Source organism: Nicotiana tabacum, chromosome 20 (assembly GCF_000715075.1).
Source record: "Nicotiana tabacum cultivar K326 chromosome 20, ASM71507v2, whole genome shotgun sequence".
Taxonomy (NCBI): domain Eukaryota; kingdom Viridiplantae; phylum Streptophyta; class Magnoliopsida; order Solanales; family Solanaceae; genus Nicotiana; species Nicotiana tabacum.
The window spans coordinates 83,124,970-83,197,058 of NC_134099.1; the positions used below are offsets into that span (position 1 = coordinate 83,124,970).

At 39.5% G+C, this 72,089-nt stretch overlaps 3 protein-coding genes across 9 annotated transcripts; 2 read left to right on the forward strand and 1 right to left on the reverse strand.

Annotated features, from left to right (window-relative positions):
• Positions 1 to 26,484: 26,484 nt before the first annotated feature.
• Positions 26,485 to 32,632, reverse strand: LOC107814136 (uncharacterized). Of its 3 annotated transcripts, none has more exons than XM_075240935.1 (5): positions 32,485 to 32,632; positions 30,747 to 30,868; positions 28,634 to 29,928; positions 27,001 to 27,426; positions 26,485 to 26,772 (listed from the first exon to the last, which is right to left on the reverse strand). In XM_075240935.1, the coding sequence occupies exons 3-5, from the start codon at positions 28,889 to 28,891 to the stop codon at positions 26,689 to 26,691; spliced, it is 768 nt and encodes a 255-aa protein (XP_075097036.1). In that variant the 5' UTR covers positions 28,892 to 29,928; positions 30,747 to 30,868; positions 32,485 to 32,632; the 3' UTR covers positions 26,485 to 26,688. The 3 variants fall into 3 exon arrangements, with proteins under 3 accessions (XP_075097036.1, XP_016494961.1, XP_075097037.1); XM_016639475.2 differs by lacking the exon at positions 32,485 to 32,632 and having other exon boundaries at positions 28,634 to 28,913; positions 29,553 to 29,928; positions 30,747 to 31,067; XM_075240936.1 differs by lacking the exon at positions 32,485 to 32,632 and having other exon boundaries at positions 27,325 to 27,426; positions 30,747 to 31,079.
• Positions 32,633 to 33,587: 955 nt separating this feature from the next.
• Positions 33,588 to 34,433, forward strand: LOC142174751 (protein GLUTAMINE DUMPER 2-like). Its single transcript, XM_075240937.1, has one exon. It carries the CDS (start codon positions 33,718 to 33,720, stop codon positions 34,225 to 34,227), a length of 510 nt encoding a protein of 169 aa, XP_075097038.1. The 5' UTR covers positions 33,588 to 33,717; the 3' UTR covers positions 34,228 to 34,433.
• Positions 34,434 to 39,904: 5,471 nt separating this feature from the next.
• Positions 39,905 to 45,179, forward strand: LOC107814135 (uncharacterized). Of its 5 annotated transcripts, none has more exons than XM_075241449.1 (7): positions 39,906 to 40,506; positions 40,681 to 40,743; positions 41,695 to 41,967; positions 42,063 to 42,304; positions 42,435 to 42,653; positions 43,200 to 43,574; positions 44,926 to 45,179. In XM_075241449.1, the coding sequence occupies exons 3-7, from the start codon at positions 41,700 to 41,702 to the stop codon at positions 45,007 to 45,009; spliced, it is 1,188 nt and encodes a 395-aa protein (XP_075097550.1). In that variant the 5' UTR covers positions 39,906 to 40,506; positions 40,681 to 40,743; positions 41,695 to 41,699; the 3' UTR covers positions 45,010 to 45,179. The 5 variants fall into 5 exon arrangements, with proteins under 5 accessions (XP_075097551.1, XP_075097550.1, XP_075097549.1 ...); XM_075241448.1 differs by having other exon boundaries at positions 40,684 to 40,743; XM_016639472.2 differs by having other exon boundaries at positions 39,907 to 40,506; positions 41,659 to 41,967.
• Positions 45,180 to 72,089: the final 26,910 nt, after the last annotated feature.

Consider the following 72,089-nt stretch of genomic DNA (forward strand, 5'->3'; position numbering starts at 1 on the left):
TCTGAGCCCATGTCTGTTGAGCTATTGGGTCAATATGACCCATTTGGTTCTCAAAGTAAAAACAAGGAACTTGAATGGGTAATTTAAGGAATTCGGGTAAGGAATCTTGTTCTAACTAACTAGGAAGCTTCTAGGAAGCTGGGGTTGGGGCTATTCTGAAATTCTAGATTGTACATTAAGGACCCTTAAGCTAAAACAAGAACAAAAAAGGGGGTAAAGGGTAAATAAGAAGTTCTGGGGGCTGCCCTATTGGCTGGGCCTATAAGAAGTAGCATTCTTGCCTTTCAAGGCAAGATTTGAAGGGCTAAAAAATCCTTAAAATTTCTAGACGGCAAAAACTTAAGAAAATACTGTTTCATTGAGTTTTTCTGCCAATTTCTGCAATTTTCCTCGTGATGCAACAAGTCCTGACTAGTTAACCTTAGAAATGAATTAAAATCAGCTTGGTTGAAGTTTTTATGGTCCATTGTTTGGATTGAACTAATTTCTGGTCGTTTACTTCAATTTTGGGTTTGAAATTTGATTTTGGAGCTGCTGGTTGATTCTATTGGTTGGTTTTTGCTGCTGACCCTTGTTCTTGTTACTGCTCTTTGCTGATCTTCTTACCCCTCTCTTATTTGTGCTCTCAGGTATTTCTTCATACCCTTTGCTAACAAATGAAGTGCCACAAGTTGGAACCAGACTGAATTTGTATATAGTTTGGATGTTCGAATTGGAATTTGAATAGAAGTCTTGTTTGAATGTTAAATTCTATTAGCTTCTGTTGTTTATACCTTTGTTTTCTTGTTATAATTCATGTGTTAAGTTTTCCAGCCGTGCTCAGGGGTTTGAATTTTCTTTAGTCATTTGGAAGGATGCTTAAATTTTGGCTATGTATGTATAGATTGCTTGGTTTTAACTGTAACCAATTGATGTTTCCATATAGTTTATACCTTAGTTTAGTTTAAAAGGGGATTATTGTTGATTGTTGTATAAGGTTCTTATTCATGCCCCCAACTCGTTTTTCTCCCCTCCTCAATGGTTGAAAAGATTATGAGAGATCACTGTTAGGTTTGGGTTCAGGGATTCGATCCTGAAGTCCATGCTTGCAGCCGGCGTTGCCAAAATATTTGGGCCTTTGGGCCTGAACATTATCGGATTCTCTTAAGTCAAAAGAGTCTCCCTACGTTAAAACAGGCTCGTTGCTCAGAAGTTTGGGCCTGTTTAATTCAGGCCCTTCCGCTAATAAAATGGTTTAATAAAGCCTTGTTGATTGGAAGGGATTTTGTAGTACTTTAGTGTTTAATTAATTAGAGTCTTGAAAAGTGAATTTGAGGAAAGCCATAATTAGACACTTTATAACAAATGGCCCTCGTGTTAATTTCATAATATAGATGTAAAATAACCAATGTTCGTAGTTTGCTTTAGGCCCGTTTAATATACCACCGTAATTGTGTATACGTTTGCGTAACATAATTACGATTCTAAAACTAATTTGGAGTATGCGTTCGTGCAACTTCGGCCAAATTTTTCTTAATAATAATAAGCATTATTAATTGTGGACACGTTCGCGTGACATAACTTTTGACGTGCCAAATAAATGGGTACACGTACGCATGACTCGTTTCAAGATAATTTTCTTAATTAAAAAGCGGTAAAAGGTAAATGCACCTAGGTTTTAAAATCAGTAATTAGACAATTTTAGTAAGCCAAGTATGATCAAAGCGACCGTGCTAGAACCACGGAACTCGGAAATGCCTAACACCTTCTCCCGAGTTAACAAAATTCCTTACCCAAATTTCTGTATTCGCAGACAATAAATAGAGTCAAACTTCCTCGATTTGGGATTCAACCGGTGACTTGGGACACCATAAATCTCCCGAGTGGCGACTCTGAATCTTTAAATAAACAAATCCTGTTTCGATTGTCCTTTAATTGGAAAAACTCCCTTGTATTTATATCCTTTACGGGGTGTAGTAAAAAGGAGGTGTGACAGCTCTGGCGACTCTGCTAAGGATCGAACCCAGAATCTCTGGTTCAGGGTTCAAGAATTCGAGCTTGTTAATATGATTTTGTTTGGCTTTATTGTTAATATTATTGTATTCTAGGAATCTTTTGTGCTAAATGCTATCTGTTTACCGCTTTAATATTATTTGAATTGTATATAACTATCTTCTTACGCCACCCATCTGAGTCTTCTAGAAATGGTGCATACGTTCGCGTAGCCCGCTTTTTCCGTAGAAATTATACCAAATAGAATGAGGCTAGGCAAGCGACAAGGCCGGGTAGACTTCACTGCTCCCGGTACGTCGCCCCCTCTTCGGCCCCAGTTGTCCGCTGGGTACCCCAAGTCTAGACCAAAACCCCAGGATTTAAACCTAAAAAAATACAGCCTCATGCTGGATCCCTAGTAGGAATGTTTGTTTGCATCATGTGCATTTGACTTGGGGGCTCAACACAGGGGTTGGGTCCGTCCAGGACAGGTATGCCCGAAATAATAGACCATCCTGATGCATTCTACGTGCTATGTGAACATTTATTTGTTTTGGCTTGCAAGCTGACCGGCCAGGGAAAATAAAGCAAAAAAAAGGGAAACCCAAGAGTGATATAGGGAAGGAAATAAAACCCGGTTCTAACATCCCTGTATTTGAAAAGTGTCCTGAAACTCTACCCAAAATATTTCAAAAAAGAGTTATTTCAAAAGAGTCAAACACTGTGTTCTTTCGAAGGTGTCAAAACTGACCAAACTACGCAGGTCTGATTCTCACCGGATGTGAGATACGTAGGCAACCTACATAGGGTTCGGCCTTATTTTTGAAAAAAAAAAGAGAAAGAAAAACAAGAAAGAGAGTTGGTGGTCGAGTGAATGCAATCTTGATTTTTGGTCAAAATAAGTCGATCCAGCTTTGGCAATGTCTTGAACCGTTCTTGCCGAGATAGCCTCAGAGTATTCTTCAATTGTCGAAAGGCTATTTTCGTAAAAGAACAGACAAGTTTGTGAAGGGTCATAAAATTAATTTCCCCCGGCCTCAAAATTCGTGTGAAATTGGGAAGGGGCCGCATTTGCAAAAAACAGCCACTTGGCTAAAGTTGGCATATAGGGGAAGAAATTATGGTTCTTTTTCTTCTTTTTTTTTCCTTTTCTTTTCTTCTTCAAAAACTGTTTACAAAAAGGTCCACTCGAGTCAACCCTAACCTTAATCTTCCACAGGAACAAATGAATACCATCCAGGAACCGCCAGAAGTGGTCAGGGAACAGGCTCGGCTACACTTGCGTATGTGGTGGAATGATCTAGACGAAGATGGTCAGAAATGGGTGAAAAAGCACTTGGGTTCTCTTATAGACATCTTTGAGATCAAACCACGGGAAGATCTGATCAAAGCTTTGGTAACTTTCTGGGATCCTGTCCACAATGTCTTTCGTTTCTTGGATTTTGAGATCACCCCTACTTTGGAGGAGATAGCCAGGTACATTGAATTCGGACGGGATTTGAGGAAGCAACAACTTATATTTCCAAGGGCTCCATCGGTGCACAAGTTCTTTGACCTCCTGAATATTAGTAAACAGACGAATAAGGAACGTGTGAGCAATGGGTGTTGTGTTTTCCATTTCTTATACTTCAGGTTTGGGCATTCTTCTGGTTTTGAAACGCATGAAAAGGGTCTGAGCAACAAACAAAACAAGGGCCTTTGGCAAATTCATCGCTGGTTCGCATTTATTGTGGCATTCTGGGGGATCATGGTTTTTCCAAATGAGAAAGGGACGGTGGATATTCGTATGGCTAGAATTGCACAAATCCTCACTACCAAGGAAGATCATACACTTGCCTCGTTGGTGCTGGCGGATATTTATCGGGCATTGACTCTATGCAAAGCAGGGGCTCAATTTTTTGAAGGTTGCAGCATCCTTCTGCAAATGTGGTTGATCGAGCACCTTCGCCATCATCCCAGATTCATGAGTTATGGTTCGAGCCCGAATAACTTCATCACTAGTTACGAGGAGAGGATAAAAGATTATAACGCACCAGAAGGGTTTGAAGCATGGATCTCTCATTTGAAAGTTCTTAACGCAAGTCAGGTCGAGTGGACAATAGGATGGCTCCCAAGGACAGAAGACATCTATATGACTGCTACCAAAGGCTACCTGAGGTTAATGGGCATAAGGAGTATTCAGCCATATGCACCGCAGAGGGTCTTGAGGCAATTGGGAAGGTATCAGATTGTGCCTAAAGATGAAGATCTACGCACCTAGGTCATAGAGTTACATCCAGAAGCTGCATTGCCCGAGGCTATAGTTCAGCAGGATTGGAATAGCTGTCGGTATCTAAAAAATGGCACCCAGGTACCAGACATCGCCAAAGGGGAAGTAGATCCAAATTATGTTGCTTGGTTTGAGAAAATGTCTTATGTAAACGATGAGCCAGAGCCCGAAAGGCTCGCCAAAAGGCCTCATGTTCTAGCCTTTGATGATAAAATTCAAGAGAGGTTAGCTTGGGGGAGAAGTAAAAGGAATATAAGGCCATCATCCATGGTCTACGAGAAGAGTTGAGAAATGTCACCTTCAACAATGATTTGCAGGCACAAGAGGCCGAAGGTGAAAGGAGAAGATTGGTGCGGGAAAATGAAGCCCTCAAAGCTCAGGTTCGACAGTTGAAAATTGAAGCCGAGAACCCAGGCCGAAGCAGGAAAGATGAAAGGCTCATTTATAACCTTACTCAAAAGGTACGTGACTATGAAGATGACCTGTAGAAAGCTGAGTCTGAACTAGCAAAAGCACGGGCTAGGTTGGCTAAAAGCACCGAAGGGCGTGCAGCTTTCGTTCAATAGATGAAAGAAAAATATGAGAAAGGGGTCATAGGTTAGGAAAAGGCAATTGACAACCTCGAGGGTGAAATGGCTAAACAAGCCAAAAATTTTAAGGCTGAAAGAGAACATTGTTACGCCTTAATGGCACGGCTAGAAAGAGACTTGCAACAACTCCAAGAGCACAACCAGGTAGCCGAACGAACTTTGGAAGCCAGAACCGAACAAATTGGGAATTTGTTGCAAGAGAAGGGCGTCATAAGAGATCAAGTCAAAAGGGTCGCCAACTATATCGCAATGAAGTGCAGTAGCTGTGAGGATATGACTAGATCTATGTTCTTCGCTACTGTGATGATTTTTGTTCGCCGGGTAATGGAAGATCTCTACCACCTTCAGGGGGATTTAGCGAGTCGGCCTGCAGAAAGGCCGAATGATGCCCCGCGAGTCCCAGGGACAATTGAGGCACTGGTGTATTCGTGATTTCTTGAGTCTGTATTTTCTTTCCATTAAAGTCTGCCAGTTGTTCTGGAGTCTGTATTTCTATGTGGGTTGTTTGTTTTTTGAGTTTGTATCTCGTTCTTTCATCAGAGTCTGTCAGTTTCTTTCGAGTCTGTTAGTTTCAGTCTTTGTAATAGCATTTTTTATATATATATGAAAACCGAAAATCCCAAAATGTTTTTTTTACTTTATTTCACACTTATCCCCAAGAACTACGCTTGGTCTGATTCATGCGGGGTCATGATACGTAGGAAATCTCCCTAGGATTCGACCATAACCAAATAAAAAAGAGAGAAAGAAAATAAGAGGAAAAACAAGAGAGTAAAGAAAAAGAAAAGAAAGGAGAGAGAGCGGAAAAACAAGAAAGAAAAGAGAGAAAATAAAAATCAAGAGAGAATGAAAGGAAGGAAAAGAAAAAGAAAGAAAAGGGGGAATTTTGCAATCGAAATTAAGAAAAGACCGGGATGACGCATGCAACCGATCAAATACATAATAGAGTCAGTTTGTTGTTTAGGTGCATTCATGCCCAATATGCGGTTGCCAATCTGTTAAAACCTAATCGCTAACAATGTTGTTGTTGATACATTGAGTCCAGGCAGGTGGTTAGTTGATTGGCATTCTCACAACTCACTCGTACAACACCCGATAGAAAGACAGGCTGAATATGGCCAACCAGGAACCGAAAACAAGTATTGTCGACCCATCGAAAGAAGTGGAAGACTTGGTCGTTAATGCGATGAGGGAAGAAATGTATAAGCTGAAGCAACAGATGGCTGAAATGTACCAAGCCTGGGCGAAGGGGCATCCACCACCGGTTTATCCCGACAACCCTGCTTATATCCCACCATCAGCCCAACCTCCGGAGCCTCTCACTATGAACTCATCTCCAGCCTTTCCCCTCTACCAACAATGCCATGGCGCCACTTCACATACTTCTCAAGCTCCACCACCCAAACAAGTCTCATACCCTCACCCACCAATTACACATGTTTTCGTGGCACCTCCACCTGCTGCATTACACCGATCTTCCAGTGAACCCTTGTTCCAAACTCACGACAACCAGTACTATCCCCCTGAACCCACCTTCAAAGTTCCAGAACCATATCCTTACACCCCTCATCTTGATCTCCCGGCAGAGACCAAGAAACCACCCAAGAATCCCGAGCATAAAGAGATTATCAGAAAGGTCAAAAGCTTAAAACAGTCGTTTCGAGATATGAGGGGGTTGGGAGGACAAGTAAGTGTTGCCTATAAGGATTTTTGTCTGTTCCCAGATGTTAAGTTGCCAGCGGGGTTCAAAATGCCCAAGTTCGATCTGTACGATGGGCATGGTGACCCAGTAGCATACATAAGAGGATATTGTAGCAAGATGAGAGGAGCAGGTGGAAGAGATGAATTGCTAATGGCATATTTCAGCCAAAGTCTAAGTGGATCAACCCTAGAATGGTATACCAGGTAAGATCACAACGGGTGGTACACATGGGACGATTTGGCCCAAGCCTTTGCCTGCCATTTTTAGTACAACCTTGAAATTATCCTAGACCGCCTGTCGTTGACAAGGCTTGAGAAGAATCTCGGTGAGAGCTTTAGGGAATATGGATTCCATTGGAGAGAGCAAGCAGCGAGGGTTGACCCTCCGATGAAAGAAAGCGAGATGGTTTATTATTTCTTGCAGGCTTTGGAACCCACTTATTTTGGTCACTTGGTGTCAGCAGTAGGTAAGTCCTTTAATGAAGTCATAAAAATGGGAGACATGGTTGAGGAAGGACTCAAGTCCAACAAGATCATGAGTTATTCAGCAATCAAGGCGACCACTCAGGCCATTCAAAATGGTACTGGGGGTGTGCTCGGGAAGAAGAAGAAGGAGGATGTTGCGACAATTGAGTCTGGAGCTTGGGTTGGATCCAAGAACCTTCCCCGTTACTACAACCAGCTGGGACCCTATCCCTAAATTCACCCCCACACTCCATATAACCCACTACAACATTATTATCCACTGCCAGATCCCTATTTTTCTGTCCATCATGCACAAGCTTATACCCAACCTCCCACTCACTCGCAATGGTGTGCGCCAGCTCCACAAAACCCATACCAAGCTCCACAAAATAACTATACACCCCCAAAAGCCTACAGAAATCCTCCTGGAATGGGTGTTCGACCCAACCAAGCCTTTAAGAATGAGAGGTTGCAGAAGCAAAAGACTTTCACCCCATTGGGAGAATTATATGCTAGTCTATTCCACAGACTGAGACAGTTGGGTATGTTGAATCCGATCGAGGCTAAATTGTTGAATCCCCCTCCCAAAAATCTTGACCGCTCAGTGAGTTGTGAGTATTGCTCAGGGGCCTCAGGACATGACACAGAGAAATGCTGGAAATTGAAAACAGCTATTCAAGAGCTCATTGACACCAATCGGATTGAGGTCCAAGCTCCGGAGGTGCCCAATATCAATCAGAATCCCTTGCCATCCCATCATGAAACAAATATGATTGAGATAGTACATAAGTGAGGGGAGCCTAAGAAGCCTTCGCAAACCGTCATGATGATTCAGATTAGTGAAGCCAGGCCATTTGAAAAGTCAACAAGTGAGAAGTCTGTGATCAAGTTGAACAGGGCAAATAATGAACCATTTGTGGAGGTCAAGAAGGGGTCCTCAGGTGACGTTGCAGGAAAACATAAAAAAGCAAAAGTGGTTGTACCAGGAGCGACGAACAAGCCTGTGGTAATTGTGAAGGGCGCCCCTACAGATCCTGTCATTATCAAACCGATAATTCAACTACCGATAGTCAACAGCAAGGCAGTCCCATGGAATTACGAACGAGTGATCATGACTTACAAAGGAAAAGAGGTTAAAAAAGAAGTGTGTGAGACTCATGGTTTGACTCGATCGGGGAGATGCTTTGCCACCGAAGAGTTGAGTAAAGCTAAGACCTCAAAAGATAATCCAATGTTGGTGAAGAAAGCGGTGACTGAGGAAGAAGCAGAAGAATTTCTGAGAAAGATGAAAGTGCAAGACTATTCTATTGTGGAGCAGTTAAGGAAGACACCAACTCAGATCTCGCTATTGTCATTATTGATCCATTCAGACGAACACCATCGTGCTTTGATGAAGATTTTGAATGAAGCCCACATTCCTGACAAAATCTCAGTAAACCACTTGGAAAATATATCTAACAAGATATTTGAGGTAAACAGAGTCACTTTTTCTGATGATGAGTTACCCGTGAAGGGTATCGAGCACAATAGAGCCCTCTATCTGACGGTGAAATGCGAAGATTCTGTGGTTACTCGGGTACTGATTGACAATGGGTCTAGCGCGAACATTTGTCCTTTCTCCACATTGAACAAGCTGAAAGTGGAGGATGAAAGAATTTACAAGAACAGTATTTGCGTTCGGGGATTCGACGGTGGAGGAAAAGATTTAGTCGGGGACATAGTGTTTAAGCTCACAATAGGGCCAGTTGAATTTACTATGAAATTCCAGGTGCTCGATGTGGCTGTTTCCTATAATCTGATGTTGGGATGACCTTAGATTCGCGCTGCCAAAGCGGTCCCATCTACTCTGCATCAAATTGTCAAGTTTGAATGGGATCGACAGGAAATTATCTTACACGGCGAGGATAATTTGTGTGTGCCCAATGATGCCATTGTCCCGCTCATAGAAGTTGAAGACGACAAGGGGCCATGGGTTTATCAGGTTTTCGACACAGTATCAGTAGAGGAAGTTCCCGAAGGGAAGTGCGTTCCAACTCCAAAGGTAGCTACTGCATCAGTCATGGTAGCCGTTGAAATGTTGAAAAATGGTTTTGTACCGGACAAGGGTTTGGGTGCATCTCTACAAGGTATCGTACAGTCGGTTTCTCTTCCTAAAAACTTGGATATGTTTTGCTTGGGGTTCAAGCCCACAGTCGGAGATGTGAGAAGAGCTAGAAAAATGAAACAAAAAGCATGGGCATTGCCAAAGCCAATCTCGCGTCTGTCCAGATCTTTCGTCAGGTCGGGTATTAGAAAGCAACTATTGTCAAGGGCTCCTGGATCACTGATTGGTGTCGATGGAGACTTGGAGAAGGGGTTCGAAAGGTTATTTGCCGAGGTTAACATGGTTGAGGCTGGGGAAGGGTCCATCAAGGCAGATGTGCAATAAGTGGGACCACGTGCAAAAGTCAACAACTGGGAAGCTACTCCTCTTCCTACCCGGAGGGAGTCTTGGTAGTGGGTTTTGATTTTCTTTTAGTTGTCTGGATTATTCCAGGGTCTGTAATTCAGATATTATATTTCGTCCAGTTGGATGTGTTAAAACCCTGTTATCTTTAAATTCAATGAAATGCAATTGTTCCTTTCCCTTCATTTCTTCTAATTTTATTTTTGTTTTCTTCTTTTGTACAGTTCTTTTTATGCTGATATCAATGACATGACATGCATGAGGAATCTTCGGCCCAGTTTTAAAAGCCAATCTAACTGTGAAATAATAATACAAGAAATTGAGTGTGATGATGAGTTGGAATTTGATGATGATGAGGCCTATGAAGAAATTAGTAAGGAACTAAGTCATTTTGAGGAAAATCCCAAACCTAATTTAAACGATACAAAAGCAGTTAATCTAGGGGACCAAGATAACGTCCGTGAAACTAAAATAAGTGTCCATTTGGAACCTCAACTCAGGTAGGAGATAATTAAAGCTCTGTTCGAATACGAAGATATTTTTGCATGGTTCTATGACGACATGCCGGGCCTAAGCACTAATTTAGTGGTTCACAAGTTGCTCACTGATCTGACATTCCCTCCTGTCAAACAGAAGCTGAAAAAGTTCAAAACGGATATGAGTGTAAAGATCAAAGAAGAGGTCACCAAGCAATTCGACGCCATAGTCATTCGGGTCACCCGATATCCCACCTGGTTAGCCAATGTTGTGCCTGTGCCGAAGAAGGATGGCAAGACCAGGGTGTGTGTTGATTATCGGGATCTCAACAAGGCTAGTCCAAAAGACAATTTCCCGTTGCCAAACATCCATATCTTGATTGATAATTGCGCCAAACATGAGATTGGTTCTTTTGTGGATTGTTACGCAGGTTATCATCAGATCTTAATGGACGAGGAAGATGCAGAAAAGACGGCATTCATCACGCCATGGGGAACGTACTGCTATCGGGTCATGCCATTTGGCTTGAAGAATACTGGGGAAACCTACATGAGGGTAATGACAACAATATTCCATGATATGATACACCAGGAAATTGAGGTGTACGTGGATGATGTGATCGTGAAGTCTAGAAAGCAGTCTGACCATGTCAGGGATTTGAGGAAGTTCTTCCAAAGGCTTCGCAGGTACAATCTCAAGCTTAATCCTGCAAAGTGTGATTTTGGGGTGCCGTCTGGAAAGTTGTTGGGGTTCGTAGTCAGCCGCCGAGGCATTGAACTGGATCCATCGAAAGTTAGGGCCATCCAGGAATTTCCACCTTCGAGGAACAAGACCGAGGTGATGAGTTTATTGGGGAGATTGAATTATATCAGCAAGTTCATCGCTCAGCTCACGACAACTTGCAATCCTATCTTCAAGCTGTTAAAGAAAGATGTTGAGGTCAAATGGACAGATGAATGTCATGAGGCATTTGTTCCATTGAAGTATATATTTCAGAAGCCTATGCCTACAGGAAGGCTTGCAAAGTGGCAGATCCTGCTCATAGAGTTTGACATTGTCTACGAGACTCAAACTGCAATGAAGGCACAGGTCTTGGCAGACCATTTGGCCGAGAACCCGGTTGATGAAGATTATGAACCTTTGAAAACTTATTTCCCCGATGAAGAGGTGATGTACATTGATGAGTTGGAGCAAGTTGAGAAGCCGGGATGGAAACTTTTCTTTGATGGGGCTACAAACATGAAGGGCGTGGGAATAGGAGAGGTACTTATTTCTGAAACAGGGCAGCACTACCCTGTTACAGCTCAGCTTCGTTTTTACTGTACCAACAACATGGCTGAGTACGAGGCATGCATTCTGGGTTTGAGGTTAGCTGTGGATATGGGTGTCCAGGAAGTCTTGGTCTTGGATGACTCGGACCTCCTAGTGCACCAAATTCAGGGAGAATGGGAAAAACGGGATTTGAAACTCATACCATACAGACAATGTTTGCATGATCTTTGCCAGCGGTTTCAGTCAATGGAATTCAGGCATATCCCAAGGATCCATAATGAAGTTGTCGATGCTTTGGTTACTCTAGCGTCAATGTTACATCATCCAGATAAGGCTTATGTGGACCCTTTGCAAATTCAGGTCCGTGATCAGCAAGCTTACTGTAATATGGTAGAAGAAGAACTTGATGGGGAGCCATGGTTCCATGATATCAAAGAATACATCCGGATGGGGGTATATCTGGTACAGGCCACAGGTGATTAGAAAAGAACAATTAGATGGTTGGCAAGCGGGTTTTTCTTCAGTGGAGGGGTGTTATACAAAAGAACTCCAGATCTTGGATTGCAAAGATGCAGAGATGCTAGACAGGCCACAGCAATCATGACTGAGGTACACTCCGGAGTTTGTGGACTACATATGAGTGGGTACGTTCTAGCAAAGAAGATTCTCTGAGCAGGTTATTATTGGCTCACTATGGAGCGAGATTGCATCAGTTTGTGTGCAAGTGTCATCAGTGCCAGGTGCATGGAGATTTGATTCATTCCCCACCATCTAAATTGCATACAATGTCGGCACCATGGACCTTCGTTGTTTGGGGCATGGATGTCATTGGGCCAATTGACCAGCAGCATCAAACGGACATAGGTTTATCCTGGTAACCATTGATTATTTTACCAAGTGGGTTGAAGCAAAAACTTTTAAATCTGTGACCAAGAAAGCAGTGGTCGATTTTGTGCATTCAAATATCATCTGTCGGTTTGGGATTCCAAAGGTAATCATCACGGACAATGGTGCTAATCTCAACAGTCATCTGATGACGGAGACCTGTCAGCAGTTTAAGATTATACATCGCTATTCTACCCCATATCGCCCTAAAGCGAATGGAGCAGTTGAGGCAGCCAATAAGAACTACTTCGGAATATGGTGGAAGGGTCCAGACAATGGCATGAGAAGTTACCTTTCGCATTGTTGGGTTATCGTACTACTGTTCGCACTTCAGTAGGGGCCACTCCTTATTTGTTGGTGTATGGCACAGAGGCAGTAATACCCACAAAAATTGAAATCCCATCCCTTCGGATTGTCGCTGAGGCAGAAATTGATGACGTTGAATGGGTCAAAACTCGTTTGGAGCAATTAAGTTTGATTGATGAAAAGAGATTGGCAACAGTATGTCACGTCCAATTGCACCAACAGAGAATGGCGAGAGCATATAACAAGAAGGTACGTCCACGGAGGTTCGAAGTGGGTCAGTTAGTGTTGAGACGTATCTTGCCTCATCAGGTTGAAGCAAAAGGAAAGTTCGCCCCAAACTGGCAGGGGCCATTTGTCGTAACTAGAGTGTTGTCCAATGGCGCGTTATATTTGACAGAATGTGTGGAAATGGCTATCAATTCCGATGCAGTCAAGAGATACTATATATGATTTCTTTGTTTGATTGTACTTGTTTGTATTTGGCATATTTTGAAGATTGAAATGACGAAGGCGTTTTGTTCTGCTATCTAAACACTTTATCTCTCGTCACCCCTTTTGAGCCTTATTTATTTTCTTTCTTACCCCTCTTTCGGAATCAGTACTGAATATCAGAAACATAAGCGTGAAAGATAAGAAAAGGAAGAAAAGAAAAAGAGAAAGAAAGGAGAGAGAAAGAAAAGAAAAAAAAGAAGGAAAAGAAAGAGGAAAAGAGAAAAGAAGAAGAAAAACAATAAAAAGAAAAAAAAAAGAGAAAAGCAAAAGAGAAAAAAAGAAGAGAAGAAGAAAGAGAAAAGAAAAATCACAACAACAAAGTAATTTCTATGACATGAACTACGTTTGATCTGATTCCTTTTAAGGATACGTAGGTAGCCTCACGGTTCGGTCTCATTAAACAAAAATCCAAAAGCCCCAAGCAAGAAACTAGGGCAGAAGTCGTGGTTGTTGTGAGAAACCTGATTTCGAAAGTTGTAACTTTAACCCATTTGAATGGTTTTAATCCTTTTATACCCTTTCTTTCTAACCCTGTCCAAAAGCCCACATTACGGTCCAAATAAAGACCTTCTGATAAGTCTTTGACAAATGCCAAGTCGAGCAGGTAAAGGTAATTCATGTCAGGGGCAACACTCTGGTTCAAGCAGGAAAAATAAAAATAAGAGAGTCTTTTTGGTGAAATCCTTCATAGGCATCGTAAGGCGACGGGAGTTGAGAGAAATAAAATGAGAGAGTCTTATTGGTGAAAACCTTCACAGGCACCGTAAGGCGATGGGAGTTGAGAGAAATAAAATGAGAGAGCCTTATTGGTGAAAACCCTCACTGGCACCTTGAGGCAAAAGTGAGTTGAAAAGTCAACAAGTGAGAAAGGCCTGTTGGTGGAAAACTATTTCAAGGCACCGCAGGATGAACAAGGTCAAGGTTTGGGTAAAGTAATCAGGTCATGGAAATTCTAAGGCGACAAAGTACGGCAACTGAAAGTTGATTGGTTGGACAAATTGGGCCAATTAATCCGAAATAAATGTCATGATCATTGGTATCAGCTGTTCCACTCAGATAAGTTTCTTTTTCTTTTTCCTTTGTAGCAGTCATCTGGTTTTGGATTCTTCTTATCCTTAACTCGCAAACATTGCATTTCATTTTCTTTTGGGTTTATTTATCTAAGAGGTTTTAATGTCAGTCTTGTCCCAAGTAAGTGAAAAAGAGTTTCAAAGCTCACTACCAACTCCCAAAATTACAAATCACAATGTGGTCAGAGCATACTAAAGATAGCATGATGTAAGGTGGGGTACAAGGAATCACCAGAAGTTTCATCGGTGGAATGGTTTGGTAATGTCATGGGAGAGGCAAAGGTTCGGATAGAGGGTTCAGAGGTTGAAACAGCAACAAGGGTATAGAACACTCGGTTCGTCAAAGGTCATGGGATTTGAAAATCAGTCAGAAAGTCAAAGTGGTTCAGGGCCAGTTCGGGAAAGCCGTTCAGAACAAAACAATGCATTGGAAAGATCTTCAGCAAGAATGCCATCAGCTAACCACCACTTTAAACTGACAAATATTTCTTTGATTGAGACAGGGGTAGAAAATTCGTTTGTTTCGGAGAAACTCTCCGTAGGGGAAAGAGCAAGCATCAAAACAGGTTGACCGTAAACTTTCAGGACCCTCCTGGAAAATGGGACCTAGTTTAAAGTTCAGAAATAGCATAATCTAGCATAAGCAGGTTTAGAAGTTTGCGTGTTCGAGATAGGATTCAATTAGGAGTTTCCAGGACCCTCCGGAATAATAGGACTTAGCTTTAAGATTTCGATTAAATAACAACATTTAGCGTAAACTTTATTGTAGGGTAGTATAATTTAGACATGAAAGCTATCACCCTTAAAATAAAAATTGACCTTTGATTTTCAGGACCCTCCTGGATAATGGGGAGTAGGGTAAAGACCCTCTTAGATAACAAGATTTAGCAGAAGTCACACCTTCAAAAGATATAGCTTAGATTTAAAATTATTGTTTATTTAAGAGTTGTCAGGACCCCCCTGGATAATGGGACCTAGCTTTCAAATTTTTAGTAATATTTGGTAATATGATTCAGTTCAACACTCACATATGTTCCCAACTACCAAACTGGGGCAGGAAAATTTTCTTTGTTTTTGTCTATATTGTTGAAGTCAGGAGCCCGCCTAGAGAGCAGGGAATACATTTCAAGTTAGAAGTCAGAAGCCCGCCTGGAGAGCAGGGAATACATTCAAACGTAGTAGTCAGGAGCCCACCTGGAGAATAAGGGAGTATAATTTAAGTTTTAGCATTCAAATTCTTTGTTTTATCTATTTTGAAGTCAGGAGCCCGCCTGGAGAGCAGGGAATACATTTCGAGTTGCAGTCAGGAGCCCGCCTAGAGAGCAGGGGATACATTTCGAGTTGCAGTCAGGAGCCCACCTGGAGAGCAGGGAATACATTTCGAGTTGCAGTCAGGAGCCCGCCTGGAGAGCAAGGAATACATTCAAGCGTAGCAGTTAGGAGTCAGCCTGGAGAACAAGGGAGCACAATCCCGCCTGGAGAACAAGGGAGTACAATTTAAGTTTTAGCTTTCAAATTCTTTCTTTTGTCTATTTTGAAGTCAGGAGCCTGCATGGAAAGCAGGGAGTACTTTCAAGTTGAAGTCAGGAGCCCGCCTGGAAAGCAGGGAATACTTTCAAGTCTAGCAGTCAGGAGCCCGCCTGGAGAACAAAGGAGTACAATTCAAGTTTTGGTTTTTCAAAATTCTTATTGATATTCGGTAATGTGATTCATTTTACACTTACACATAGGCCTACATACCCAAACTGGGGCAGAAAATTTTCTTTGTTTTTGTCTATTTCGCTGAGGTCAGGAGCCCGCCTGGATAGTAGGGGAATACATTCACGTTTTGAAGTCAGGAGCCCACCTGGAGAGCATGGGAATACATATCAACTTCAGCAGTCAGGCACCCACCTGAAGAAGGGGAAAACATCTCAGCTTACAATTAAAGGTGGCAACAAATGGATGTCACCGAGAGAATAGAGGACAACAAGGCAACAAGAAACACAAGAGCAAGTTTGAAGATCTAGATAGGATTTTGTAAAGCATAGATCATAGTCTAGTCTAGCTTCTTTTATTTTTGACATGGTGTAATAAGGGATGCAGTAAGCAGTAGCAGCAGCAGCAATAGCGAAATCACAGCTTCATGGTAGTACCAGCTACCAAACATTCCTTAACTACACTGACCTGATTCCTTTTTAGCCAAGGATATGTAGGCAACCTCGGAAGCAGGGTGCGGTCAAATCTTTCAAAAATGCTTCCCACGGAATATTCAAACGGGCAAAAATCGCTCGTATCCGCTCACTTATCTTTGCACGAAAACTCTTCGTGTTTTTGGGCAAAGAGGGGCAGCTGTGAGCACGTGATTTTTGCCCTATATGAATTATTCCAGCAAATTCAAAAAAAAATTCTTTCAGTGTTTGAAATTTTGTTGGATTTTGTGGCATTTTCTGTTAATTATTTGCATTTGTTTATGCACGTTTATTTTATTTAATTCATGAAAATACAAAAATATCACGCAATATATTTAGGATTTAATTTTATACTTTTTTAGATTAATTCGCCAATTAGTTTGTTTTATAAAATATGAAAATCATAAAATAGTTCATTTTTCGCACTTTAATTTTAATTTTTCGAATTTTTGTTAGTTTTATTTAATTTGGAATTTAATTAGGGGTGGTGAACATTATTTAGAGTTAGTTAATTCAATTTGATAGGACAATTTGGTTAGGAATTAATTTATGTCTTATTTTAATTTTTAAATTTAAATTTGATTTTAAAAGAAATTACAAAATAAAAAGGAAAGGGGAATAAGAGCAAATCCAGCTCTAGGCCAAATTTACCCCAAGCCCAAATCCACACCTGCCCAAAATACCCTTAATCTAGGCACAGACCAGTCGAAACCCGGTCCGGTCACCTTTTCCCTGAAACGACCCCGTTTGGCTTAGAATCAATCCCAGTCGTCGAGGTTTGTAAGATCCGACGGTTGGGAAGCTAGGACTCCTAGGTATAAAATTGTCTGAACGCCCCCCCTACCCCCCTTTCATCGTCTCCACACCCTCAGAGAACACCCCGTCATCTCCGTCGTGCGCCGTCTGCCGGAATTCGCCTCCGCCGGCGGTGGTGCTCCAATCAACCCCATTTTTACAAAATTAGTTGCCCTCTTTCTCCTCTTTCCAAATCTCCAAACCCCTTCCCTCGAATCCTAGCCGAACTTTCACAAATCTAGAATCGAAGGGAATGACCGAAACCCTAATTCATCCAATCGGGTCCAAATTCACACCAGAGCTCCCCTTCCCCATCCTCATCATGAATCCACCATCAACTCCTTTCGAATCCCACCAGAATCCCTCAAAACTCCGAAACCTTAGCCGTCGCCCTTGTTCCCTCTGGTGGCGGCGCCACCTTTGTTCAACCCCAAATTAACACCCTAGGACCGTCCTCTCTCCCTCATCCCAAATCCTCACTCAGATTTCTTCAAACATCTCTAGAACTCCTCGAATATCAAATCAAAGAGTCGAGCCATGAGAGCCTAAGGCCGGAATCAGGCATGCAAGCATACTCATGAATTTTTCGGTTATTTCAAGCCGGTTTGACACAAAATAGTGACACTCGTTTGTTCCTCACCAAGAACAAATGTTTGCCATTGTGTTGGGTCGAACCAGTGCCTCAGTTTTTGATTTCAAGTCTAGCTGGTAAGTCCCGTTCATCTTTGTTTTCAAAATCATCTATGTGTTACTTCTGTTCCTTTCTTCTCTTTTAATTCATTTTCTGATTTATTAATTGATTGTCCTGTTAGAATTTTTGGTTTGGTCACTGAGCTTAATTAGTTAGCTTAATTAGTTCCCCGTCTGTTTGTGATCGTTAATTAGTTGATTTGTTTGGTTCTCAAGTTTTCTGAATTTGTTTGGGTTTCATCTTTGGGCTCTGAGGTCAGTCTCAGACCTCATGTTAAAGGAATTCTATTTGGTTTGAATCTGAGCCCATGTCTGTTGAGCTATTGGGTCAATATGACCCATTTGGTTATCAAAGTAAAAACAAGGAACTTGAAGGGTAATTTAAGGAATTGGGGTAAGGAATCTTGTTCTAACTAACTAAGAAGCTTCTAGGAAGCTGGGGTTGGGGCTATTCTGAAATTCTAGATTGTACATTAAGGACCCTTAAGCTAAAAGAAGAACAAAAAAAGGGGTAAAGGGTAAATAAGTAGTTCTGGGGGCTGCCCTATTGGCTGGGCCTATAAGAAGTAGCATTCTTGCCTTTCAAGGCAAGATTTGAAGGGCTAAAAAATCCTTAAAATTTCTAGACGGCAAAAACTTCAGAAAATACTATTTCATTGAGTTTTTCTGCCAATTTCTGCAATTTTCCTGGTGATGCAACAAGTCCTGACTAGCTGACCTTAGAAATGAATTAAAATCAGCTTGGTTGAAGTTTTCCTGGTCCATTGTTTGGATTGAACTAGTTTCTGGTCGTTTACTTCAATTTCTGGGTTTGAAATTTGATTTTGGAGCTTCTGGTTGATTCTGTTGGTTGGTTTTTGATACTGACCCTTGCTCTTGTTACTGCTCTTTGCTGATCTTCTTAGCCCTCTCTTATTTGTGCTCTCAGGTATTTCTTCATACCCTTTGCTAACAAATGAAGTGCCACAAGTTGGAACCAGACTGAATTTGTATACAGATTTGGATGTTCGAATTGGAATTTGAATAGAAGTCTTGTTTGAATGTTAAATTCTATTAGCTTCTGGTATTTATACCTTTGTTTTCTTGTTATAATTCATGTGTTAAGTTGTCCAGCCGTGCTCAGGGATTTGAATTTGCTTTAGTCATTTGGAAGGACGCTGAAATTTTGGCTATGTATGTATAGATTGCTTGGTTTTAACTATAACCAATTGATGTTTCCATATAGTTTATGCCTTAGTTTAGTTTAAAAGAAATTATTGTTGATTGTTGTATAAGGTTCTTATTCATGCCCCCAACTCGTTTTTCTCCCCTCCTCAATGGTTGAAAAGATTATGAGAGATCATTGTTAGGTTTGGCTTCAGGGATTCGATCCTGAAGTCCTTGCTTGCAGCCGACATTGCTAAAATATTTGGGCCTTTGGGCCTGAACATTATCGGAGTCTCTTAAGTCAAAAGAGTCTCCCTACGTTTATACAGGCTCGTTGCTCAGAAGTTTGGGCCTGTTAATTCAGGACCTTCCGCTAATAAAATGGTTTAATAAAGCCTTGTTGATTGGAAGGGATTTTGTAGTACTTTGGTGTTTAATTAATTAGAGTCTTGAAAAGGGAATTTGAGGCAAGCCATAATTAGACACTTCGTAACAAATGGCCCTCGTGTTAATTTCATAATATAGATGTAAAATAACCAATGTTCGTAGTTTGCTTTAGGCCCGTTTAATATACCACTGTGATTGTGTATACGTTCGCGTAACATAATTACGATTCTAAAACTAATTCGGAGTATGCGTTCGTGCAACTTCGGCCAAACTTTTTTTAATAATAATAAGCGTTATTAATTGTGGACACATTCACGTGACATGACTTTTGATGTGCCAAACAAATGGGTACACGTACGCGTGACTCGTTTCAAGATAATTTTCTTAATTAAAAAGCGGTAAAAGGTAAATGCACCTAGGTTCTAAAATCAGCAATTAAACAATTTTAGTAAGTCAAGTATGATCAAAGTGACCGTGCTAGAACAACGGAACTCGGGAATGCCTAACACCTTCTCCCGAGTTAACAGAATTCCTTACCCAGATTTTTGGTTCGCGGACTGTTAAACAGAGTCAAGCTTTTCCTCGATTCGGGATTCAACCGGTGACTTGGGACACCATAAATCTCCCAAGTAGCGACTCTGAATCTTTAAATAAACAAATCCCGTTTCGATTGTCCTTTAATTGGAAAAACTCCCTTGTATTTATACCCTTTACGGGGTGTAGTAAAAAGGAGGTGTGACAACTCTGGCGACTCGTGATGGAATGGTTGGGAAGTCGTTCAAGCCAATCCAATGCCTTCCCTCTAAGTGAGAAAGGGAATAGTCGCAACTGAAGTGCATCTTCTCACACATTAGTTGGCTTGCTCCCCCAATAGGTATCCACAAAACCCTTGAGATGTTTGTAAGCATTCTGATTGGGAGCACCCGTGAAATACCTCGCTTCTCCAACAATGTCAGCATCACATTAGTAATTTAAAAATTGCCCACCCGGATCTAGGGAGGGACAATTGCACTAGCATATCCTTGGTTGGGAAGCACTCGAGGAGCCACTCTTGGAGGTGGCGGGGGAGGGTCTGGAATATTATCATTGGCCTGGCGGCATCTCCTTTGTCCTTGAGGTACAGTAGGAACCTCATCATCAATATTGTCGTCTACCTCCTCCCCCGACGGAAGATCTCCAAGAGGTGTGTTGTTTGTTGCCATTTTGTACCTGAAGTTGCGACACACACAAATTAGTAACACAGAAGGAAAGAAGAACAATACACAAAACTATTTAGATAGATAGTCAAAACCGTTAGCTCCCCGGCAACGGCGCCAAAAAGTGATCGGAGCCAACCCTACACCACTACAAAGTAGCGAGAGTGGTCGAAGAAGCTTTTACCCGAGATGGTCGGGATCAAATCCAGAAGGAGATACAAGTGGGAATTGGATTCTTATCTAAACTAGAGATGTGTAGTGCTCTTAATTACTCTTCCAATCATCTTTGGTCTTTTGATTATTTCTAATATTATGCTAATAAGATGCTAAATTAAGCTAAGAGTAAGATACTTGAAAGGTTTTCTAAATGGTTAAAGAGGCACTAGGGAAGTGACTTTCTCCTAGGTGAATAATTGATGGGTTCTCGAATCTAAGGCAAGGTTGTCATGTTGGGGATTATGATTTAGCCAATGCATGATTCTTCTCACTCTATACCTCTCGGTAGTTTGAGTGATTTTTCCCTAATTAACTTTCTCAAGACCAATTGGGTATGATAATTGTACAAGCAATTTAGGTTCAAGTCGGGTATTACTATCTCTAGGTTTAACCCTTTAATTGGGGTTATCAATCTCTTGAATACGCCCCAATTCCTTGTTGGACTAATTTTTCTAGACTCAAGCTCTCTTTCTCAAGAAGAGCCCAAGTCAAAAAGGCATAAATTAGTGTTTGCAACCATTAATTCAACATGGAAAATACAAATTAGTCCAAATATCAAACACTCATAGACATTCAAACCTTAAAACTCAAGACCCATCAAATACCCACACTAGGGTTGAGCCACAACCCTAGCTAATGGGTCTAGCTACTCATAATAATGGAAGAAAACAAAGAAATAGATGAAGAAAAACCCATAAGATTTAATTACAAGCTAATAGTTGAAGATTCAATGATAAAACCACTATAAAATTACTCAAAATGGTTAAGAACAGTCGTTCACGTGCTCAACCCTAAGTCAGATTACTAAAGAGAACTAAAAATGGGAAAAGAAAGTATTTATACTAGGCCGAATTTTCTGGACAAAAATACCCATGCGACCGCGGACAACAAGAAATGGAGTGCTGCCTTGGTGAGGCTTTTTGGCATCTTATCTCTGCTCTCTGAACTTCGCCACCGCGGGCAATAAAATGCACCGCGGCCGCGGTGGCTTCAATTGTGGTCCACACAAAAAGGAACGCGGACCGCATTGGCAATAATCTCCAAAACTCCAAACTCTCTGAACCCCATCTTTGCGGACCGCACAATTTCGATTGAGGTCGCATTGAGGCTATTGCGGTCCACACAAAATGCTTTGTGGCCGCAATGCTTGATTTTCCAAAATATGCACCTCTCTGAATCTCCTTACTGCAGACCGCACTAAATGAAATGTAGCCGCAGTGGATCTGTTGCACTGTGCTTGGACTTATTCCTTGTACTTGTGCATGTTTCACTCCTTTTTGAGCAGGTTTTGACTAATTGTCACCTTTTTGACCAAACCCTGCAACAAGTACAACATGTAAGCCTTTGGGACTATTTTGTATACATTGTTAATCAAAACTCAAGTAAGAAGGAGAGTAAATGAACCATAATCCCTAGTTATCACCAGATATCGAAGATTACTTGCTACCCCTACGGGGGCAGAAAAACTTGTGTATCCTCCTGGATCGAGATGATAAGAGGCTGTTTCCGGTCTGGATCAACGCTGGGAGCCGGGAACTAATTGGTCAATATACAACTCGAGGAAGCCTCATTCGAGCTTTTCTTTGGTACGACCAAACCGTCCAAACCAGTGACATCTTCCATATCGGCAAAATAGCCTCGAAAAAAATCTTTCTCACCTTGGGCCCCCTCTCCGTGACAAGTCTCTGTAGCACGGACATCACAAATCATCGAATCCGGTACTAGAGGGAATGAGGAGGAATCCTCGGCTACTATCGCCCAAGTGGATCTTTGGAGGCATCCCCTTCATTCTGGGGAACTTCGAGCTTGGTTTCTGCTCCAGTCTCAACTGGCTCCTCGATGGCCTCTCTATCTTGAGGTGAGGCATCCTCAACTTTTGTAGACTCAGTAGACCGAGGCGAAGCGGCTTCGACCCCCGTCTGTTCAGTAGTTCTTTGAACCTCGATGTCGGCCCGCACATGACGCACCAAACCGGAACCTTCTTCTTTATCCTCATCTTCGGTCTCATCCGTTAACTGGTGGACAGACTCCAGAGTCAATGGGTGACCTCCCCATTTGGTTTGCGGGGCCTTCTAGTTGGTTTTTTTTTCTCCGTGCTAGAGGAGCTCGGAGCCTCTTTTCTTTTCTTCTCCTTGCCCTGCTTCGGGGCAGACGTAGAAAGTAGCGCCATTTTTTCAGTAGAAGGGGGCCTCATCAACACATCCTTCCCAAGACATGCAAAATGAGAAAAATTAATAAATATAGAAATAAAGCATGAATGGAAACTTTGCAAAGAAAAAATCACCATGGTTTCGAGCCTCCCATTGGCCTCTCGACAACTCCACCCAGGCGCACTCAGAGTAGACTTTTTGAGACACCAACCCTTGACCCATCGCCTCAGGTCGGGGATCACTTCCAGCACAATAGCCTTGGCTGTAACATAAAAAAAATTAGATGAGGGGAAGAGAAGAAAGTAGGAACGACAATAATAGGTACTCAGAAGGCCAAGCAAATACTTACGTTCCATGTTCCACTTCTCGGGAAATGGCATATCTCCAGCAGGGATCAGGTCCGAGGTCCTTATTTGCACAAACCTGCCCATCCAACCTTGGTATCGAGTCTCGTCTAAACTTGAGATGGGGGTTAGGTAGCTCTAGAATAAAGCTTGATCATGCCTCCTCGATAGAGCCAAGGGACATAGAGGCGCATGAGATGATCGAGGGTAAAAGGATGTCCCTCGATCTTACTTACGAAGAATCGGAGAAAGAGAACGATCCTCCAAAATGATGGATGGATCTAACCTAGAGTGACATCGTACCTCTTGCAGAAGGCAACGATGATTGGGTCCAAGGGACTTATTGTGAAGGGGTAGGTGTAGACGGTCAAATACCCCTCCTTGTAAGTAGTGATGGATTCTTCAGGGCTAGGTACTACAACATCTTTGCCGACCCAATTGCACTCCTCTTTTACCTTTTCGAGGAGGCGCTCAGTAATTGTACACATCTATCTCGATATGGGCTCACACCGCCCCGGTGTCGAGGGTGTGTTTTCCACCTTAAAATCGGAGGTAGTCGCGCACTTCATCGGAACAAAGTCAGTAAGAGGATATTCCGCCGCGGCAGTGGCGCCGGCGGGTTTTGATGAAGAGACGTTTCTTTATGAGGGATAGTTTTGGAAGTCTTAGCCATTTTTCTAGAATGGGTAATAATCGGTAATGGGAGATTTGGCGTATTAAGAAGAGATTAGACAATTTGTAGAAGAAGAACTTGGGAAATGCAAAACAAATATTGGAGATTAGAGCAGAAGAGATTGAAGGTAAAAGTCGAAAAATGGAAAAGAGATCTATTTATGGGTTTCACGGCGACGGTCCAAGGCTGATAATGGCCGACCACCAACTGACACTCAATAATGGTTTTGGGAACTGTGCCGACACGACGCTTCAGTCACTTTCATCGCCTACGTCAGAAGAATGATGTCACGGTAATCGAAAACTCGTTTCGTTTCTCCTTGTTACATTCCAAGAAACAAGGGGACTATCTGTATATAGTTAAAATCGGGCTTGCTCGATTTTGCTATTTAATCGAGACAAGGGGATCACATCGAAGGTTAGACTCGTGATGGATCGGGCTACAGCACGAAGACGAGGTGTCGAGTCCAAGAATCGAAGTGTCAGTCAAGACCGAGGCCAGCAGTAATCGAGACTGAGTATGACCGACTCCGAGTGAAGTGCAATAACGGAAAGGCAAGATATCCGTAACCGGTCGAAGATCACCGTGGAAATCTCAGAACAAACCAAATCAAGGGCGGTTATTTGTATCAATCATGAGATTTACTTTAGTAATTAGTATTGTATCATAATTAGGATTCCTCTAGTATATAAAGAAGGGTCCTCATCATTTGTAAAGGATATACATTCATACAGATCAAGGCAATATAGTATTTCTTTTCTTCTGCTCATCAGCTTACTGCTCTTTTACCATTATTCTTCAACTATTGTTCTTTAATTGTTCTTACTTATTACCCTCGAGAGTTCACCAGCTCGAGGATACTGTCCAAACATCGGTTTGTTTTATATTCTTGTCAATTTCATCGCTTATCCCAAAATTAGTCAATTGGTATTAAGTGAAATCACGTATTCTTAAAACCACATTACAAGTTTAATTGTTACTCGATTTTTAGGGTAAACAATCATGTATTTAGAAAGGAAATTATTTGGTTTCCTTTTAATATGCAATATTTTGAGTTTGAAACGAGCATTATGTTTGTACGAGGAGCTACTATTGATGGAACGGAGACTAGCAATGTTAACCCAACTAAAGAATCTTTAACAAACTACTAATAATCATAATTTGTCTTATAAGTTGTTACTCAACAAATTTTGTTTACTCATCTCAGGTTTCTTGAAGCTGTTGAGTCATAGTTTAGAGGAAGAAAGAAGAAAAGTGCAAACATTGGATCGTCGAGAAGTAGGATCAATGTTAATCAATTTTAGGAACTTGCACTTATTACACACTTACGTAATTTCTACTTTATGATCCATCATATATTATTAAAATATGTATAAATATTTTTTCACAACTTGATGTACATATTTAAAATAATTTTAGCATACAATAATTTCATGACTTTGAAAAAATTAAAAGTCATATATCGATCAAGATAATTAAGTTTGGTTCTTGAGACTATAAACAGAACATTCAGTCCGGAACAGATTTATTAAGCATTTTGATATTTATGTCGTCAGCCAACTTAAAGAAAGTGGCTAAAACATTATCTATTCGAATACTTCCACTTACAAAAAAGCCTCTTTAATCCATTTCGTTTGCAGAATAGTTTAAAAAGGACGACGCAAAGCAAAAACTAAAAAGCAAATCCCCCCTACAGCAAAAGTCTTTAAGTGCTAATTTTATTGAACTTTTCTAAACAGATGTGGCGAACATGAAGGGCTCCATATAGTAATTCTGATATTCTATAACCAATACATTTTATTAAAAAGCATAAATGTATGAAGTTAGTGATGATTTCTTTTTAAAAGGTAGAATTTGTTCACTATGAAATGAAAATAGTTCTTCTTTTAGTTTTTTTTAAATCATATACGAATATAAAATTATAAGAATTGAATTAAAAGAAATACAAATATTTTATATTCTAAAAACTTAATTAAAGTTAGATGCATCACCCATTGTATAAGCAGCGGAGGCACACAAACTCAGTGGGTTTAGTATAATTAAAAAAAATAGTCTTGTGACTGATATTTTATGTTCCCTTGGGGGCTTGACTAATCTTGATCCGGGTCACAAAATCTTATTTCGTTGATAAAATCCTCCCTATCAAAGACAATATTATTCTCCCGACTCAAACTCGGGACCTATAATTAAGGAGAAAGAAGCAAGAAAAATAGTTATCACCTATCACAATCTTTCGTGATAAAAAATTGTAATTATTATCAAAGTAAATAGTAACTTGTAGTAAAATTACCACCAAATGATGTGGTGCAGTGAATGAGACTGCTCTTCCCTTTAACCAGAGGTCTCGGGTTCGAACCCTGGGTATGAAAACACTACAAAAAAACAGTAAAATTGCAGCATTTATTTTTACAAATTGCAACGGTCGGTAACTCCCACAATTTGTTGTTGCAGCGATTCACAAAACTGCTGCAAAAAGGCTAGCCGCAATCAATTTACTGGAGTTCTGCCGCAACCGCTGCCACGACTGCCGTAATTAATTAGTAGGAATTATTTTGCAGCAGTTCAACCCCCGTAAATTGATTATTAAATTATAAAATAAATTATATTTTTTTACAAGTTCCGGCAGTCAAAACCCACACAATTCATTGAACATATTAATTTCTTTTACTGTATTTTTTACAAATATTGAACTTTGAATATTGTCTACTAATAAACCTGTCCACACCATAATCTAACCAAAAAAAGACAACACTTATTAGAAATATCAACATATTTAGCATCACAAAAGTATTACTTTCATATATAAATGATGGGGCTACAAAAATACTCAAAGCAGATTTAGCAATGTTTCTAGCTGCATGCAGTAGCGTCAAACTAAATTTTAACATAAAACATTCACCCTAACTATTCTAACATTCGCTCCAATCACATAATTACATTGTCCTAATTAATTATCTAATTCAATTATAAAGAACTTCAATTGTTGTCACTTGGATTACTGCCATCAGATGATCTTCTTGCGCCCATGGGTGATAGGGATCCACTAGCTGCATCTCTAGGCTGCAAACAAAATAAAACAATAAGATCTTTTGAATGCTAATTATAACTTGAGTTATTTCTTGAGCAGTACAAATATAACTATAATCCCAGAAACAAGAAAGTGTCAACAAGAATAAAGTACAATCGATCCACTAAAGAAGAGCGGAGAAAGAAGATCTTTAGTTTTTTTATATGAGTATCTCCTGATGCAGATAATATCAGATGAAAAAAAATTACAAGTTTATTTACCGTTGTAGGAGGAGAAGTAAAGAACCCCGCAAATTGCTCTGGTATTGTCCTTTCTTTCATTATCATATATGCCTTGAAAGCATTCATCATTTGTTTGTTAGAATTCACTATTTCTTTGTAGTTCTCTTGGCTTTGGGTGTGAGCATTCAACAATTTATTGTAGTTCTCTTGGCTTTGGTTGTGAGCATTCAACAATTTATTGTAGTTCTCTTGGCAATGGTTCAAACATGAAGCATCACTACTTGAAGCATTCATACCACAAAAACGAGGTCTTGTATGTTTAAAAACTTTGCTGGGGACAGCTCCTAATCCTAAGCACCTTACCCTTCCAGAGTGCTCTTTTCCTAGCACTTTACCAACAGCATCATTCGGCAAAACTTCAGACTCATCCACCATGCTTTGGCTCAAAGCAAGCTCAATTTTTTCCTACATATTGTTTGTCACAACATTAATAAGTAACTAAATGCACACCAAGACAAGCAAAAAAGAGATCTCTGTTTCAAGTTCCTAAATATCATATCAAGTTCTTGCAGAACAATTTGCTGGCATATGAAGGTGCAATAACATAAATCGAATAGGGTTGGAGCATTTGATCGAACAACCAGTGCAGGTAGCAGTACAGGTAAATCAAGAAGCTGTCATGAATATTTACATCGAATAACATTAGATCTAACTCCGGACAGTTGCTGGCTTTTTGCCCTTATAACTAAGATAGAGCCAAATCTGGTGAAAGTTTCAAATACGGACACATGAATTTCTATAAACCATGAATATGGTACTTCCCAGTCCATACAGTACTAGTTAACGAGCAACATTTCTACTCATTTTCTCTCGCCGATTGGGACTTGTTAAAAGGAACTGGAAAAATGCTGATGCAACATAGAAAATAACCTTTCAAATGAATAACTTAAATAAGCTCACCTACTACTAGATGTTCAGAAATCAAGTGTCAGATTCCAGTATAACTCTTGAAAAAATGAAGGCCAGTTAAAGGAACATTGAGTTGCAGAATGGATCAATGGAATGATTCAACAAATTCTTACCAGTTAATAAGCGTTATCTACCTTTTATCTAACCTCCACGCATGCACATTTCATTTTCATGATAGAGACAACTGGTGCTACTACTTAACAAAGTAACCCAAATTCACTTATAAATTGGACTGGGGAGCTAAGATCAGGCATTATACAGAAAATGGGAACTCATGCAGTAGAAAGCTCACAGCAGCAAGAATGTGAACACTTAAGCTCACAGGCATTATACGTTTTGCCTCGTATTAAGCAATATGTTCTCTCTCGCTTTGAATATTACATGTAGTGGTCCTTAATAGCAAATGAGCAGATCCCAACTACCAATATCAGAAATCTGGTTAAAACATATTTGTTCAACTTAGCAACTTTCAGGCCATACTTGAGTTCTTAAGTAAAACCCTACATAAATAGACTTCTTAAGAAAATTGATAAAGCAACAGCAAGACAAGTAACTTTCTCAAAGAGAAGAAGAGGACTTTTCAAGAAAGCTGAAGAACTTTCTGTTCCTTGCGATGCTGATGTTGCTATATACATATATTAGATTTCATACCCATAAAGGAGAAATAACCTTCAACAATCACAAAAATAAAGAAGAAACTTACACATATCTCCTTTGCCGCCTCATTCACATATGTTCCATCTTGTTTCTTATGAGTATCAAGATAAAGTTGTATGCGTCCAGGCCTTCGTCCAGTCTCAGCAATATATAAATAAAAGGAACTGACATGATCAAGCATCTTTTTGCCCTTTTTCTTTTCAAGCTCAAAATCCAATAGCACATGGTGTAATTGTGTGTTGCCAGGATCATACAGTACTACACTGGGTGAAGATACTTGAGGAGTAGTTTTGTACTCACACATTTCACGTGCTCCATTCTTGCAACTGTTTCATATATATATCAACGGCAAGAGGGTGATAATAAATCAAACCTAACCTCTTTTTACAACACTAGTCCATGAGCAGGTAATTGACACTGCAAAAATTACTTATATTGCATGTTTCCAATTTTCATTAGTGGTACGATGTAATAATATCTTAAGAGGGAAGAAAAATAGGACATGTTTACTCTGATTTGGTAGTAAGAGAGTATGTGTACACGCCTTCTAGCTTCAAGTAAATCACACTGTAAGCAAAGGCATAGATAAGTCGGACCACAGAAATTTCCAAGACTATACCAACTTCTTCAGTAACTACTACTTTTCTTGTCTTATATTATATTCATTGTCTCATGTTATGGACCATTTAGAAAAATAAAAATATTACCTTTCTGTTTACTATGCATATCTATCTATTTAGCTTCAAATTTCTTGTTTTGAGCATTCAACAAAAAGCTGATTGATAGCATAATTGGAAACAGGAATAGATTTTTTTATCTTATCTTATATTTGTTAGATTAAAAAATAAAAAAAAACCAGCAGCATTTTGGGGACTTTTAGCAGAAGATTAAAAAATAAACCAGCAGCAATTTGGGAACTTTTAGCAGTGGTGGAGGAGGAGGAGGAGGAGGAGGAGAAAGTGTACCTATAGCATCTACAGTCCAATGTTGCATCGACTCACGTTGAATACACTTTCTGGATGGTGCAGGGTGTGATGCGACCTGAACTGATGAAGTCGGCTGTGATGCGACCTGAACTGATGAAGTCGGCTGTGATACGGCCTGAAAGGATGAAGTAGATTGTGATGCGGTCTGAAAGGACGAAGTCGGCTGTGATGCGGGCTGAAAGGACGAAGTCGGCTGTGATGCGACTTGAACCACCGGAGCCCATTGTGATGTGGCCTGAACTGACGAACCGAACTATGAAGGAACAGACGAAGGCGGCTTTGTTGTTGCATGAACTGACGGAGCTGGTTGTGCATTCCCCTGAATTGACTTTTGCAAGTTTTGCCAACGCTTGGTCTTCGGCATATTTGTAATTAACAAAATATAAGCAAATTTAATAAATGTTGAGATAAACTAATCGAAACTTCCATTCAGATTAAGTGATACAAACAAAAGTCTTAATATGATATAGATTCATGTCAAACCAACTTACAATAACAGAAATGCCTAATGATATATCAAGACTCACTTACTTGCATATATTAAAGATATTCATACAAGTTATAACAACAAACTATGTTATCTAAGATTGCACAATAGAAAAGAAACTACAAACATAGATGTTACGTAGATACTTTACTTATCAAAATAATGATATGTAAAACAAAGAGATGGAAAGTAGTTATCAATTATAGATGAACCTCTTAATGATTGTAATCAGTTAACTTAAAGTGAGGTGGCTTTGTTGGTATAATTTCAATGTCTTGGCTCTTTCACATTTCAGTATAGAGAGAACTGGGTTAGCTACTTTAGCCTTCTACCTTGGAGCAGCAAAACGAGTAAGCTACAAGTTCGAATCTAGATATATGCTTAAATCCAATCCATTTTCACCTTAGAGCAACCAAAACGAGTTCTATACAGTGCATAAAAGGGGACATTGGCTTATGGTAATGTGTTCTTAAAGTACTATTGAGGCAATAAAGCAGATTGCATGCTAGAAAATTCTAAGTTTATTGAGAAATCAAGCTAATAAATTGCATATAATCAACATAAAAACCCCAAATCAACCAAAAAACTCCAAATAAATAGAGAAACCTGAAATCCAACAGAGAATACCCAAAATAACACAAAAATAAAGTGAAAACCCATATGTAATTTACAAAATACAAAAATACCTGGTTACACAAAATCGGAATTGGAGAAGATGAAAGACAAATTGCAAATAAACTGAAGAAGAACACCGTGAAATTTCTAGCCAAAAATCCACACTAGGACTGAAGAACACCGGTAACAAACTCTGTTGAAAAACACAAACAGTGGCATTAGTAAAAAGACATTGTCGTATCTCCTTGAGAAGGCATTTGTCTGCAGAGGTCGATTCACAGTCCAATTTGGTGAGAGAGAGAGGCAGTCGCTTGGAGACTATAGAGAGAGAGTGAGAAAACAAGGTCTTGGTCTAAAGATTTTGGGCCTAAAAGGTATTGGCGGAGAAAAAAATGAGGGAAAACGAAAATATAGTAGGAAAAATTAGAAGCTTGGCGCTCTTTTGCTTTTAATGCAGCAGATCCCCAAATTATAGTTAACTAGTAAATTTATTTGCGCTTCGCGCGATCATAAAAAATATAAATAATAATTTGTCAATATTCGAATATTAAAAATATTTTAGTATTCATATCCGAAAAGATTAGATTTGTCCATTTTATTATGAATACTCGAATTTATATTGTTACTCTTAATTGAACTTCTTCCAAACATGTAGAAGATATCAAACCAAATATACAATGCAAGGAAAAGGCATATGAAAAAAAAAACAAATTTAAATAAGAGAATCACATTCCTTTTGTAGCTTTTATCAATAATAGTAATAACGTTTGTAGACTTGCAAATAATTACTGGGCTGGCCATATTAAAACTATCCAAGAAACGAACTTTATGCTGAAAAACATATTAAAGAATATGAAAAGTTAATACACATTATTCATGTAAATTACATAATAAAAACAAACAGTTAAGAAAATGACGGAAGTATATTTTCTCAAAAAATTCACCCGGAGAAGTTAAGACATACTCACCTACATTGGATAAAGACCAAGAATGGACATGTATGAACGGAGAAAAACTCCAGAAGACCAAAAAATAAGATTTGCATAGCTTATTATCTTCTAACTCAAAAATATGGATGAACCAACAAAAGTCCCAAGATTTTGACTTTTAAATCGAGATCAATAGTTCCTGTTCTAACGGTGTTGCCTTTACCGGCCCTAATTTGAGCTTTTTCCCAGCCTTTTTCCCTGTGGTTTCCTTGTTTGATACTTTAATCCAGTCATGGGAACATAAGTACGAATACAAAAGATAAGCACCAGAAAACAAAAAAGCAAAAAAAGTTAAATCTGATTAAATTTCATACACCCACAAAATAGCAAACACCATAATACACAAAAGGAGACACAAATCTCAACTAATTTGAAATACTCACAACTATACAAAAATGCATTTTTTTTCCTAGGAGATCACGTCATAAAATGCAAAAGCAAGAGTATATCTGATTAGATTTCATATATCCAATATTGGTTGTATTAATGCAAGTACATGTAGCAATTTCAGCGTGAAGAGAAATTAAAACAAAAATTTAATTAGGGTAGGATGTTCACCTTTTATGGCAGTAAAAGATCAAAGCTTTGGTTTCGTAATGTGTAGGGAACCAATTACTAATGTGAATAGTTTTTCACTCTAGAAGAAAAAACTTAATCTCAAACACCTCCATATTTATTATAAACCTGGAGGAAAATCTAATGTATGTAAAAGAAAATATAGTGACAAAACCCGTGATTAAAAAAACTGCAGTATAGCAAAAAAAAAACAAAATATAGATCCAAAATAAAAATATTAAAAGGGGAAAAAGTTAACAAATACCTTTTCCCTATGGAAGAAGGATTATCATAAATTGGTAGAAATCGAATTCTATAATAGCCTTCCTTCCAGTCCTGCAACTCTATACTCTACTATTTTTATCGCTGACACTGCATCCAAAACTCAGAATTCAAACTCAAAATGTTAGTTTTTTTTTTAATTTGCTTTGAGGGAAAAAAAAAATAAGAAGGGCATGTAGGAACTTACTGATTTGCAAAAGGACAATGGAATGAAGTTACAAACCCATATTTGGTGGTTCACCCTGTGATGATCATGAGATGTTGAATGAAGTTTAATTTGAGTAAGAGTCGCGTTTGACGACGAATCAGATTTAGGTATTTTTTTCCGGATTGTAATCGTGTGAACAGGTGCAATTATGTACATAATTAATGAGATGACGTTTGGAATTTTAAAATATGCATTATAATTAAAAAGAGAGAGAAAAAGCCAAAAAAATTGAGATAAAAGATAAATAGTAATTCTGGCCTAAGAGAATGCCACATAACCTCTCTTATGCCCTTCAATTATATATATATAGATTACTAATTGATTGTGTCAGTTAGAGATAAAGTCCCACAATTTGATACAATTTGCGGCAGTTATCGGTGATCGCCGCTAATTAACTGTCGCAATTTGACTGTTTTTTTGTAGTGAAAAATCCTTGGTATGGAGCGCTTCCCCCCGAATGGGGCCCTATGCGGTGCGAATCCGGATATAGTCGGGCTCCAATGCGGATACCGAACACCGGATGGAAAACCAAAAAAACTTCTAGTAAAATTTCACATTTATTGACATAAAAAATTCTTATACTATCTCCAAGCTTAGATATGTATGAGACAATGATATTTCGTAAAGCAAAATAATGATATGATATCTACTGAGAGATCTACTTGGTGGTAGCTTTACACCACTAATGACATTGTTTATTCACCTCTTTGCTCAAATGATAACAGCCTACGCACAACCTTAGTGTATTTTTCCCAGTGTACCACTATGAATGATTAAATAGTGGAGGTGTTGAGATTGAATTAGAGAGGATCATAGTAATTTTTTCCTTCCCCCCCCCCCCCAAATCCCTACACTGATTGTCTTTATAAATATACATGTAACATCTCTACACTTCTCAAGCTAAGCAAAAAGCTGTTGTTACAATCCCTCTAAAGGTTCCCTTTCACTTTCTCATCCCCTGTCATATATCCCAAGAAAATTGAAAAATAATCAGAAAAAAAAAAAGAAATGCGAACTGTGAGTACCTTCAATGCTTCTTCACCAGTTTCACCGCCGGCGGTCATTCAAAGATCGCCGTGGCATTCTCCGGCACCATACCTCTTTGCCGGCGTAGCAGCCATGCTACTGTTGATAACTTTTGCTCTTGTAATCTTAGCTTGTTCTTACTGGAAAAACTCCTCCGGCTACCCAAGAGAAAATGGTACTGATGATGATCAGTCTCAAAGTGATATTGAAGCCGGCGCCGGCGAGAAATCTGCCGCCGATATGTTAAAGGTTTTGCCGGTTTTTGAAGAGAAAATTGTAGTGATAATGGCTGGAGATTTAAACCCAACTTTCTTGGCAACGCCTGTATCAAGCAGAGGTAATTCTTTTGGTAGTGGGGATAAATGTGAGCAGAATTTAGAAAAGGAGAGTGCAGAATTAGCTGATGAGAAGCTGAAAGAACAAACTATCACAACGGAAGTTAGGGATCAAGCCCATGACGAATCCCAAGACAGCCATAGACAAAGCCACTGAGCTCAAAACAGAGGCTTTTCCTCCTTCATCCCCCTCTTTTTTTTTTTTAAATGATTTTACATTTTGGTTTATTTTTCAATTTTGACATCCGGGAAATTGTATTTTTGGCTGAGATAAGAAAGAGTGAGAGACATTCTCAGTTTTCAGTAATCCGTATTTTTGGAATTTATTGGAATTGTTAGAGTTTTCCACATTTGATTGAGCAAATGACCTTGTCTTACTATATATCATATTGGACATCATTAAACTCATGAACAAATTTTTTAAATTGAGTTAGATCTATGATTCATTCTTTTTGAAGTAGACTCATCTCTATTTTTTATTTACTCGATATTACATCATTATATTATGTTGTTTACGTTTCACATATTTACTTCAAAATGAGCAAATATTAAGAGTTTCACACATTAGTTGAAGAATTAGGTCTTGGCAATTTATTTATCGCAAGCTAGTTTTGGGGTTGAGCTACCTAATGTTTATCTCCGGAAATAGAAGCAGATTGACAAAATTGAATAATACATCTTGCAAAAAAATAAAATGAATTTAAATTAATTTCTAGATGAATTCAGAGGATAATTTAATTACTCTAAGAAATAATAAAATTACCACTTCAAATGCATACTATACATGCTCACTCTTCTAATGTATTTTATTTCTAATATTCTTCAAGTGTTTAAATGTTTATCTGGATTATTTTCTCACTTTAATAATTAAGTACAACTCTTATAATTTTTGGACCAGCGGAGTGTTATAGGTTTTGAAAATATTTTTTGAAGAAAATTATTTTGTGCGAAAAAAATAATATGTGGTTGCACATTAAATTATTTTTAAAGCTTTTGTGAGTGGACGAATTAGTTTCTTAGGGCATCTCCAAGGCTAGCACCATTTTTTGCACCAAATTTCACACCAAAATGGTGTAACACCAAATTTACTCCACCATTATACCATTTTTTACACCAAATCTTCTCTCTCTTCTATATTATATTATTATTTTCTATTTACTTTTCATTTTTTATTTCCTTCAAACTAATACTATCTTTTTTCTTTTTTCCATATTCATTATATATAATTCACATTCACCACTTATATAATCATTTATTACAAAATTATTTTAAAGGATAAATTAACTAAAAGTGAAATCATTGATAAAAGATAATTAAATAAATATTACATCATAGTCAAATTTAATTTAAGTACCACATAAATATTTAACTTTCGCCTCTATTCTCCCATAAATGCTCGATTAATGCATTACGAAGTGTGAAATACGCATCTTTATCCTTAATTGTTTTGTGTCGAGCTAAAAATTGTTCAAATCGGTGATCTTCATCTACTACCATTTCTACCGTAGTAGCTGGACATTCACGTGCATCTTCAATTGGTGCATTAAGATCACGCTCGTCCTCAATTATCATGTTGTGCAGTATAATACATGTGGTCATTATATCATGTAGGACCTCTCTTCTCCAAAAACGTGGCGGACCTGCAACAATTGCAAAACGCGATTGCAAAACTCCGAATGCACGTTCAATATCTTTTCGACATGATTCTTGTTTCATTGCAAAATATCTCTTATTTGCTGAACGTGGCTCCCGAAAAGTTTACACAATAGTAGACCATTTTGGATATATACCGTCAGCTAAATAATAACCGATGTCATATTCTTTTCCTTGAATAACATAATGCGCTGGAGGAGCAATACCATTAGCGAGATTGGAGAATAAATGTGATGATTCTAAAACATTAATATCATTGTTGGTGCCGGGCATACCAAAATATGCATCCCATATTCAAAGGTCGTAATCAGCTACAACTTCAAGAATAATTGTTGGGGATCCACTACGACCTACATTGTTAATTTTCTTTTTAAATTTTAGTTTTCACTTTTCAATTTTAGCAACATTAGATATCTTACATTTGCATTTTTTATTTTTAAATAATGGTTATATTTCTTTTTATACAATTATAATAATAATAAAATTAACTTATAATTTTATATAAATATAATATATACAAAAATTAATATATCAAAAAATAGGATATAAAATTAAAATTATAAAGATCTTAATATAAAAATTAATTATATACACAATATATGATAAATTAAAAGTTCACAAAATAAAAAGATTGAATAAAATAATATTAAACCAAATTTAGAGTGATGAATAGTGTTGCACCAAATTTGGTGCAACACTATTCATACTCTATAATAGTGCAAGAATTAGTGTTGCATTGGAGCAAAAAAAACATTATTTCTTGCAACAAATTTGCATTTGGTGCAAGAAATAGAGTAGCCTTGGAGATGGTCTCAGTGAAAGAAACCCAGTAAAATATTTTCCAATGAAAAACACTCTCAGACCTCTTCTTAATTTAAAGTATTAATATATTGATTTATGTTTTGGGGAATATTTTTAAAAAGAACTTATGCTAATATGTTTCTGGTGAAGTTTTTCCAAAACTTAAATCTTTTCAGAAACAATTGCGCAACATTTTTAGATTAAAAAGAAAGATATCAATTTTATTATATTATCTAGATTACCTTTATTAATTTAGCAAATTGTAATATACTGCATTTTAATCATCCATCATAGAGAAGAATAAAGTGAAGAGAAGTGATTAGGAGTCTATATTCGATTTAATGTGGGTTTTAGTTTCGTTTGGCCCATAAGAAAAAGAAAGATGGTGGGAACCATAATGATTAATTGGAAAAAGAACAATAAAACTAAAATAGTTGGAGTGATGTTAGTAGTGGCGCAAACAATATCCTTTTTTCCTAGGTCATAAGCTGATGCTTGTTTTTATAAGAAAACTAGTGAAACTATTCGCGTTTTGCGCGGTAATAAAAAGTATCAGTAAATCATACTTTATTCCAGGTATATTGTTAAGATAATTTAAATAACTAAAAATATTATAACCCCCAAAAGAGTAAGATATATGTAAAATTACGATTTTTTATTGCTTAAGGAAGGACAATACAAGATGATGTGGCATCTCTATTTTCCCTACAAGCTCAATTACCTTTTTGTCAATTTTTTGGACTATATATATTGTTTGAATTGTACAATAATAAGTAAAATATACAAAAGTTTGTATCTCTAAAACCTCCCGTTGGTGATGCCGGAGGTGACATCTGTGGCCAATATTTTTTTTTATATTCATTGATGTGTCTCAAGGTTGCTTGTTCTTTCTCAAATATTTAGACCTCTTTTTTGAATTTTAATGTGTATTATCAAGCACAAAACTTTCATAATCTACGATGCACTTGCATGCAAGTAATACTATTGATGGCTAATGAAAGGTGCCAACACAATCTCTTTTTCGATCAGTATACATACATACATACATACATACATACATACATATATATATATATATCTATATATATATATAATCGTGATAACAAATGGGTAACCACAGCTAAACCATAGCTCAAAAAATATACATTGTGCAAAAAAACAGAAAGATGCCAATAGTATTAAGAGGAAGAATATCAATATACTCCCTCTGTTCCAGTTTATGTGAACCTATTTCCTTTTTGGTCCGTTCCAAAAGAATGAACCCTTTCTAAATTTGGTAACAATTTAGCTTAAAGTTACAACTCTACTCTTAATGAGAAGCTTTTATAACCACACAAATACTCTGGACCCCATTTGGACTTGTTTAGGACCACAAATTCCAAAAGTCTTCATTTTTTTCTTAAACTCCGTGCTCAGTCAAACAGGTTCACATAAATTGGAACAGATGGAGTACGAGATTAAGGTTTCTTTATACAAAGGACTTAGAGCGCATAAGCCAAGAGGAGAGCAAAAGCAATTCTCAGGAGAATTTGATTCTGAAAAAACTAACAATCGAGGAGATAAGGAAAGAAGTAATGTAAGAAACAAGACAATGGTATCACGAACCTTCACTTCATGAACAATAATATTGAGATTGAGGTAATTTCTCTTAAACATATATTACTGAATGAGAAAAATAAAAGGGATAAGTTTGAGATTTACGGTACTATCTTCTCCACCAAATACAATCCCATGGCCATCAAACGCGAACCTGACATATTAACACCTTGCTATAATAGGCATAAATTTTTTGTGACAAAATTAAAGAGAGAATAATTCTGATGGACACAAACTTCATATTTTCTCGGCAAAGAACTACTATATACATAGCACATACCATATCACATTGAATTGTTAGCCTTCAAATAAAAATTTCATAAACAATGAATGAATTTGAACTGAATAAAATATTCTTACCTTTGTCATGGCAAATGCGTGTAAGAAATATCATTACAAGAACTGAAAGGAGAAATATGGGGTGGTGCTTGACTGCTTTCTCACATTGTCATCTCGTCAGTGTTAAAGAAGCCAGCAAAAAAAAAATCTGAAGCTGATTATGATGATTTCGTCTTAACTAATGCAAAGCCACATGAAAAGAAGGATTAAAGATAACTGTAATCCCCTGCAAATTTGAAGAGGGGGAAAAAAGAGAAAAGTACTGACATTCGTTTGTTGGTTTAAATTTTAGATTTACACTTTTGAAGACAATGTTTTAGACGGGATGGAGGTTATATTTCATAGCATAATTAATGAGAAGTTAATAGAGAAATAGTTACTCAAAATGAATAGAAAGAGTTTCAGATATAATTACTCAAAATTAATTGGAAGAGTTTCTTATGTCAAGACGATCTATTAAAAACAAAAAGGTATAGGAGTCAAAAAAGAAGCTAAAAGATAAATATCAATCCTCGATATGAAGAGAGGTGCCATGTCAGCATCTCTCTCCCCCTCCCTTTTATATGGATATATAGATATAGATAGATATATATTTCATTACATGGTTTAGACACCTTTTCTCACAAACTATGTTTAGAAAAACAGGTTATTGCCAATCTAAATGTATTTGACTGTTAGATACTCATGATAAATGAAGTTGGATCAAATCTCAACGAAGGGAGGTGAGTTTAAGTGATTATTTCATATCTAACTAAGTTTTGGCGAATGAATACTAATACACGTGCTGATATGAGATAATATGTACTTGATGAATTAGTTGAGGTGCATGAAAGTTGACCCCAAATATTATCATTATATCCTCAACAAATTGGTCTACAGGATGGACTAATGAAGTTGCATACAGATTTTTTTTTTTTTTTTGGACAAATCAACTTGGTGTTAAGCTAAATCGTCGAATAATTGTAAGTATATAAGTATTATAAGAGGTCTTTTGGTACAAGGAATATAGATAATAATACTGGGATAGATTGTATTTATTTCATATTTGGTTTTTGGACTTTCCAAATTGAATAGTTCAAATGTAACTTAAAAATATAAAAATATTTTCATTTACTATAGAAGTTCAGTAAATAGTAAAAAGCAGTGGCCTTTTGTTTTGAGATCGAGAAAAAAGAATTGAGTGGTAATTCACTAACAGAGCTATTAGCTTATGTCTTACTTGTAGAATAAAGAAACAAAAGCAAAATATACGAATATTCCTTCTTCTTTTTTAGGCTCTTTGGCTTGCACAATAGAGGAGCAAAAACAATTTCCTTTGAGTTATTTCTTTTTGGTTTTGGAAAAAGAATAAAAGGTTACAGTATTTCTATCTTTTTTTTTTTTTTTTTGTAGCGAAAGATATTTATTCAAGCAAACTTAAGAGTCATTACAAGCTGGGACTTACAAGCTGGGACTATGATAGGACACGAGGTTCCTAGCTTGTCCTTTTCAAAAGTAGAAACAACAAAAGGTGGCGGAACAAAATACAACATAGGATTTTAAAAAACAGTTGAGCTGCTTCCGTTCTTTGCCATAAGATCGGCGACTCCATTTGCTTCCCTGAACACATGTGTCATCGAAGGCTCCTTCGCTCTAGTTAGCATCCATCTGCAATCATTTATGAAATTTTGGTAGAGGCAAGAGTTGTTAGTAAGCATGTTGATTAAATCATTGCAATCTGTTTCAATTACTAATGGCGTGATATTTTTTTACAAAGCTATCCTTAAACCATGCATGAGTGCTAGGCATTCCACTACAAAAAAACAGCCTAAATTGCGGCGGTCAGTTCCAACCCCTGCAAATTTTATTAAATAGCAGGGGTTTAGTTAACCGACACAATATAAGTAGATAGCGGCAGCTCAAAACCTACGCCATCTGGAAAAAATTAGCGCTAACATTTCCCACACTTTTTTCTGTTTGCTCATTTTTTTTGGCTGTCACAAAATACAAATATAACAAAACTTGAAAAGCTCCTCCACTTCTCACTAACATTTTTCCACAACTCAAGGTAATGGTCTCAATTTTGAGAGATTAACTGAAATTCCATGCTTCTTTCTACTTTAATTTTCTTAAAATCAAAAGTTTTGTATGAATGAATTTCTCATTCTGTTTGTAAGATTTAAACTCAATCCTCATTTTTTCCTCTTTTTTCATCAATTTTCCTCACTTTTTGTCCCTATAGCAGTGGCATAGACATCTCTATCACTCACTCTGGCATAGCAATCGACAAGTATCTTTAATTATTGTAAGTTTTTTTACCCTATTTTTGGTTTTGTGTAATGTTATTTCTACATATATTTCATCTTCCCTATTTTTGGGTTTGTATAATCTGTAATTTCTATGTGTTTTTCAATTGCATGTGGCTTTAATTTTGTTTTTGTTGTTGCTTTGGGTACTTTCTGTTAGATTTGGGTTTTCTCTGTTTATTTGAGATTTTTTTGTTGAATTAGTAGGAAATATAAATGTTCTACACCATGTTGTATAAGGATTTATATAGGTGTGTATGGTGATTCTAAGGTTGGTGTTAGATTTCTTTTATATGCCTCTTTTTAGTATTGATGGTGTTGATTTTTTTCATGCTTCAGTTTTGAATTTAATTATGTTTCGGACTAATTTTTTTATTAAATGAATGCAATATGATGTGTTAAATTCTGTTAGAATAGTTCCCTTAAGAATTTTGTTAAGCTTGTTTGTGTATATCTTATTTTCTGCACCTTTTAGATTCTTGTTTTTGCAAATCTTTCTTGCTTGTATCCTTTACCATATGTACTTGCTTGGCCCCTCGAGACATGACTTGCTTCCCCCCCCCTCCCCCTCCCCGAGAAAAAATGTGAGAATTTGAATCAATGCAGGGACTGTAGTATCATCTCAGTAAAACTAACAACAGATTCCTTTCTTCTACATATAGCATCTCCACTTATGAAGCTAAAACAGAATTTATTCATAGCATCCTATGGGCACTTCTTAGATCAGAACACCATATTTTAGAATAAGACAGGGTTGCCATGTTTTATTAATTAATACCAAAAATTGTTAGCTATAGCGATAGCGACATTTCTGACTTGCACACCATTCTTCTATCTTGAAGTTTTTTGTGGATATGCTTTGCCTACTTATTAAATATATTCTTCCTGTAGCAAGATTAATTATTGAATTGCAGATATGTCTCGATCAATTCACTCAACGTCTCATTCAGCTCCGATGGATCAGCCCACATTGCACGCGGCTCCAACATTTCAGCTGGCATCACAGCCGTCTCAATCTGTTTACTCAACATCTCAGCTAGCTCCGATGGATCAAACTGCATCACAGCCGGCGCCGACAGTTTACTCTGCATCACTGCCATCTTGGTCAGTTCACTCAACATCACATCCGGCTCCAACACATCAGAACTCATCACAGCCAGCTCCAACATTTCAGACTACATCTAGAAAGCATTCTGGGAGCCACTGGACTATAGAAGCAATACGTAAATACTTTTGACTATTAATGCATATTCAGCAGTCCCTTCTAAGCCTTTGTTCATCTCTCTCGCGGCTTCATCTTATCTCTTTTCTTATACAGATTCAGAAGAAAATGTGAAAAAACTCAAAGTGAAAGTCAAGGAAGTGCTAAATTTAACATGTGAAGAACGTATCGTGGTTGATTTTGATTACCTAGATGAACCATTTGGAGATGCACACAACCTACTTTCAGGCTTTTGTGAAATTTTAGCATGTGACTGCACTTTATTTCCAATCCATTATGAGAAATGGTCTAGTTTACCGTTGTCATACTTCAACCGCGTCTTCGATCAAATTATAAAGGTATAAGCTCTATATTCTTACAACTATATCACTGATTTTTTTTTGGAGAAGGACAACTATATCTCTATTTTGTCTTTTAACTTTACATTTGCATGTAATAGATATGCTAACAAATATTTTATTCTTGAAGCCCAAGTTCTTCTTTAAGACAACTGAGTCAGTTGCGCGGCAACATGTTTATAAATCTATTGGAAAGAAATGGGCTGCAAATAAGCTTAACTTGTGGAGTGCATATGAACACCCACTTAAAAGTAGAGCTGAGATTATTGATAATGTGTCGGATGGAGTTCCGCGGGATCAATGGATTTCTTTTGTTGATTACCAGTATAAAGAAGCAAAAGAAATATGCGTAAGTTTCTGTGAATTCTTAGCTTATCTCAAAAAAGAAATCATGAGGAATAAGGAGTAAGCTACATAACTGAAGCAGACTAATGCTGGTCTTTGTATCGAAAAACTTGATCATTTGAGATCACAAATGTATTGAAAGACTTATTGCATGCCTTATAGAAACTTGTCATCAGCCTAAACAAGTGAATTAGCTAACTCTGTCCATTTCCTATATCACTTCTTCTATTTCATATCAGTCATAGGAAATTCAATACCCTACTTTTCCATTCTTACTCATGGTGATTCTCGTTATTCGTCAACTATCAATTTGAACTCTAACTGCCAACTTACTCAAACAAGTTTATGGAAAAGGGAGCCAAGAAATGTCTCTTTACATATTTCATGCTTCACAAATTGGACCCAAACTAAAAAACGTACTAAAAATATTTCTCAAGAATCAGTTGGCAAAAATTGAGTTTTGTATTGGTTTACATATTCCTATTGGTTTAATTAGTCTCTTTACATATTCCTATTAGTTTAATTGTAATAATGAGTTTTGTATGTGTAGGAAAAAATTGAAATATCTTTGAGCCAAAGCACCATGGACGAATCTCAAATTTTTCCAAATGATGCCGTTGGTAAGGTGCTAGTAAAAGAGCACTCTGGAAGGGTGCGGTACTTGGGATTAGGACCTGTCCCCAGTAGAGTTTTTAAACAAGTAAGACCTCGTTTTGGTGGTACAAGTGCTTCAAGTAGTGAAGGTTCATGTTCGTCCCAATGCCAACAGAACCTTATTCAAATAATGAATGCTCACAATCAAATGATGAATGCTCTCAATCAAATGATGAATGCTTTCAAGGCATATATGATAATGAAAGAAGGGACAATACCAAAACAGTTTGCGGGGTTCTTCGCTTCTCCTTCGACTATTTCTCCCACAACAGTAAGTAAAGTTCTTCAATTTTTTCCACTTAAATTTGTTTGTTTGCAAAGATAGAGTGGCTTAGGTTAGTCCTATTCTTGTAGAACCTAGAGTTACTGCATTGTCTGATTTGGGCATAATTTTATAAAATTAGGAGCATAATGTGCAATATATCTGCACAAACATCTTTTTTCTCAGTCCTTCTAATAGCTAGTTAGCATTCTTCTTATAGTTAATTTGATATAATAGTGTATGCATTCCAGGTAAATATCTATACTATTTCCAAGCTTTGTGATGATTGGTATATGGAAGGTGATAATTGCAAATTATATTCTGCCGAATGTGGACTGATTATCAAGAATTTGTGGGGTTATATAAGGATAATGATCTAACATGATTACTCAATTTAAGAGCAGTAGCATGGGTGATATTATTGTTAGTATACGCATAGGATAAAAACTCCTAGAAGTTTGAGTACCAATATAATTATCCAAGAGATTGAGACTATAAATTATGTGTGTATATATATATATATAGTTTTGCTCGAGTTGAGTAGTTTTCAGGGACTATAGCTTTGGTAGGAATTAAATAACTACGTAAAATAATGGGAAGGTACTTAGATAGTCCTGATATAAGCTTTGCCTACACCAAAAGGACAAACGTATTCACCCTCTTTTACTTTGAATTACCCTTGTGAGAATAGCCAGAAGTACACAAAGACTACTCTTTAGCTAATGGAAGCAAATAATATTTTACTGTTATTTTCCCTCACCTTGGAATTAACCATACGGTTGTCGAACCAATAAAGAAAAAAGGGAGAGCCAAGATTGGTGGAATAGAAATAAACCATGAAACATGAAAAAAGCCTGTTCTTTCTTGTAGTTTTGTTTTCAAGAGAGAATAATGGGAACACAATCTTATTGACTAACAAAAAGCTCTCAAACCAATTCTTTCAATAGGTTGCAATTATAAAACTATAGCTAATACCAAGTTTGTGAAACTAGTTAATGAGATTGTTTTGATTTTTGTTTCTCAGTCATTCATCCTTTGGAGCAGATCGGAAGATGTGTGGATCAGTCTGATAGAAAACAATCTCCCCGAAATCGCTAACATAATGATCCTGCTTCATGCTTACCTAGGCAATAAGAGTTGAGCTTGAGATCAAATAAGATTATATTTTCATGTTTGCTTTACATATACAGTAGTAACTAAACATCTTTTTATTTTATTTTTTATTACGGTAATGTCCAACTTGCATTTTGCATGGGGTTGTTTGTTCCCCCTAACTTTTCACATTTTAACCTTTTATTTTTAGAAATGCACGCTTTCGCCTCTTATAGAATTTTTATACTTTGCTTTTCTTTTTATGCAGCCAAGTGATGTGGACAATGGACCCCTTTCGCCCATGGGCGCAAGAAGATCATGCGGTGATAGTAATTCTAGTGACAACCGTTGATTTTATTGTAGTTGTCTTAAATAATTAATTGTGACAATATAGTTAGGTGGTTGGAGTTAGAATGTTGGAGTGAATGTTTTGTGTTTAAATTTGGTTTTTGAGTCTAGTGATGCTACTTAATGTTGACAATTTAGTTTTAAAGACTAATGATATTTTATGGTTTTATGATATGTTATGGATTTCTCTTAACTTTAAAATATATTTTTTTTGCCTTGATAGTGATTTACAACTTAATTAGTGATTTTGTCAATAATATATGAATTCAAAAAATTTAATGAATCTGAGGTTATGACTGCATGTGCTTTAAATATAAGCTAAAAAAATTTAAAAATTATATTGAGGAGGTTTCAAACCACCACAATTCGCAATTGAAAATTATTTTAGAAAGATTAAAATTTTAGATTTGTGGGGGTCAACCGCCGCTACTTAGTTCTGGCGGTCGGCAAAAAACTGTCGCAAATTGATTGTGGCGACTCTTATCGTGGGGGTTTTAGCGACTGCCGTAACAACATATTGCGGGGGTTTTAGCCGCCTCAAACCTAAAAAATAACCCCCGCAATTAGGCCCTTTTTTGTAGTGATTCCATGTAGATACTGGTTGCATAGGGTACAGACATGTTGAAGCCCAGGATCCAATTACTATCATTATTCCTAAATACACCACAAATACCCCCTTTTCCTGGATTGCCGATGCATGAACCATCTATATTTAGCTTGAATAACCCTATATATGGTGGCTTCCACTTTATGTAGATAGTCATCTTTGGGCATGTCATCTTTTTAGAATCCATTAGCATTTTGTATTGCATTGTGTTATTGATAATGTGCCCTAATTGGAGTGAATTTTTTGTTGTTGAATATTCTGGTGTTCCTGTGTAGCCAGATGCACCATTGATGAAGGGAAAGATATCAGCCCTTTCCATGTATCTATTGAATTTAGCTTTGGATTGGCATTGTAATTTTATCCATTTGTGCATAGTGAAGTCATTATGAGGTTGGTTTGGATATTTGTAAGTATTATCCAATTGATCCCAAATTGATTTTAAATGGAGACAATTAAAGAAAATATGCTCCAGATCCTCTTCTTCAGACCTGCAGATGCCACATAGACTAGATGCAATAATTTTCCTATTAAAGAGCATTTTTGCTATTGGAAGTCTGTTACGAACTATTGTCCGGAGGAATATTTTTATTTTATTAAGCGTGTTAAGCTTCCACAACCAAGTATAGTCTACTAGATTTTCATCCGTATCTATATGATTTGCGATAATATGATAGGCTACCTTTGTAGAAAAATCATCGTTTGATTCCTTAACCCAAATGTACTTGTCTATAGGTTGTTGAATTTGTTTTATATAGGTACTAAAAATTTTGTTACAAATGTTGTTAGGTAGCTCGAAGGAGAGATTGTTTAAATTAATAGAGCCACCAATGAGAATGTTTGTTCAGTGAAATTGTTGTTCATTATTAGTTAAGGGGCCATGGATTAGAGTTCTTAAGAGCGCTGAGTTATTTATCAAGCATCTTGCCATACATTAATAGATTCCCCGTTACCCACTTCCCATTGAATACTTCTTTCACAAACTTCGCTTCCAATTACTATATTTTTCCAAATGTGAGAGCCCCTTTTATTAAGGGTACTCCATTTATTATTGTGTGTATTGTTATTATACTTGCTTTGAAGGACTCGAGCCCAAAGAGAATCTTTCTCCATTACGTACCTCCATGCTAGGGCTGCATTAAAGGATTGATTTTTTCATTTTGATTTGTATAATCCCAGTTCTCCTTCATTTTTTGACCTAGTCACAGTATCCCATTTTATTAGATGGCACTTTCTCTTTTCCAAAGTGCTCCCACACAAGAAGTTCCTTTGAATTGTGTCAATATATTTGGGGGTAGCTTTAGGAAGGCTAAAGATTTGCATAACGTGGATTGGTATAGCGACTAGTGTAGCCTTGATTAAGGTAGTTCTACCCACTATGTTCATGTGATTTATTTTCCGACCCCTTAGTCTACTATTGAGATGATCAATGATATATTGGAGTTCCCTTTTTGAGGGGTTTGAGTTCATAATTAGGAATTTTAGGTATTTTCCTACTTTATTAGAGTATCTCATTGATATGCATTGGCTTATATCTTCCTTCTTTTCCAGGGTAGTATTGTTGGAGAAAATTATTTTTGATTTTTGAAAATTGATAGTTTGGCCGGAATAGTTGTAAAATTTGTGTAATGTATCTATTATTGAGTTGCAATTTTTTTGATTGGCCTCTACTAATAGAATTAAGTCATCAGTAAAGAAAATATGCGATAAGTGTGGCCCTTTGTTTGAGATTATTATAGGGTCCCATCTACAACAGTCTATTTCATGATGGATGAGCATAGATAGCATTTTCATGCAGATTATAAATAGGTAAGGTGATATGAGGTCTCCCTATCTAATTCCCCTTGTGGGTCTAAAAATTTCATGTTAGAACCATTTATCAGGATAGAGGTTGATGTGATAGTAACACGGGACATGATTACGTTTATGAGCTCTTGAGGGAATTTTAAGGAGGTCAATGTGAATCCAACGAAGGACCACTCTATTTTGTCAAAAGCTTTTTCGAGATCTATTTTGATCATCATTTTCCCCTTTAGTCCTTTTAAAGTAATTCATTACCTCATTGATGATGATGATATTATCTGAGGCACATCTCCCCTTAAGGAAGCTTGTCTGGGTGGGGTGAATGATTTTTGGAAGGAGGGGTTTGATTGTATTAACTATAATTTTGTAACAGTTTTGTAAGTAGTGTTGCAAAGACTAATAGGTCTAAATTTTTTTATAGTTTCTGCATTTTGACCCTTTGGAATTAAGAAAATATAGGTTTTATTCATTTCTTCTACCATTTTTTACTGCTAAACGTATTTTTACAAAATTCTATTAAATTGTTCTTAGTATCATTCCAACATTTTTGGTAGAGGAAAGAATGGAGACCATCCGGCCCCGAAGCTTTATATGGTTTGAAAGAATAGAGGACCTTCTTAATTTCAAATATAGAAGGTTTTAAACTTAGGTTAAGTTGGTCATTACTATATAGAGTAGCATAATGGGACATAGGGGTATATTTTAAGAGGGAAAGGTCTTGTCTAGTGGTAAATAACTTTCCAAAAAAGTCGGTGATCATTTTCTTTTGGTCATAGTACCAGTTTCCTCCTTTATCTCTAAGACTAAGGATTCTATTCTTTCGTCTACGCTACATGGTAGTGATATGAAAGAACTTTTGTGTTAGCATCTCCCGTATTTAGCCATTGGATGCTTGATTTAAGTTTCCAAAAGTCTTCTTCTAGTTTCAGTAGTCCAATAAAATCCTCTAATAGATTGGCTTCAAGATCCAAAGGAAATTGGCTAGTGGTGTATTTGGGTGAATTTTGGATCTTGTTTAGTTATCACGACCCCAATTTTTCTCTATAGGATGTCGTGATGACACTTAGTCTCTAATACTAGGTAAGCCTGACATTCATGTAGAAATAACTGAAATAATGAGTAAAGTCTCAATAACTCAACAAATAATATAAAGAAACTCTGCAACTCAGTATATACAACTTCCCAAAACCCGGCGAATACAAGTCACAAGCTCTATAAGATGGTACTGAACATCCATATACATCAGTGTCGATAAAAAGATAAGAAAATAAAATAGACTTAGTAGAGGGGAACTCCGAGGCCTGCGGACGACAGTAGGTATACCTTGAAGTCTTCGAAGCTGAGCTCTCGCTAGTGCCTGGACTGGTAGGAGGTACCTGGATCTGCACAAAAAAATATGCAGAAGCGAAGCATGAGTACACCACAACGATACCCAGTAGGCTAAACCTAACCTGGTAGAGTAGTGACGAGGTCAAGTCAAGGCCCTACTGAAATAAATAAGAAATTGAACGAGTAATTTAACAGTGCGATAATAATAACAATGGAAATGAAACAAGTAACAAACATACTAAGATTGGCTACACTGAATAAGACAAATAAAACATCACGGAAGAAAACAACGAATGTTATGACACGGAACAAGGCAACAAAACACAGGTGGAGTAATGGAAAAGTATCAACAAAAGTTACTACCGAGGTACCGCCCGTAGTTTCAAATCACAAATCATTTCATAATCTTTCCTTGTATCACCGCGGGAGCTTTACATTTAGTTTTGAAAATTATTTTTCTGAAATAGCTTCCCGCGTTTAAGCCCACCTTATCATACCCCGTGGCTTCAAGTAGTTCCCCTACTAGCAACACGCTTATCAAGCCCACCTTATTTCACCGCATTCTTTTCAACTCCAAATCCTTATACCATTGCATGCATATCAATATCACAACATATCACAAATCGCACCTCAAGAGCCCAATATCACAACTTGCCAAAAAAATCAACAATAATGGTGTTTTCACAATAAATAGCCCATGGCTCAACTATAATATGCACAAGAATCTCAACAATAACAACCGGAAATGAATAACTCAACAAGAACAATATTTCACACTTTATAACTTTGCCTAAATATGAATCACGATTTTTATAACTCAATACCAATCTTAACAACAAGATATTCCAAGAATGACAACTTCAAATAAAGAATTCACGGTTAGATAATTAATAACGAATGGATGAAACAACAACTTCAACTAAACATGTAAAGAAATTAACAAGTAAGAGATAAGACAAGTAGAGCATGTGAAGATAGCCTAATGATGATGAACATAACATGTTAAGATAACTCAATTAAGGCTTGAAATGAGTCTACATAGCTAAAACCGATAAATTTCCACATTTAGCCCGTGTAAACACTCGTCACCTTGTGTGCACGACTTTCACATATTACAACCATCACAAGAAAATACTAATCCTAAGGAGAAATTCCTGTCACACCTCCTTTTTCCGCACCCGTGAGGGTACAAGGGAGTTTTTTCAATTAAAGGACAATCGAAACGGGATTTGTTTATTTATTTCAGAGTCGCCACTTGGGAGATTTAGGGTGTCCCAAGTCACCAATTTTAATCCCGAATCGAGGAAAATAATGACTCCATATTACAGTCTGTGTACCAGAAATCTGGATAAGGAATTCTGTTAACCCGGGAGAAGGTGTTAGGCATTCCCGAGTTCCGTGGTTCTAGCACGGTCGCTCAACTGTTATATTTGGCTTGATTATCTGATTTTATACAAATATGAACTTATGTGCCAATTTTATCTTTTAACCGCTTTCATAATTATTATTATTTTTTACAAGGAATTGCAACGTCGTGAAAACATACCTCGAATCACGTTACATCAATGTACACGTGATTGTTGACATATCTCGACTCGGTTGAGATTTGGATTTGGGTCACATAAATGTGCACCCGAGTTAAGGAAAATAAATTATTAAAGGCGCGCTTAAAGCAACTAGCGTATTGTTATTTTGGGGAAAAGCCATGAAATTCGCTAAACGGCATGTCCCGAATTCTAAGTATTTTTATATATATACATTTAGAGGGCCCCGCACTTTGTACATCTTTGTTTGTCGAGGCTCGTCTCATTCCTTATGAAAATAATTTGCAACGTCATGGAAATGCATCTCAGACCACGCCACAATCAATGTACCCGTGGTTAGAGACACATTTCGATTCCGTTGAGATTTGGATTTGGATCACATAAATGTGCACCCGAGTTTATGGAGATAACATTATTAAGTACGCGCTTAAGGAGACTATCGCGTTATTATTCTGGGAGGGCCGTGAGATTTGCTAAACGACCCATCCTGGAAACTGAATGCTTCGATAATATACATTTAACGAGGGCCCCGCAGCTTGTGCGTTTTTATTTATTTTTGTCGAGGCTCGTCTCGTTCTCATTTTAAAAGGATATCCTATAGCAACTACGTTTCTTGTCGCGTTTGTCTCTACTAATTGAAAACAGTAGATAGTCCTAATTAATTACATGCTTGCAAGTTATCTATAACAGAATTTAGAATGCTTAAAAAATCAGAAACGAGGCTGCGTGCACAGTCAGCCGAACAAGTAATCACGGGCCCAAATCCAGCCCATGCGTGATGGTCCAGACCTGGGCCATGGTTTGTTCGATGCGGGCCTGCTTGGTCCGTTTCAACCTGGGCTCGACCTTCGCGAGGTTGAGATTGCAAGCTATGTGTTCTTTGGCTTAAAACATGGTTTACCAGTTATATGAAACAGTTTATCGGAAAGGAAAGAACTTAACTAGTAGAGTACGATTTTCATGCTTGGCCTACATTAAAGGACACACTACAAAGTTAAACTAAGTCTGAGATACAACTTATTTCATTGGGAATATTTTTACCTATCAACATACGTATATAAACTATCGTTCCAGCTTAATCTACATTGATATACACTGGGCATACAGGCTACTTCTATTGTCAACACAGGAAGGAAAATTATTACACAGTACATGATATCTAATGTAATAATCTATGTATGAGAGTCGACTTCAAGTCTTTTCTTTTCGTATTCATGCTCAATTTTCCAATTACATTTGACAGTGTATGGGTTGTGTACCTGGTATAGAGGACAAAAAAGAAAGGAATGATCAGCTGGGCAGTATGCAGTAAGCACAGCAACAACAGATACACAGCCAACAACACAGCAACAAACCAACAATCACAAGTGTTTTCCACAGTCCACAGACAACCAGCAACAATTCCCAGAACAAAGAAAACCAGCAGATGGTCGAGCACCAAACAAGTAATCCCAGAAAGAGTAATGAAACAAACAGAAGTAACAGAGTGTTCTATGCAGCAACACCAGCAGTCCAACAATCACAAGCAGCTCAATCAATGCAAACAACAGAACTTTGGCCGAGACAACTTGACCAAATACAAACTCTTATGTAGCTTTCAGACAGTGTTTTGGTTACAGTGTTTACTAGAAATTTCCTTATGTTTTCAGTTTTTTTCTTTAAGCTCACAAGACCTCTCTTCAGACTCAATTTTTTTTTAAGTTCTGAAATGGCCTATTTATAAGCCAAACGACCCAGTGCAGCTAAGCTGCCTGGATCCTCCCACTTGCAGACTGCCCATACTCTTTAAACCCATGCTTAAGCATCTTTTGATGCCAGCCATTTTGTTCCCCACGCCTGGCTTTTTCTTTAATCAAGAGTTATGGGTTCATTTAAGTATTCATTTTAAACCCCATACTCTTGTGACTTGTTCCCCATTGGTATTAGTTTAATCCCAAATTAGTACCCTACTTGTCAGCTCATTTAAACTAATCATTTTTGTTCTTTTCAAACCCCAGACTACCTTTGTTAAACCTTGCTTATTACTGCCCTGCCCATTGCAGCATCAGGGCATTCTGAACTCATGAAAGTTCAAATTCAGGACTGCCCTGGACTGAACCTTTTCAGTCATTTTTGCAATGCAAACAAACTCATTTCAGACGATGCCGGGCATTCAGTCAGTGACAAGGTTCAATTAGTCACGTGAAACTATTAGCTCATTTGATCCATTAGTTATAGAAAACTAATCGACGAGGTTTATCGAGTCGACTATACTAAATGCAACAGGTAATAATCAATCGTTCACATAAACAATACGTACAGGGACCCAAAAGGCATCAAACAACTTTTGTTCAATTACTGGGAACCTATATGAATTATTTATGCGACGACTATCCTAATCGAACATGTTTATCATAGGATACATTCAAATCACACACAGAAAACAATCGACCAAATAAAAGGTCTTTGACAGAGATAGAAGAAATCAGAAAAAAATAACAAAAAGAACAAACAAACACAACGAAACATGCTGACAACTTAATTAGAACTAAACAAAGGGAAAGGAAAACTTACCGAAAAATGTTTAAACCAAACTGACCCAAATCTGACTCAACTTTGACCATTTGAGGCTGAACAAATTTTAACCAGGGTGTTCTCGCATGAGAACACCTTGGTTAAGGTCCATTAAACCTCAAACCCTTGTTAAGGCCGGCTGGATTCCAAGGCTATCCGTGTTCTAGGTTTTGAATTTTCAGATCTGGTTTTTTAGGAGTTGTGGGTAGATTCGGACCAAACCAAGTCTGGTTTGGTCACGAGGAGGGTCCAGGGAGTGTCTGGTATGAAGATGGGGTGGTTTGGTATAGATCGAGTTTCGTCTCGAATCTTCAAATCCAGATTCGAGACGATGGAAGGTGATTCGAGGTACATGATTAGTAGATTCGTGTTCAGGGTGGTTGGATGTTTCAGGGGTGTGAAGGGGGTGGTCACCGGCGTTCATGCCGCCGGGTTCTGGTGAAAGGGAAACTAGGGCGGCGCTAGGGTTTGGGGGTTTCAGGGCTTGGGGAAGGAGATGACTGAAGGGGGGGGGGGGGGTTCGGATAGGGGGCGTGGGGTGAAGGGCCAAGTTTATATACGGAAGGGGAAGAGAGATTGGAGCCGTTAGATCAAGTGATCTGAACGGCTTAGATCTATTGGTGGGTAACAGGACGGGGTCGTTTGGTATGGGAACGGGGTCGTTTTGGTTTAGGTGAGGGGTTGGGTTGAACCGGCTAAATAGGTCGGGTCATGAGGGAAGCCAGGGACCGTTGGATCAATGGGGTTGGACGGCTCAGATCAACTTGCCTGAAACGGCGTCGTTGAGGTGAGTTGAACAGCCTGATCTGGACCGTTCGTTTGAATCAGATCAACGGCTTCAATAGGGACGCCGATACGGCATCGTTTGAGTCCGTGCTTGGGCAGGCTCGTCTTGGACTGGATCAATGCTTTGGTTTTGGGCCTCGTTTTGGGGCCCAATCAGATTTTCCTTTCCTCAACAAATTAACCAAAAATTCCTAAAAACAATGCAAATAATTAAAATAAACTTACACACATATTGTGTAACACCTACAACAATAAACACACATATTAGAATTTTAAAAATGGTTAAATCAAAGCCTAGAGTAAAAGCTGCATAATTTCTGTGAATTTTCTCTTAAAACCGGACTACGGCCTGATTACCCACGGCGTTCTTATTTTTTTTGTTTTTTGTAAGATTAATTGCAACACGGGCCGAACCACAAATGACTAGCAGCGCATGTCATGAAAAAAAAATTGGGAATTTGTACAGCGAGGTCACTGGTCACTATTTTTGTTTTCTTTTGGAGTGATTTCCCGTGAAGCAAAAATCACGTGCTTACAGCTGCCCCTCTTTGCACGAGGACACGAAGGGTTTTCGCGCAAAGATAAAGCGGGCGATTTTTGCTCGTCCGAGTACTCCGTGTGAAGCATTTTTGAAAAAGATTTGACCGAACCTTTGCTTCAGAGGTTTCCTACATATCCTGGGCTAAACAGGAATCAGGTCAATGTAGTTCGGGAAACTTTGGTAGCTGGGACTACCGTGTCACTGTAGTGCTTGCTGTTGTTGTGCGCTGTTGCCTGCCGCTGTAGGATGCTACCGCTCAACCGATCTCCTTGTTACATTGTTCTTGAAAGGAAAAACAAGAAGCTAAGTTAGGGTATGAGATCTCATCTATCTTCAACTTGTTCTTGTTGCCTTGCTTTCTTGTCGGCTAACGCTTTCCTCTGATGCCCTTATTTTGTGAACTTGGGAGATGATGCTGGTCCTTCGCCTTTTCTGGATGCCAATTTTCATCACTTTGCTTGATTTGCTGGGAACATGGCTTTCTTTTTTAAATCTTTCAATGGTTTCTTCAGTGGTCTGGCTTCCTTTATCAAATTTGTTATGTTGGGCATGCTACAACGTTCCCAAACTGCTTCTTTTGAGACGCGTTCCTTCTTCCTTTTGAATTGCGCGCTTGCCTTTGCAGCTTTCTGCTTCTTGGTGCTGGGGATTTTATTGTATACTGCTTGGGGGACCTCTGTTGCAACCTTCCGTCTTCAGGTGGGGTTACTGATTCCAAAATCTAGAGCTGAAATGTATTCCCGCATTTTACTGGTGGGCGACCTAGAACTTAAATGTATTCCCGCATTATACTGGTGGGCGACCTAGAACTTAAATGTATTCCCGCATTATACTGGTGGGCGACCTAGAACTTAAATGTATTCCCGCATTATACTGGTGGGCGACCTAGAACTTAAATGTATTCCCGCATTATACTGGTGGGCGACCTAGAACTTTAATGTATTCCCGCATTATACTGGTGGGCGACCTAGAACTTAAATGTATTCCCGCATTATACTGGTGGGCGACCTAGAACTTAAATGTATTCCCGCATTATACTGGTGGGCGACCTAGAACTTAAATGTATTCCCGCATTATACTGGTGGGCGACCTAGAACTTAAATGTATTCCCGCATTATACTGGTGGGCGACCTAGAACTTAAATGTATTCCCGCATTATACTGGTGGGCGACCTAGAACTTAAATGTATTCCCGCATTATACTGGTGGGCGACCTAGAACTTAAATGTATTCCCGCATTATACTGGTGGGCGACCTAGAACTTAAATGTATTCCCGCATTATACTGGTGGGCGACCTAGAACTTAAATGTATTCCCGCATTATACTGGTGGGCGACCTAGAACTCAAATGTATTCCCGCATTATACTGGTGGGCGACCTAGAACTCAAATGTATTCCCGCATTATACTGGTGGGCGACCTAGAACTCAAATGTATTCCCGCATTATACTGGTGGGCGACCTAGAACTCAAATGTATTCCCGCATTATACTGGTGGGCGACCTAGAACTCAAATGTATTCCCGCATTATACTGGTGGGCGACCTAGAACTTAAATGTATTCCCGCATTATACTGGTGGGCGACCTAGAACTTAAATGTATTCCCGCATTATACTGGTGGGCGACCTAGAACTTAAATGTATTCCCGCATTATACTGGTGGGCGACCTAGAACTTAAATGTATTCCCGCATTATACTGGTGGGCGACCTAGAACTTAAATGTATTCCCGCATTATACTGGTGGGCGACCTAGAACTTAAATGTATTCCCGCATTATACTGGTGGGCGACCTAGAACTCAAATGTATTCCCGCATTATACTGGTGGGCGACCTAGAACTCAAATGTATTCCCGCATTATACTGGTGGGCGACCTAGAACTCAAATGTATTCCCGCATTATACTGGTGGGCGACCTAGAACTTAAATGTATTCCCGCATTATACTGGTGGGCGACCGACCTAGAACTTAAATGTATTCCCGCATTATACTGGTGGGAGACCTAGAACTTAAATGTATTCCCGCATTATACTGGTGGGCGACCTAGAACTTAAATGTATTCCCGCATTATACTGGTGGGCGACCTAGAACTTAAATGTATTCCCGCATTATACTGGTGGGCGACCTAGAACTTAAATGTATTCCCGCATTATACTTGTGGGCGACCTAGAACTTAAATGTATTCCCGCATTATACTGGTGGGCGACCTAGAACTTAAATGTATTCCCGCATTATACTGGTGGGCGACCTAGAACTTAAATGTATTCCCGCATTATACTGGTGGGCGACCTAGAACTTAAATGTATTCCCGCATTATACTGGTGGACGACCTAGAACTTAAATGTATTCCCGCATTATACTGGTGGGCGACCTAGAACTTAAATGTATTCCCGCATTATACTGGTGGGCGACCTAGAACTTAAATGTATTCCCGCATTATACTGGTGGGCGACCTAGAACTTAAATGTATTCCCGCATTATACTGGTGGGAGACCTAGAACTTAAATGTATTCCCGCATTATACTGGTGGGCGACCTAGAACTTAAATGTATTCCCGCATTATACTGGTGGGCGACCTAGAACTTAAATGTATTCCCGCATTATACTGGTGGGCGACCTAGAACTTAAATGTATTCCCGCATTATACTGGTGGGCGACCTAGAACTCAAATGTATTCCCGCATTATACTGGTGGGCGACCTAGAACTCAAATGTATTCCCGCATTATACTGGTGGGCGACCTAGAACTTAAATATATTCCCGCATTATACTGGTGGGCGACCTAGAACTTAAATGTATTCCCGCATTATACTGGTGGGCGACCTAGAACTTAAATGTATTCCCGCATTATACTGGTGGGCGACCTAGAACTTAAATGTATTCCCGCATTATACTGGTGGGCGACCTAGAACTTAAATGTATTCCCGCATTATACTGGTGGGCGACCTAGAACTCAAATGTATTCCCGCATTATACTGGTGGGCGACCTAGAACTTAAATGTATTCCCGCATTATACTGGTGAGCGACCTAGAACTTAAATGTATTCCCGCATTATACTGGTGGGCGACCTAGAACTTAAATGTATTCCCGCATTATACTGGTGGGCGACCTAGAACTTAAATGTATTCCCGCATTATACTGGTGGGCGACCTAGAACTTAAATGTATTCCCGCATTATACTGGTGGGCGACCTAGAACTTAAATGTATTTGAAATTGTTTCCCCGTTCTTCCAAGAATTTTTTTTGACAATTGGCAGAAAATTTTCTGCCCCGGTTTTTGGTGACTTCCCTGGCGTTGCATCTCGCTGCCATCATCAATTCTTTGTTTTCCTGCAGCAGACAAAAGGATTTAATTAGTTTTAATCGTGGTGGTAGAGGGTGCCTTTCCGGCGGATGATTTTTCCTTTCTTCCCCTTTTCTTGCTCTATGTCCCCATAATTGGTTAGTGGACAAAATTGCCTGCTGGGGGTCTCTAGCCTGCTGGGGCTGGTTTTCAATTTGTTCCCTTTTCTGCTTTTTCTTTAAGCACATGCTGTGGGAATCTGCTTTACTCCCGAAACCATTCCCTTTGGAGCTTACTTCCTCCAAAACTGCAAGGCACGATTATTGTATTGCCTAGGGCCGACTTTTAAGACTGTTTGTGTTATCCTGCATTGGATGAATTCCCCTTCGGTCTCTGGTAGTAAGCTTTGAAAAATCCTTTTCAAGACAAATTTTTAGGAATAGAAAATAAAAGATAGAAAAGGAGAAAATCTTTCTGAACCAATATTCGGTGGGAGAAGAAACTCAGAAGAACTTATCTGGCGGACATGACTGGTCCTTGTGATCATGTCGTGCACCATAGATTCCCGACCCAGTCTATTTGTATCAATCGATTTGCCTGATGGTCTGACTTGCTGGGGATGATAAATGAGTGTCTATTTCGTTGTGAATGTGGTAGCTTTTGTTGATTTGTCTTGTCGCCTCATAGTGCCCTTCGAGGGGTTTTCACTGATGAGACTCTCTCTTTTCTCTCATCTCCCGGTGCCTTATGGTGCCTGTGAAGGTTTTCACCAATAAGACTCTCTCATTTCATATTCCTCATCTTACATCGCCTCTCGGTGCCTGTGAAGGTTTTCACCGATAAGACTTTCTCCTTTTATTTCTTTCGAGGAATCGGGGTGTTGTAGATACGACCATCTCTTCTGGAGATTCCTTTGATCATCGATTCATTCCCAATCTTACGATCCTCTTCTTTGCTGGGGATCAGTGTATTATTCTCGGTCTTATTTGCCTGACTTGGCATCTCTTGGACATTGATCGGGAGGTCTTTTGGACGTTGATGTTGGTTTTGGTGTGGGGTTAAAGAAAGGCTATAAAAATGAAAATAATTTGATGGGTGATGTGCTACAACCTTTGGAATCAAACCTTTGTTGGAACTTAAAACATAACCTCTGCCCCAGTTTTCTTGCTTGGGGAATTTATTTTTTACACTTATGTTGCGCTATGTGCGTTACGCACACTGTGCCTATTATGCACACTATGTACATTATGCATCCTATATTCACTATGATGCATACTATGACCGAGCCGTGAGGCGCCTACGTATCCTCTTTGAGGAATCAGGTCAAACGTAGTTCCCACGGTTTTGTATTTCTTATGATTTTATCTTCCTTTTTTTCTTTTCCTTCTTTTCATTTTCTTTTTCTTTTCTTTTTCTTTTTTTTTCATGTCTTTTCCATTAGTGATTCCAAAAGAGGGGTATGAAAGAATAACTTAAGGCTCAAAGGGGGAAGCAAGGGTTAAAAGTGTTTGGATAGAAGAAAGAATCGTCTCCGTCATCTCATTATCCAATAAATGCCAAATACAAACAAATAAACCAAAAATTGCCATAATTAAAGAAATTAAGCATAATATCTCTTGACCGCATCTGAATTGATAGCCATGTCGACACATCTACCTTCGACATCTGTCAAACACAAAGCACCGTTGGACAATACTCTGGTCACGATATAAGGCCCTTGCCAATTTGGACTTTTGCCTCGGCCTGATGTGGGAGGATCTTCTTCAATACCTGCTGCCCTACTTCAAACTTCCTGGGGCGCACCTTCTTATTATATGTTCTTGCCATTCTCTTCTGGTACAGCTGACCATGGCACACTGCTGCCAATCTTTTCTCATCTATCAGGCTCAACTGTTCCAATCGAGCTTTGACCCATTCATCATCATTAATCCCGACTTCAGCGACAATTCGGAGGGACGGAATTTCGACTTCCGCTTGTATTACGGCCTCAGTTCTGTACACCAACAAATAAGGAGTTGTGCCTATGGAAGTTCGGACGGTAGTGCGGTAACCCAACAAAGCAAAGGGTAATCTCTCGTGCCATTGTCTGGATCCTTCCACCATCTTTCGCAGTATCTTTTTGATATTCTTATTGGCTGCTTCGACCGCTCCATTCGCCTTGGGACGATAAGGGGTGGAATTGCGGTGTGTAATCTTGAATTGTTGGCATACCTCTCTCATCAGGCTGCTATTAAGATTCACACCGTTATCCGTGATGATCACTTTTGGGATCCCAAATCTGCAGATGATATGGGAATGAACAAAGTCCACCACCGCCTTTTTGGTTACCGATTTGAAGGTTTTAGCCTCAACCCATTTGGTGAAGTAATCAATGGTCACAAGAATGAACCTGTGGCCGTTAGATGCTGCCGGTTCGATAGGCCCAATGACATCCATGCCCCATGCCACAAACGGCCAGGGTGCTGACATCGTATGTAACTCTGTTGGCGGAGAATGAATCAAATCTCCATGTATCTGGCACTGATGGCATTTCCTCACGAAAGTGATACAGTCGTGTTCCATGGTGAGCCAATAACACCCTGTTCGAAGGATCTTTCTTGCCAATACATATCCGCTCATGTGTGGCCCACAAACTCCAGCATGTACCTCTGCCATAACCGTCGTTGCTTGACTGGCATCTATGCATCTCAACAATCCCAAATCCGGGGTTCTTTTGTACAATACTCCTCTGCTGAGGAAGAAACCATTCGACAAACGCCGAAGGGCTCTTTTTGGTCTCCAGAGGCATGTTCTGGATATATCCCCATTCTGAGGTATTCCTTGATATCATGAAACCAGGGTTCGCCATCTGCTTCTTCTTCTATGGCATTGCAGTAGGCGTGCTGATCACGGACCTGGATGTGCAGAGGATTAACATACATTTTGTCAGGGTGGTGCAGCATTGATGCTAAGGTGGCCAAGGCATCCGCAACCTCATTGTGAACTCTCGGGATGTGTTTGAATTTCACCGATCGAAATTGCTTGCTCAGATCATGCAAGCATTGTCGGTATGGTATGAGTTTTAGATCTCGCGTTTCCCATTCACCCTGAATCTGGTGTACCAAGAGGTCCGAGTCTCCCAAGACCAAGACGTCTCGGACATCCATGTCAGCAGCCAAGCGCAGACCCAGAATGCAAGCCTCATACTCGGCCATATTGTTGGTGCAATAGAAGCGTAGTTGAGCCGTAACAGGATAATGGCGTCCTGTTTCAGAAATGAGTACTGCTCCTATTCCAACCCCTTTTGCGTTTGCAGCTCCATCGAAGAAAAGCTTCCAACCCGGTTCCTCAGGTAATTCCAACTCATTTGTATGCATTACCTCTTCGTCAGGAAAATACGTTCTTAAAGGCTCGTATTTTTCATCAACGGGATTCTCCGCCAAATGGTCTGCCAGCGCCTGGGCTTTCATGGCCGTCCTTGTCACATAGACGATATCAAACTCTGTGAGCAGAATTTGCCACTTTTCCAACCTTCCCGTGGGCATAGGTTTCTAAAAGATATACTTCAATGGGTCCAAACGGGATATGAGATAAGTAGTATACGAAGACAGGTAGTGCTTCAACTTCTGAGCTACCCAAGTTAGGGCACAACATGTTTTCTCGAGTTGAGTGTACTTGACCTCATGTACTGTGAATTTCTTGCTAAGATAGTAGATGGCCTGCTCCTTCCTTCCTGTGTCATCATGTTGCCCCAATACACAACCAAATGAATTTTCCAAGACCGTTAGGTAAAGAATTAAGGGCTTTCCAGGCTCGGCGGGACCAATACGGGTGGATTAGACAGATACCCTTTGATTTGGTCGAAGGCCTCCTGACACTCTGCCGTCCAACCTACCGCATCATCCTTTCTTAGCAACCGAAATATGGGCTCACAAGTTGCTGTGAGTTGGGCGATGAACCTGCTGATGTAATTGAGTCTACCCAGCAAACTCATTACCTCTGTTTTGTTCCTTGGCGGTGGCAAATTTCGGATGGACTCAATTTTGGATAGGTCTAACTCAATCCCTCGTCGACTGACGATGAATCCTAGTAGCTTTCCTGATGGAACCCCGAATGCGCATTTGGCCGGGTTGAGCTTGATATCATACCTTCGGAGTCTTTGGAAAAATCTCCTTAGGTCCGCTACATGGTCTTTCTGACGCCAAGATTTGATGATCACATCATCGACGTACACCTCGATTTCTTTGTGTATCATGTCATGAAACACAGCAGTCATTGCTCGCATGTATGTTGCCCCGGCGTTCTTCAATCCGAACGGCATTACCCGATAGCAGTAAGTTCCCCATGGCGTAATAAACGCTGTCTTTTCCGCATCTTCCTCGTCCATTAGGATCTGATGATATCCCGCATAGCAATCTACAAAGGATCCGACCTCACGCCCCGCGCAATTATCGATCAAGATATGGATGTTGGGCAATGGAAAATTGTCCTTGGGACTTGCTTTGTTGAGGTTGCGGTAGTCGACGCACACCCTGATTTTTCCATCCTTCTTTGGGACTGGTACCACATTAGCCAACCACTCGGGATATCGAGTGACCCGAATGACCTTCGCTTGCAACTGCTTAATCACTTCTTCCTTGATCTTTACACTCATCTCTGTTTTAAATTTCCTTAATTTTTGCTTGACGGGAGGGTATGCCGGGTCAGTGGGCAATTTGTGAACCACTAAATTGGTGCTTAATCCAGGCATATCGTCATATGACCATGCAAAAACATCTTTGAATTCCATGAGGGTTTTGATCAATTCTTCTCTGACATTCGGCTCAATGTGGATGCTAATTTTGGTCTCTTGGACGTTATCAACGTCTCCTAGATTCACAGCCTCAGTGTCATTTAGGTTAGGCTTGGGTTTCTCTTCAAATTGGCACAGTTCTCGGTTTATCTCTTCGAAGGCTTCACCTTCGTCACATTCAGATTCATCATCACGAACGACCTCTTGCATCATTGAGTCGGATTCAGATTGATTTATTAGACTAGGTCGAAGATCCGCTGTGCATGCCATGTCATTAGAACCAGTAAAAAGAGAACTGTTCAGAAAGAAAAAGAACAAAACAAAATTAAAATGGGACAAAAGAAAAGAACTTTATTAAACTTGCGGGATAAAAGGGTTCACACTTTTACAAAAATGAAAGTAAAATTTGGATTACACCCTTGAATAATCCGGACAAAACAAAACACACAAAACATAAATCAAAGCCTACTACCAAGACTCCCCTCGGACAGGAAGAGGAGTAACCGTCCAATTGTTGGTCTTGGCCTCAAGCCCCACAAACTGTATCTCTGCTCTGCTGGAACCTTCTCCATCTTCCACCATACTGATATCCGCGAATAGCTTCTCAAAACTCTGATTCAGGTCTTCATTTATACCGATCAAAGGTCCTAGAATCTTTGGGACCGGCGACCCCTTGGCACTTGCTTTGACAAAAGACCTTGAGAGATGTGGCACTGGTTTAGGCAGAAACCAGACCCTCTTCTTCATTTTTCGCGCTTGCTTCCTATCTGCTGTGGTTGGTTTGAACCCCAATCCGAAAGTTTCCAGATTTTTAGGAAGGGAGACAGGTTGGACAATCCCTTGAAGCTCGACTCCCAGGCCTTTTCCCGGCACAAATCCATTACCCAGCATTTCTGAGACCATCATGACTGTTGCGGCAGCTACCCTAGGGTGCGGGATGATTTCTCCTTCAGAAATTTTGTTGGCCGACCCTGTATCGAAAATCTGGTAGACCCAAGGACCTTTGTCATCAGCGGTCTCTATGAAAGGTACAATGGTTCCGCCCATGGTGCACGTTGTATCCTCGCCGTGTAACACGACCTCTTGTCTTTCCCACTCGAACTTCACCATCTGATGTAGGGTGGAAGGCACCGCTCTGGCTGCATGAATCCAGGGTCGTCCCAACAGCAGGTTATAAGATACTGTGGCGTTCAACACCTGGAATTCCATGGTAAACAGGACCGGACCAATGGTCAGTTCAAGTACAACATCCCCCACAGTGGCCGTTCCATTTCCGTCAAACCCTCGGACACAGATACTGTTCTTGTGGATCCTTCCGTGGTCGATCTTTAACTGGTTCAAGGTAGATAGTGGGCAAATATTGGCGCTTGAGCCGTTATCCACCAATACTCGAGTTACCACCGAGTCTTCACATTTGACAGCTAGGTATAGAGCTTTATTATGCTCCGTACCTTCCACCGGCAGGTCATCATCTGAGAATGTTATCCTATTCACCTCGAAAATCTTGCTGGCAATGGTTTCCAGGTGGTTTACAGAAATCTCACTAGGTACATGAGCTTCGTTCAATATCTTCAACAGGGCCCGACGATGCTCCTCAGAATGGATCAGTAACGACAACAGTGAGATCTGGGCCGGTGTTTTTCTCAGCTGTTCGACCACAGAATAGTCTTGTACTTTCATCTTCCTCAGGAACTCTTCAGCCTCTTCTTCGGACACAGGTTTCTTGGTTGCAACTGGGTTGGTTCTTCTTAGCTCCGCCGGAGCAAAACATCGACCTGATCGAGTCAACCCTTGCGCTTCACAACTGACTTCTTCCACCTGTTTTCCTTTGTACATCACCACCGCCTTTTCATATTTCCAAGGCACAGCCCTGCTGTCAATCATCGGCAGCTGGACCACAGGTTTTATGGTCACCAGTTCTCTACATACCCCTTTCAACACGACCGCCGGTGTGGGCGGGATCCCTGGTATTACCAACTTGCTTGGCTCGGGTTTGCTTGTTATGGCGGATGGGCTCTTTCCCAATATCACTACCGGCTTGACGCCTTCTCCCTGCGACTGTACACTCGTTCCTCCACTGGTTGAGACTTCTTTCAGGGCTGCTTGGATCATCATCACTGTTTGTGAGGGTTTTCTCAATTCTCCTCCCTCACACACCAACTCAATCATGTGAGTTTCGTGGTGCGCTGGCAGTGGGTTTTGGTTGATGTTAGGAGCCTCCGGTGTCTGGACCTCGATCTTATTGGTGTCAATAAGATCCTGTATGGCATGCCTTAATTTCCAGCACTTCTCGGTATCATGCCCGAGCATCCCTGAACAGTATTCACAACTGATTGATCGATCCAAATTCTGAGGTGGGGGATTTGGTTCTCGAGTCTGGACAGGACTAACCAAACCCAATTGCCTCAGCTTGTGGAACAAAGCGGTGTAGGTTTCTCCCAGCTCCGTGAAAGTTCTCTGCTTCCGCAACCTGTCATTCCTAGCATCTGGATTTCCTCGAAAACCTGCCCCTGAAGGTTTTCTATACGCCCTTGGTGGAGGGTAGGTGTTTTGTGGTAGTGCATATATGTTCTGGGGAGCCGGTGCGCGCCATTGTGGGCGAACCGGAGGTTGAGTGTATGCCTGGGCTTGGTGTACGGAACAATGTGGTTCTCGAGGTGGATAGAAATTTTGTGGTGGGTTGTATGGGTATTCTGACCTGTGAGGTCTGGGTTGGTTGTAGTGCGGCCTGCCAGCCCTGGACCAACTGCCTGCCTCGATCGTGGCAACCTCTTCTTTCTTTCTTCTCAGCGCACCTCCCGTGCCGCTTTGAATAGCCTGGGTTGTGGCTTTGATTGCCGAAAAGTTCAAGATTTTGTCAGATCTCAGACCCTCTTCTATCATGACCCCTATCTTGACCACCTCGTTGAAAGATTTTCCAACTGTTGTCACCAAGTGACCAAAGTAGGTTGGATCTAGTGTCTGCAAGAAATAGTCCACCATCTCTCCCTCTCTCATGGGAGGATCGACTCTAGCTGCTTGTTCTCTCCAGCGGAACCCGAACTCGCGAAAACTTTCCCCGGGTTTCTTCCCAGTTCTCAATAATGTGAGACGGTCAGGGACTATCTCGAGATTGTACTAGAAATGACCTGCAAAAGCCTGCGCCAGATCATCCCACGTGTACCACCTGCTGGAATCCTGCCTGGTATACCATTCTAGTGCAGATCCGCTCAGACTTTGGCCGAAATAAGCTATCAGCAGCTCATCCTTGCCGCCTGCCCCTCTCATTTTGCTACAGAATCCCCGCAAATGTGCCATGGGATCACCGTGCCCTTCATATAAATCAAACTTAGGCATCTTGAACCCAGCCGGGAGTTGGACGTCTGGGAAAGGGCACAGATCTTTGTATGCTACGCTGACTTGATTGCCCAGCCCGTGCAAGTTCCTGAAGGACTGCTCCAGGCTTTTGAACTTTCTCAATACTTCATCCTGTTCAGGGGCCTTAGCCGGCTTCTCAATCTCTGCCGGCACTTCCAAATGTGGATTGTAAGCCTGTGGTTCGGGGGCATGAAACGTAGGCTCGGGGGGATAATATTGTGTATCGTGAGCCTGAAACAATGGCTCACTGGTCGTTCTTTGCAAAGGGGCTGATGTTGGTCCCACAAAAATGGGAATATTGGGTGTTGGGAGAGGTTGATGGGGTGGTGGAGCCTGGGAATCATGAGGGCTTCTTTCTTGATGATAAAGGGGATTTGGGCGGCTTGTGGAAGGGCCGGAGTGAGGGTATTCTGGCATGTGTCCCAGTGTTTCAGGGCTCTTTTGTGTTTTGGCCATGGCTAGCTGCATTGCATTCATCTCTAGTCTCATCCTTTCAATCTTTTCCATCGCTTCTTTCAGCAACTGGCTCATCGGCCTCTCTTCCTCATTACTATTCTCTGAAGTAGTCATGCTTGTTGCTATCGGTCCCTTGGATCTGGTTTGATAGGAGTGTGTTGCCAGAGTTCTTTAACAACTAACTTGTCTGGTATAGACAACAACAAACTTTGTTAGCGTTAGAGTTTAACAGATTTGATCATAACACATAGAGGATGCAATGCACCTAGGCAGTTAACCGTTTCTACATGCTTTGCTTCAAACAACATGCGTCATCCCGGTTTGCTCATTCGTCCCTTTAAAGTATTTTGGGAAACCCTGTGTTTTATTTTATTTGTATTTTCTTTTCTTTATTTATTAAAGCGGTCGAATCTTATGGGGATTGCCTACGTATCACGTCCCCGCGCGAATCAGACCAGGCGTAGTTCTGCCTCAAAGTAAAGAAATACAAAATTCTTGTGAAGCCATAAATTCATTCTCAAAATTTTGCTATTACAAATTACTTCAAACAAGGAATAGCAACAATACAGACTCCACGGTTCTTTGACCCTATTTGATTGAAGGAAAAATAGAAAACAACATATGGGAAAACATCAAAGCTCAAATAAAACAAGACTCGACCAGAGGTTAATTTTCCAACTTAGGGACCCGCGAGGCATCATTCGGCCTTTTTGCGGTTCTAGGTGCGAGATCCCTTTCGAGCTGCTCCAACTCGTGCATGGTCTGTTTGATATAACCCATCACTGCTGGGAGAACGGTAACGCAGGTCATGTTTTCGCACCGCCGGCACCGTCTGATGATGGCATGGGCAATGGCCCTGATCTTATCTCTGGTTTGTTTCTTCTCTATGAGTAGGTGTCTTATCTGATCACTGCACGTCTTGAATACCTGTGAGTCTTGTATATGCTGATTCTTCAGCTGCCGCACTTCTGTCTTCATTTGGTCCAACAGGTCGTAACAACATCTACTCTCCAATTGGAAATCCCTGGCCCGCTTAACTGCTTTAAACTCAAGTGTAGCCATCTCTCTCTTTATTTTGGCAACAGTCTTCTCGTGGTCTCGTTTCAATTGGTTCAAGCTTCGGCGATGCTTATCTACTCTTGTATCCCACTGTGCCCTGAGCTCTGCTATGACGTTTTCGGATTTCTCCAAACCATATTGCCATTTCCTGATTTCACTTTTTAGCCTTTTTATCAGCTGCTCGTCTGATCGACGCCTTGGCTGTTCATCCGCATCCATCCTTATCTGTTTGATCTGGGCTCTGAGCATTTCGATTTCCTGAATTAACCTGTTCCGCTCTCCCAGATTGGCAGCAACCTGCACATTGTGCTCATATTTCAAGCTTTCCACTTGTTGTTTCAACCTGCTGATTTCGGCGCAATAGCCTCTTTCTTTTGCTAGCCAATCCCATTGTTTTTGCGATGTTTCAGCGAAATTCAGGATGTGGGGTCTCTTAGCGGCCTTTCATGCTCAAGTTCCCTTCTATACCACGCGAGGTAACCTGGTGATGTCTCACCTTTGGCTCGATCCCGTACGCAAGTATCTGATTTCAAATATTGACACTCACTCCAGATTTGGCGAATTTTCGCTTCTGGAAACTGTCCGTCAGGACTTATCTCAACTGCTTGAGTGCTAAGATCTTCCTCATGAGGTACTGTCTGGCATCTTCCGAACTGTCTCAAAACTCGGCAGGGTGCGTAAGGTTGAATGCTCTTAAGCCCCATCAGTAAGAAATGAGTTTTAGCTGCCGACATATATAGGATCTCATCAACAGGCAGCCATCCTAGTGTCCATTGTATTTGGCCGGCAGTAAGAGCTTGAAAGAACGAGGTCCATGCCAGGACTCCTTTGGGCAAACTGATCTCTTTGGTTCTCGTGTAAGATTCTTCTATGCAAGTTTTTTCGGGGAACCATGGCTCAAAATCTCGGAATGATGGCAAAGGTGCTCAGTCATCCATATCTGTAGGAGCAAGTTACAACCTTCGAAGAAATGTCCCCCAGCTTTACAAGCTGTAAGAGCTCGAAAGATGTCAGATACCACCATTGGCGCGAGAGTACTGTCACTTTGCGTGAGTAAAGTGCTGACGACCCCGAATATCTTCAAATCAATGTTTCCGTCTTTCCTTGGAAATACCAGAAGGCCCAGGAACATCATCATGAAAGCTACCCGTCTGTGTTTGTCCCACTTCTGACGAACACCTTTGCTGCACAGTTTGTTGATTGGATTATTGAATCCCCCCTCATGACCGTACCTATCATATATGAAGCATGGAGTGCAAAATCCGGCTGCCAGATCTGGGTTGTGGACCGTTCTGGGTATCTTCAATGAATCTAGGAATCGATGTACCGTGACAACTCTTGGGGCGACCAAGTATTTTTGCCTCAACGGAAGTTCCGCATTCCCGATGTACCCGGCCATTTCTTCCAAAGTTGGGGTGAGTTCAAAATCAGAGAAATGGAAAACATTATGCGCCGGGTCCCAGTAGGTAACCAAAGCTCTTATGATATCTCCCCGAGGCTGGATTTCCAACAAACCCACAAGACCTTTCAAATATTTCTTGACCTCATTCTGTCCTTCAACACCTAGATCATTCCACCATAGCCGTAACTTGACAGGGATTTTGGTCATTATTGAAAAATGTTCATTTTGCATCGTGCTCATCCTGCACATTTATTAAGGTGATTTTAACAAAAAATGACTTGACTCCAAAATATTTTACAAAGGGGATCAAGTTTTGAACACGGCCTTTAAACACTTTGGGGACGAAGATTTTAAGGCTGTGTGGGTCAACTGGACAAAAATGCTAAACCCAAAGGCAGCTGTTCATGCAAAGTCAGCCTTCCGGCGTCCCTTTTCGGGAACATTCGGCTATTTATGACAAAACAACATCACCTGACTTATTTACGACTCTTTTAAAAATTGACACAACTTCTTTTTTTTTTTTTTAAATTGATTTTGGCTTTTTTTTTAGCAAAATGGGGTTGAACCCGACGAGGGTTGCCTACGTATCTCACATCCGGTGAGAATCAAACCGGCGTAGTTCGGGCTATCGTGAATAGAGAAAATCAAATAAACCTAGAAAACAAGAATATATATTTTTATACTATTTTTGAAAAGAGATAAAGACTAAAGAAAATATTTATTATTATTTATTTATATATACTACTTTGACACTACTTGTTTTCTTTATATATTTTAGAAGAAATTCCGGCGCGGTTTTGACACTACTTGGACATTGGTTTTTCCAAAAGAAGTAATTATCTCCCTACGCTGCTATTTTTCCTTTTTAATTTTTTTTTTTTTAAAAAAAAACGGTCAGCATGCGGAACTGAAGCAAATAAATGCGCAAAACAAATAGGATGCAGCAGGATGGTCTTTTCATTTTAGGTTGCCTGTCCTAGACGGACCCAACCCCTGTGTTGAGTCCCCTAAGTCAAATGCAACATGATGCAAATAAGCGTTCCTACTAGGGATCCGGCATGAAGTCAAGTTATTCTAGGTTCGTAACCTGGGTATTTGTTCTAGACTGTGTACCCGAGCGAACAACTCGAGTCGAGGAGGGGGCTACGTACCGGGGACCCGCGAGATCGTCCGGCTTTGTAACTTGTCCGACCTCCTTCTTATTTCAGGTATTGACACTAACAGAATAGGGAGTCTCGACCAGCGAGCTTCTCCCCGGAGGTAAGAAGAGAAGGGTTTCGGCACAGTTTATATACAATTCAGATAATATCAAAGCGGTAAAAGACAACATTTAGCACGTTATGCAAAAACATGTAATAAAGATCAGATAATAAAGCCAAATATAACAATTATTCTAAGCTCGAATTCTTGAACCCTGAACCAATGGTTCTGGGTCCGATCCCCAGCAGAGTCGCCAGAGCTGTCACACCTCCTTTTTCCGCACCCGTGAGGGTACAAGGGAGTTTTTCCAATTAAAGGACAATCGAAACGGGATTTGTTTATTTATTTCAGAGTCGCCACTTGGGAGATTTAGGGTGTCCCAAGTCACCAATTTTAATCCCGAATCGAGGAAAATAATGACTCCATATTACAGTCTGCGTACCAGAAATCTGGATAAGGAATTCTGTTAACCCGGGAGAAGGTGTTAGGCATTCCCGAGTTCCGTGGTTCTAGCACGGTCGCTCAACTGTTATATTTGGCTTGATTATCTGATTTTATACAAATATGAACTTATGTGCCAATTTTATCTTTTAACCGCTTTCATAATTATTATTATTTTTTACAAGGAATTGCAACGTCGTGAAAACATACCTCGAATCACGTTACATCAATGTACACGTGATTGTTGACATATCTCGACTCGGTTGAGATTTGGATTTGGGTCACATAAATGTGCACCCGAGTTAAGGAAAATAAATTATTAAAGGCGCGCTTAAAGCAACTAGCGTATTGTTATTTTGGGGAAAAGCCATGAAATTCTCTAAACGGCATGTCCCGAATTCTAAGTATTTTTATATATATACATTTAGAGGGCCCCGCACTTTGTACATCTTTGTTTGTCGAGGCTCGTCTCATTCCTTATGAAAATAATTTGCAACGTCATGGAAATGCATCTCAGACCACGCCACAATCAATGTACCCGTGGTTAGAGACACATTTCGATTCCGTTGAGATTTGGATTTGGATCACATAAATGTGCACCCGAGTTTATGGAGATAACATTATTAAGTACGCGCTTAAGGAGACTATCGCGTTATTATTCTGGGAGGGCCGTGAGATTTGCTAAACGACCCATCCTGGAAACTGAATGCTTCGATAATATACATTTAACGAGGGCCCCGCAGCTTGTGCGTTTTTATTTATTTTTGTCGAGGATCGTCTCGTTCTCATTTTAAAAGGATATCCTATAGAAACTACGTTTCTTGTCGCGTTTGTCTCTACTAATTGAAAACAGTAGATAGTCCTAATTAATTACATGCTTGCAAGTTATCTATAACAGAATTCAGAATGCTTAAAAAATCAGAAACGAGGCTGCGTGCACAGTCAGCCGAACAAGTAATCACGGGCCCAAATCCAGCCCATGCGTGATGGGCCAGACCTGGGCCATGGTTTGTTCGATGCGGGCCTACTTGGTCGGTTTCAACCTGGGCTCGACCTTCGCGAGGTTGAGATTGCAAGCTATGTGTTCTTTGGCTTAAAACATGGTTTACCAGTTATATGAAACAGTTTATCGGAAAGGAAAGAACTTAACTAGTAGAGTACGATTTTCATGCTTGGCCTACATTAAAGGACACACTACAAAGTTAAACTAAGTCTGAGATACAACTTATTTCATTGGGAATATTTTTACCTATCAACATACGTATATAAACTATCGTTCAGCTTAATCTACATTGATATACACTGGGCATACAGGCTACTTCTATTGTCAACACAGGAAGGAAAATTATTACACAGTACATGATATCTAATGTAATAATCTATGTATGAGAGTCGACTTCAAGTCTTTTCTTTTCGTATTCATGCTCAATTTTCCAATTACATTTGACAGTGTATGGGTTGTGTACCTGGTATAGAGGACAAAAAAGAAAGGAATGATCAGCTGGGCAGTATGCAGTAAGCACAGCAACAGCAGATACACAGCCACAACACAACAACAAACCAACAATCACAAGTGTTTTCCACAGTCCACAGACAACCAGCAACAATTCCCAGAACAAAGAAAACCAGCAGATGGTCGAGCACCAAACAAGTAATCCCAGAAAGAGTAATGAAACAAACAGAAGTAACAGAGTGTTCTATGCAGCAACACCAGCAGTCCAACAATCACAAGCAGCTCAATCAATGCAAACAACAGAACTTTGGCCGAGACAACTTGACCAAATACAAACTCTTATGTAGCTTTCAGACAGTGTTTTGGTTACAGTGTTTACTAGAAATTTCCTTATGTTTTCAGTTTTTTTTTTCTTTAAGCTCACAAGACCTCTCTTAAGACTCAATTTTTTTTAAGTTCTGAAATGGCCTATTTATAAGCCAAACGACCCAGTGCAGCTAAGCTGCCT

What these genes read in the sequence shown, in the direction of transcription:
- LOC107814136 (XM_075240935.1), bottom strand. Translation starts at nt 28,891, where the DNA reads ATGTGTGAGTACAAAACTACTCCTCAAGTATCTTCACCCAGTGTAGTA. An exon ending in AGGCGGCAAAGGAGATATGT is followed by an intron (nt 27,427 to 28,633) that starts GTAAGTTTCTTC and finishes AACAATATGTAG; the next exon opens with GAAAAAATTGAGCTTGCTTT. An exon ending in TTACTTCTCCTCCTACAACG is followed by an intron (nt 26,773 to 27,000) that starts GTAAATAAACTT and finishes TTTTGTTTGCAG; the next exon opens with CCTAGAGATGCAGCTAGTGG.
- LOC142174751 (XM_075240937.1), top strand. Translation starts at nt 33,718, where the DNA reads ATGCGAACTGTGAGTACCTTCAATGCTTCTTCACCAGTTTCACCGCCG.
- LOC107814135 (XM_016639472.2), top strand. Translation starts at nt 41,661, where the DNA reads ATGTCTCGATCAATTCACTCAACGTCTCATTCAGCTCCGATGGATCAG. An exon ending in TCTTCGATCAAATTATAAAG is followed by an intron (nt 42,305 to 42,434) that starts GTATAAGCTCTA and finishes TTATTCTTGAAG; the next exon opens with CCCAAGTTCTTCTTTAAGAC. An exon ending in CGACTATTTCTCCCACAACA is followed by an intron (nt 43,575 to 44,925) that starts GTAAGTAAAGTT and finishes CTTTTTATGCAG; the next exon opens with CCAAGTGATGTGGACAATGG.